This window comes from Diplotaxodon limnothrissa, linkage group LG13 (assembly GCF_057381915.1).
Source record: "Diplotaxodon limnothrissa isolate DT_005_m linkage group LG13, D_limnothrissa_male_GT1.1, whole genome shotgun sequence".
Lineage (NCBI taxonomy): Eukaryota > Metazoa > Chordata > Actinopteri > Cichliformes > Cichlidae > Diplotaxodon > Diplotaxodon limnothrissa.
The window spans coordinates 10,256,152-10,328,240 of record NC_140608.1 but is presented as its reverse complement, the minus strand read 5'-3'; the positions used below and the strand labels follow the sequence as shown (position 1 = coordinate 10,328,240).

At 39.5% G+C, this 72,089-nt stretch overlaps 3 protein-coding genes across 4 annotated transcripts; 2 read left to right on the top strand and 1 right to left on the bottom strand.

Moving 5' to 3' along the window:
- Positions 1-15,901: 15,901 nt before the first annotated feature.
- On the top strand, positions 15,902-39,966 carry LOC146619859 (gamma-adducin-like). 2 transcript variants are annotated; one of them, XM_085369772.1, is made up of 15 exons: positions 15,902-16,092; positions 23,778-24,008; positions 25,141-25,285; positions 25,945-26,096; positions 27,341-27,421; positions 29,141-29,290; positions 29,622-29,765; positions 30,952-31,050; positions 31,674-31,847; positions 33,483-33,743; positions 33,954-34,070; positions 34,243-34,332; positions 36,009-36,132; positions 38,269-38,364; positions 38,486-39,966. In XM_085369772.1, exons 2-15 carry the CDS (start codon positions 23,808-23,810, stop codon positions 38,734-38,736), a joined length of 2,085 nt encoding a protein of 694 aa, XP_085225898.1. In that variant the 5' UTR covers positions 15,902-16,092; positions 23,778-23,807; the 3' UTR covers positions 38,737-39,966. The 2 variants fall into 2 exon arrangements, with proteins under 2 accessions (XP_085225898.1, XP_085225897.1); XM_085369771.1 differs by lacking the exon at positions 15,902-16,092 and adding an exon at positions 20,876-21,059.
- A 5,131-nt stretch (positions 39,967-45,097) lies between these two features.
- On the top strand, positions 45,098-50,936 carry LOC146619858 (max-interacting protein 1-like). The gene is made up of 6 exons (XM_085369169.1): positions 45,098-45,326; positions 46,341-46,443; positions 46,547-46,576; positions 47,815-47,929; positions 50,506-50,677; positions 50,773-50,936. Exons 1-6 carry the CDS (start codon positions 45,098-45,100, stop codon positions 50,934-50,936), a joined length of 813 nt encoding a protein of 270 aa, XP_085225295.1.
- Positions 50,937-53,013: 2,077 nt separating this feature from the next.
- On the bottom strand, positions 53,014-58,902 carry smndc1 (survival motor neuron domain containing 1). The gene is made up of 6 exons (XM_085369168.1): positions 58,789-58,902; positions 58,316-58,435; positions 57,182-57,324; positions 56,558-56,719; positions 53,770-53,923; positions 53,014-53,594 (listed from the first exon to the last, which is right to left on the bottom strand). The coding sequence occupies exons 2-6, from the start codon at positions 58,433-58,435 to the stop codon at positions 53,457-53,459; spliced, it is 717 nt and encodes a 238-aa protein (XP_085225294.1). The 5' UTR covers positions 58,789-58,902; the 3' UTR covers positions 53,014-53,456.
- Between the last annotated feature and the right edge of the window lie 13,187 nt (positions 58,903-72,089).

Below are 72,089 nucleotides of genomic sequence, written 5' to 3'. Positions count from 1 at the left end.
AACATATCTGGGCGTAATTGTCATAAATGATCTGTATTTGTGTATAATATTAGGATTTTAGCTGTTTATATTGCTGACCTCTCGGCTACCCGTAGGCTCTTAGGTATCCTGAGACTCCACTTCAAGAATCCTTTTTTAGATGCATTGTTTGGTGCAGAGAGACACATAGCTGTTTAGTGCTGCTTCCAGTCTGTATGCTAAATTAAACTAACAGACTGCTGGCTGTTTCTCTTCAGTGGGGATTACACCACGTTTGGTAGCAGCTTAGCTTTGGAAGCAACATGCTGTTCTCATGTTTCACCTTGCAGAGCAGGTGTCTTCTGGTACCACCTTCTCCTGACATTAATTAACCATGGTGAGACACATAAGAGAAAATGAGAAGGTCATTTTTGATGTTTAGCATACAGATATAAACTTCAGGGCACACATTACTAGCTCCAGGTGCTAGCCAGTAACCACTAATGAGGTCATCTCAACCTTTTCTTACTAGTCTAAAGGCCATGGCAAACTTAAAAACACTGAACTTTGCACAATAATAAGGTAGCAAGGAGAGCGTAGGAACTCCCACACAGTGCATCAGTGATTCATAAAGTGAACATTTTCATCCTGCAAAAGACCCCTTCTTATTTTCAGGAACGTCATTTTTGAGTCATACGAAGTAGCTGGAGAGAGACATTCTTCCAGACATCAATTATTAACCAAAGCTTATATCACAACCTCATAGATCAAAACGGAAAGCTTGTACAATACTAGAGGGCATCTCATATATTTAGTGCTGCCACAGAAACACAAACCTAAAACAAAAAGGTTAGGCGTTTGAAAATTTGACATGAGCTCACGAGTCTTTGTAATTTCCCTGACAGGTACATGATATGGCAGAGGAAGACTGTAGGGTATGTGAGTCTATCTTTGTACTTCTCTCTCAGAAGCTGAGGATTTTGCACCACCATAGAATAGGATTCCTGTAAAAAAAAAAAATGAATATTTTATGACATTGCTACCAGGCTATGATTTCTAGCATAAGAGAAGATTTGCATTCTAAACTGCCTGTTGTGCAAAAAAAAAAATCCTACCTTGGATATGTCTTAATGTACCTGGAAGTCCAAAAAACATGTGATGTGGTGTTTTCTGCTGTTTCCCCTGAGGTTAAAAACTACAAGGCAGGTAAAAACATTTACTCAAGGTTAAAAGCCCACAATTCCCGGTCTCATTAGAGTCATGCTTATTACTGGGAAGGCTAGATTTCAGCTCATGTCCTGTTTTATTATGCTGCTAGTAGTGATGATAAAGCTTTTTCCCTGCTTGCTTCTAATCATGACAAGACACCGTTAGCACAGCACTTTTTATTGCATATTTCCAGCAAACAAAAAAATCCTTTTCTAGCTGTTTTTTTTTTTTTTTTCAAAGCACCAAGTGAGCTTATCAGATATTTCTAGAAGCTTCCCATTGGAAGTCTCAGAGTCAAGGTAGTGGTACTGCTCTGCTTCAGGCACTGTTGCGAAACAAAGACATTAGAGGTGAAATGAATAATGTAGAGTCATTTCTCCGTAAGAAGTCTGGACACTTGCCCCAAGGGGCGCTGCGTCATTCTCTGCCCCTGTAACCTATATTAGTTGGAGTCGGTTTTAAAAGCCCATCGGGGAGCAGAACTTTCCTATACAACAGGCTTGCAATGTTGAAACATATTATTCGTTTTTGTCCTTGCGCTCTGATTTATAAATGTGACACAGTGTTGTTTCAATGAATCATTTAAACTTTATTGTTAGAAATTTGTTATTTGAATTTTTTTAATAGATTTTGGTTGCTGTCCCAGTTATACAAAGTGCTCTGCAACAAAATCTGGGGAAGCAAGGCTCTGTGTATTCCTATGTGTTAGAAAGTCTAGACAAAAATAGCCTAGCTGTTTCTGCATTCCTTAGCCTACTCCATCCTGATCCAAAGAACCTGTCACTCTCCACCTTGTGACACAAACTAAATGGAACCACCTCAGGTACTGGATGCTGATTTGCATTTTGTATCAGGTTCCTTGGTCCAGTGCCAGCACAAGCAGAAAAAGCTCAGCTCGCCAGATATGGAGGCCCTGATTGAAACTGTAGGCAGAGTTGAGCCTCTCTCTGTATGCTCTCTATATAGAGAGCTCATTAGTTGGAGAGACCTGTGTGCATTGTTCCAAGTCTGCAGAGTCAGCTAGAGAGCCACTCATCACTCCACACAGTCCAGACTCCTGCACATCTGGTCTGGCAGCTTCAGGGTGACCTGCACGCACTCACGAAAATACACACATGCACACGTAAATGTTGGCATAAAAATAAGCACAAACATACAGCAGCGCACAAAGTACCCTGATACCCGAAAGCACATAATCTCCTGGCTGATCATGCATTCATTGTGGAGATGGGACTCTCAGGATGAAGCGCATTGAAATGCGAAAGATTACACACATTCTCCGCTCAGACACACACACACACACACACACACACACAGGACTCACACAAAAGCACTGTCCTGTTTTGCCTGTGATTTACTGGCCATTTTACACCTAGTTGAGGTGGCCACCTCCAGCGCTGACCCTGCACTGCAGCTCAGGGACACAGGTATAGCATTTTGCAGCACTTCCTCAAGAATTCCCCAAGCACAGAAGGCAGCTGAGCTGTCAATCTCCACTTATGAAGGTTTAATTTATCAGCTTGAAGGTCTAAAATGCACAGCTCCTTTCATATAACTCAGTCCCTTTACTCCAATTCCCAGTTCTCCAAGGTATAATGGAGTGGTCTGCACTGCAGCATAGTTTACCACGCTCCAACTGCATCGCTGTGTACTTACATCTAAAATCTTTTGGCATCAAAAATCTGTAGGAGGATGACAGTATGATAAAGGTGATGCTCATAAATGGCATCAGAAGAAAGAGTAAGTGAAATAAATTGATTCTATTGTGAACATGCCAGTGTGCATTCTGTTGACAGACTTTTTTTTATCTGACTACATCATTTCCAAGACTCAATGAAATCTGAGTGGAGGAAGAAGTTGACTGAAGGAAAAAAAACCAGTACAATATTACAAAGGGCCATATATCGATTCTCTGTATCAGCACAAAAGAAGTATACTTACTGGACTCAAGACCACTATTTCAAAAGACAAAATTAATCAATGGAGTTCATTGTAGCTTCTTTGAGATAATGGCACTCACAGAGACCTGTCATTTAAGATTAAAGGCACCAATAGAAATCGATACTTTTGAGTCTTTTTGTTTCCGATGCCACTGGTAAGATGCGATAGCGGATAGTGGCGCGCAGAGTAGCCAAGAGAGAACAATGAGTTCAGTTTCATGAGTCAGCCTCTGTAGGATACTGTCACGTTTCCCTCTATTTTCTTGGAAATTTGGGAAACATAAATGATGGGATACAGCAAAACGACAGGATATTGTGATCACAGCTTCATCTGCACAATGTGAGAACAACAAGTGTCTTTAGATAGCCAACAATATGTTAGCGTACGTATAGCCATCTCCACTTTACAACAATAAACAATAAAAAGTCATAAAATCTGCAAAGCTTATAAGTAATGCATTATAGAACAAACTAATGACAACTTATTAAAGGAGTTACAGTAGAATCTTGTCTCTTTCTCAATGCAGACATGGAGCCAAATCTTAATATCCCTCACTGCTACTTTACACAGGGAGGCCTAAGCCTTCTGTCTTAATGCTATCTGAGGTCACATATTTAAAGTTTTAAGTTTAATGCCAGTGATATAAAATGTTTGACATTTAAAAATAAGCCTCTTTGCTGAGAATCAGACGAGACTATTTCCATCTTTATATCTCTGTGTTAGCTAAAATTGAACTTCCAGCAATGATGTACCCATCTGCACCTCTAATGTTATAGCTTGAGTTTTAAATCCATGAAAAACCATCTTGTTTTTCAAGATTTTGCTTGTCTGCGTTTTCTGATAGGATTAGCCAAACCGTTGGCTTTACTGTACAGACAGATTCACACACTCTGAGACCAGCTAGTAACCCTGTTGTCAACTACAGATGTTTAGTGCAACGCGAGATTTTCTGAACAGTTGGCGAGTAGTTACCAGAGGTGAAATGGGTCACAAAGTTGGTACTGCACTGAAAACCTCCTGACTGCTTTGGTCACAAGCAGGTTGCAGGAGTCATCCGTTGTTTGCATGTAAGATGTCAACTTGCCTGCAAACACCCACTGAAACGTAAAAAGTGGAACTCAAACAAGAAACTGATACCATTGGCCTTCAAAATAAAAGTTGCACATTTGCATTTGCCTGCTTTTTTTGACCACATACACTTATTCACAGAGACAATGTACATTACAATGTACCACATGTGAATGCGCCCCTGACTTCAAGCAGACTTCAAATAAGTGTAATAGGATGACTGCTCGGCCATGCGTCTCCAGCTGTCCGTGTCCATAATGGAGAAATATCTCTGTTTCTGGTTTGTCAGGTTTCCAGTCAATACTTGCTCAGCCAGTGATTGCAGCTTGCGAGTGATTGCAGATAACTTGGCATCTACCACGTAAACTACAGGCAAATGCAGCAATCTGCTAGAGAGCAGAGCAGTCTAAAAGAGGTTTTTTTGTGCAGCACCCTCTTCGTAGCAGCCATCAATCACTCATGAAGTGATGGGGGAATACACATATTTACCTACAACCACATGTTGCCAGTGGTTTGCAAACTGATTTATATTTACTTGCCTTTTAAGGTGTTCCAGTCATAGAAGGTATGTAAACAAAGGACATTGCCTCTGAGTCTGAAAGAGTGAAGTTTCTCAATAATTCTGCTAATAGCCAGCAGGGGGCAGCTGCTCTGGTTGCTTAAAAACTGACTGAACTGACACCTATGCCCAAACAAGCTTGCTGCTCACTTAGTCTAACCTTAGTAAACACTTTCCTGTTGGTTTTATATTTGAAATTGAAGGTTTCGGGATTGTTTAATAAAGCAAACTGTTCTTTTTATTAGGGTATAGTTTCATGTAGTGTGACTGTGATTCACAACTTGCTCTTTTGTGTTTTTAGGGCAGAACAAGAAAAATCTGTAAAAGAAGAAACAAAAACAGGGTGGTAATAGCTAAAGGCTTCAGAAAGGCATATATAAGCCAATGCATAACATCACAATGGCTACATCCATCTTTCCTATATAGTCTACAGCAGTAGCATCATTTATTTCCCAAGAATCTCGATGGAAATGAAGACATACAGCTACTTTTCACAGACGCTCTCTCAGTGTGAAAAAAATTAGTTATGAGGTGAGGAAAAATGAGGTGGCTAGAGCTTCTGTTTTGCTTGAGAGATAACTATGAGGAGCATAGTGAAGAGACTCCATAATGCAAGTTTGCAAGCTTTGTAAAAACAAATTTATTCCATTTTTCACCCACACGTTGCTCATTGTATCCTGCCAGATAAAAAATAGAGCCTTCCAGGAAACATCAGCGCATATCTCACATTTCTTTTCTGAGTTTTCACATTGCAAACTTCCTTCCTGCTTTTCGCTAAGCTGTTCAGGTCTCCCACAAGCTTACAATAGGCAGGTGTGACTCGCGACTGGTCTACATTATCTGGCAGCAGACAGCAATTTCAGGAGGGATGCTTAAGCAGCTTGGACAGATGTGCTGTATGGATTAGACCACCTTTGATCTGAGCGTGTCCAATCAATTATCATGATACTTTGCTTTATATAGTCTTCTGAATTATTATCAAGCTTAATATTATCTTTGTTAGACACTCACAGTGACTTCAGTTAAGCTGTAACAACTGTAAATTGTATTCCCTGGCTGTCACAACACCTCTTCAGAAACGTGCTAATTGGGAAGACTCAGCTTATTCTCAGTACTCAAAGAAAAAGAAAAGAGAAAGATAAAGAAACGGAAAGTGTGAGACTCTTGACGTCCCATGCTCGGCTGTCATAGCGCAGCGTACCGCTGCTCCTCTGAGATTTGCTTCTGTGAAAAGCACACACAAAGGCTTGCAAACTCCTCAGTCGAGTTTTATCGTAGGTGTGAGGGAAGAGACAGTAATCAGGGCCATCAGAAGTGCATTCGCGAACCTCGTGTAGGTTCACATTAATTTGTTTGAGCAGTTTTAGGGTGACGTCAATGGAGTATTTTTGGAAGTCTCAGTTTTGGCTGTTAGGGTGATAACACCGATGCTTTATTTAACTCCATGACTTCATCATTATTTGTTGTGAAAAGACTGAAATAAGAAACATGTCACAAATGAGGTACAAGCGTCTCACATGGGAGACTATCAGAGTTCAGTGGCTGCTCAGAACATTTTTGATGTGACAGCATTGGAAATATTGCTGGCATCAAAGCTCCAAATTTTGGGGCAAACTCTTCCTAACGATGAATTCCAGCATTAAGTTTTCATAATTCTCTTCAGCTTCATACAGCATTTGCGGACAGTGGGGGGACAAAAAGCACATGTGATTTTAAAAAAAAGTGCATCTTCTCATAACAAATTCATAAGCATGCATCTGTTTCAATTTACTCCCTAATTCCAGGAGCTCTAATCTGATCTTTAATCCAGTTGCATGTCCTCAGAGATCTGTTAGCAGCGGGTTTTTATAAAAGAAAGTACTGCAGAGTGTGACTTTGAAGAAGCCATTTGCCCCTGCAGTGAAAACACTACTATTTTTTTCCCCTTTTGCAGGAAATGTACTTTGTTGGAGGGGAGGAAAAGTTAGCATTTCATAACTTAGCTTGTATCTAATAAAGCAAGAATGAAAACCAAAAGAAAAGCCAGACTGATATAGTTGCTGGAGAACTGCCAGTCTTTCTCATATGTTTTATGAATGGGGTTAGAAGGTCTGGAAGGGGACATACCCTCAGAATGCACCAAGAAATATCCCCATTTTTGGACACGGAGCGAATGTTTTAAAACTTTTAATGTGAAATGAAATAATTGAAGACAACATGTCTGAACTCTCCACGCTGAAAGGAGCTGAAACTTTTATGAGCGCCATCCAGTTTTTTTGAAGCCTGACGTAGCAAGCTGAGCCTTCTCTGTGGCACACTTTTCAGACTTTATGAATAAAATATGACATTCACATGGGTGTGTTTAAGCAACAAAAAGAAATACTCTCTGGGTTGTTCTACAGTGATTTCAAGAAGATCTTTTGTGAGGGGGGTGGGGGGCGGTGAGAGGCACAAACAAACCCACTGTCACTTTCAAAGTATGTAGCCTTTTGATGATCAAAGCATCTGCAGGCATATTACCCTCATGTAAAGAAATGAATAAAAAGTGAAGATTTATATGGTTCTTGTGCTTTTGCATATTAGAGCCAGAGCAGTGGTTTAGGAAGACTTGATTCACTTGTTAGATTCGAGGCATGTGGTGATTTATAGGACATGAATTATGCTCATAGATATTTCGGTCATAGCGGCCTTCAGACATTATAATAATTGCATGACTAGCATGAGGCTAACTGAGTGCTGCTTAAGGACCAGTTTTTGTTAACTATGATTAAGATTAAATCCTGCTATCACAATCAAAGCTGACATGGTAAAACACTAAATGATAAACATCAGCACTACTGTGCCTAACAACAGCCTCACAGATCCATTAGCTCTAACGCATTATTCAAATGAAGGGACAATAGGTACACCCTGCTGAAACTGCTTGTCAGATAGTACCTCCCCTTTCCCTCCCTCTCTTTTTGAGACTTGTGGCGACCCAACATTCAGACCCGCTTCACGCAGTGCTTAGTCAGCTGTGCAGAGGTGGAAAAAGTGCCAGGTTTTGATCGCTATTCTCATCCGGAGACACAATTACTTCTGTCACTTTTTATGTGAACAACGGAGTCTGATGCGATCAATCGGACCAGGAGAGAGTGTGTATGAGAGGATCTATTTAACCAATATCACATCTGCACTGCATCAGCTGGGTTTTTTTCACTCCTTCTTTTAAACAGGCACCAGTTAAACATCATCTCACAGAAGCTACTACTGCACCAGGCCTTAGTCTTGTTAAGGACACATGACTGTTAAACACGATTGATTGAAAACCATCATTTTCGCTAACCTCAACTGAAGTACTTTTGTTGCGTAAACCCACATGCAAGCCATGTGCTGTGTTTGTGCCGCACAGCCACCACCCTGAGAGGAATCTTTAACTGTGTTGGAAAATCTGTTGTGTGTAAACATGACTCAAATGCAGCGTGAACCGTTCTTAAAAACATGTTTAACCAAACAAAGTGGCTATAGGTATAAATTTAATTCTAGGAACCCTGCTTTTACAGACTTTTAGACTATGCTGAGTCCATGTAACATACGATTTACTCCACATAAGTTCATTGTTGAGGGCATTATCGTACATACCTCCACTGACCTTTTCCCCCCCACCTTTTCACCCAGTAGAGCTGTGTGGTGTTTGAGTACCACTGGGGATCCTGCAGAATATCTGTCAAGTTTTGATTGCCTCTGAGGAGCAGGGAGGAGACGTGCCTCGTTAAAAATGAATGTATCAGAGGAGAAAAATCGATGGTTACAACAACGGAATATATTTAGTGGAGACCCCACCATGACATCAGGGACATCTCAGTCTGCAATGATATGATGAACTCATTAAAATGATTGAAGCTGGTCTTCAAAGAGCCACCTTTCAAATCCCTGATCAGCAGGCTAACATGAATCAGAGCCAAGATACTGAAATCATGACCTTAATTCTTTCATTTAACAGTGTTCTTCTTTGATAACGGCAATGCTGAGCAGCAGCACCTGATATGGCTCCCAACCCTTGGTTATATTTCATGAACCTAAAGGACTTTAATTTAACCTGTTACATTAATTATGGTGAATTATAGGTTAACAAATATATCGTCTGGTTCTTGTAGGGTCTTTTTTCTTTTTCACTTTTCCTTTTTCTGGAGAGCTCCAAGCACAGAATGGCAAGGTGGAAGGCAAGCAGAGAGGCGAGGTAAATATAAAGTTTAATTCATTTCTGCAGCACCTTTCTAAGGATAGTCAATAAAAAAACAAGAGACACACTGCACACAGTGATGCAGACAATGTCAATGAAAGTCCAGCTGGTACAAGCAGGGTTTCAAATGTCGATTAAAAAGTATTTACCCCGTTGACCAGCCCAATATCAATCGGAAAACTTGCTCAAGGTCTGAAACTTTCCCTTCTTTAAACCTGAACTTTAACCGCCTGTAGTATTTCTCATATCACAAATGAGGAAAAGAATCCAAGCAAGTGTTAAGTGGTTTGAAGGTATGGAAATTAGCAAATGTAAGAAAAGTTCATTTGTGTGGCACCTTTTGCTACAACCCAAGTGACATTTTGTTTTTAAAAAGAGGAAAACAGGGCTGAAAGCAGCGGCAAAAGAAAAGTAATTTAAAAATGGAGAGTTGGAGTGAGGCTCAGGCTTTCTGGAAGTTTATCCCAGTCTGTGATTCACAGAAACTAAACTCAGCTTCATGTTTTCTTTTCACTTTGGGAACTGTCAGCAGGCCTGGATGGTGCATAAAATATCAGCAGACCCGAAACTTATTTTGGCCCTAAACCATTTAGTGCTTTACAAAACCAGTAGCACTGTTTGAAAAATCAATTCACAGGAAGTCAGTACAAAGGAGCGAGAAGTGGAGTTAGAGTAAGTATTGCACTTGTCTTTTAAGACTCCAGCAGCAGCGTTTTGAACAAGCTGCAGCTGTGTGATCGACTTGTTTTTGAAAGACCTGTGGCAAAGCTATCCGACTTACAGCTTGTAGTTTTTGTTGAATGCGCTTGTACACCGAGCATCCCTAATTTAATAGTAGAATAAGCAGCAGATTTGTAGACATTCTCCTAAGTATAACAGTATAGCTGACAAATATTCACGACACACAGCAGTGCATACAGCCGGGACAGAATTTCATTACAAGTTGAAATGATGGAAAACAATTTTAAAAGTGTATTTTCTTCAAATACAATATCTGAAACACCGACATGCACAAAAAGACTGGTAATGTGCCGCAAGGCAGATAGGTGTTGTTAAAAGATGATTGAGCTTTGTGTGATAATGCACCTCAAACATCTATTCACAGTTGATTTAAATAGATTCTCTGTGTTTGGGGGGAAAAAAGTACCTCACGATATATTTTGCCACAGTAAAAATAACCTCATGTCCACTTCTTTATATTGTTTGAAAAGGCAGTTCTTTCACCTCAGCAGCTGCTTTGTGAATAATGAAAATCTCCCGAATATTGATATTGAATGGTTTCGCACTAGGTTTAACAAACCTTTCAAAAGTTGGGGGGAAAAAAAATCAAATTAAGCATGTTCTATATTTTCCACTCGAGTGTGAATACTGCGCAGCCAGAGATGAATTGTATCTGCAAATCTGAACTGTCAGTTAAGCCCGAGACTCTGGCTTTTGCTGCATTCTGCAATGATGGGCCTATTCTCTGCTCGAAAAAGTATACGACTCTCTCTTCCTCCTTTCATCATTAAAGTTTCATAAGCAATAACAGCACACTAGACAGTCAGTCAGCGGATCAAAAATTTCACTTTCCTACTGAAATATCTTTATTCAGTGAACATGATGGATTGGCACGCACTATTTTCTTAATTTAATTTAGTCTGGTAACTTTTCCTCTAAAGGCAGAATTTGATTCACGTTTTAGTTTTTAATTAAATGTCAAATGTTGAATGGATCGGCCCTGAAATTTGGCAGATATTCATGCATCCTGCTGAGTAAATTCTAACTGTTAGTGCTAATTAAATGTTTGCACAAGCGCACGTGAAATTCAAATGAGAAACTTGGTGTAACTGCGTTGTGACCTAACGTGTTGGTTGCATTTACCTCAAAGAACCTCATAGAAAACTCTCACTAAATGCCAGAACAAGGGGTGGCGAAGCTAAAATTTAGATAAGCTTTATGTGCCTATGCTCCCTCACGAAATCCAAACCAGATGCTCTTCCAGTAATATTATTTCCTCTAGCACTGTTAAAAGCTTGAAGTATTCAATAACAATTAGATCGAGGGCCACGCTGGGATCAAGTTTAGGCGCAAATCACACGCACTGTGATTAGCTGGATGGTCTGAACTCCATCTTCAAGGACTTTGGAGAGAAAATAAGCAATTGCAGAGAGAAATGCGCTCGTGTCATTGCTTCTGCAAGAACTTTAATCTAATCTAAGAAGAACGGATGTGTTTATTTGAATCTTAGGAGAACTTTGTGCTCCAAAGAAGTCTAAAATATTCTTTTTTTTTCTCCCTGTCAGTCGAAACTCATCAAAAAGGATTTTTTTGATCTCTTAGATCTAAATCCAGATGACCGGGTTTGTTATATGAATAACACAGCATGGAATTTAAGATCACAAATACTTTTGTTCCTTTGAAAAAGCCCATGAAGATCAAACAAATAATCGAGCTCTCTGGGGATAGCGAAAAGGTAACAAATGATGCTGTCTGTGAGGGGGAAACCGGCTTTTCGCGTCCTAACATTAAATTTCTTTTTGACATTGTTTTACATTAGAAAGTTCTTGTACCACTCTTACGGCAAACTTATATAACATATCCGAGCATTACAGCTCTCAGTGGACTCATCATCCACATCATCATCGCAGTCATTAAAAGTCAGTGAAAGTAACTTTTAATGACATGTTCCCTTGTTATTCTACAAGAAATAACCAGAAATAATTATGTTTTAAAAGCAAATGGTAGAAACTGACCTAGAAAATTGGCAAAGTTTTTCAGCAAGTGCTCTCAAATCAACTCTCCCATCACCTGCGCTAACAAGGTTATGTCTTTGCCTCTTCTTATTACCATTATCATGTTCTGTCTGATATCTTAAAAGATATGAATGGATATATGTGATATTAGTTGGGGAGGTGAGCACTGAGCCAAAGAACAATTGATTACATCTTGGGAGTGCTCCAGGTCTGGGATTTCCATCATTAGACAGTTATTATTTTTAATCCATAACTATGCGTTTAAGGTAGATAGAGGATTGATTCCAAATTCAGAGGGTGTCAGGGTCAAAGAACCAATTTATAAACAATGTGATAGTACCGATGTCTTTAGCAGGCAGGTTTTGGCTTAGCTTCAGTCTTAAGTTTTATTGTGCTAAATCTGATGTTTCTGCAAACCTGGGCTTCAGCCAGGTTTAGAGAACCGCAGGACAAGAAAATGATGATCACAGGAGGGGATATGCCTTTAATGCTTTTCATTTTAATGAAGTTTGCTTTCCTTTCTTTACTTCTGTCTCCTTATTCTTTGCAGAAGTAGTAATTGCCTTACAGGGATTCTGAGGCAGCGCGGTACTCAGTAAGACGTTGTCTTAGATATCCATCTATGCCTCTGTTCCTGGGGTAATTAAGGTTTGGAGTCACCTAAGGAGATATTGTAGCTCCTCAAACTAGCTAGCACGGGCAATCTGTGTCACAGCGTGGAGAGTAATATATGCATGAGAATATGTGTGTGTGTGTGTGTGTGTGTGTGTGTGTGTGTGTGTGTGTGTGTGTGTGTGTGTGTGTGTGTGTGTGTGTGTGTGTGTGTTGTGAAGGTAAGGCCTTCTATTAAATGAGGGGAGTTTGAGGGCAGCTCCTGATGTGAAGTGGGTGATAAAATGAAGAGCCATTTTTACAAAGTTCAACGACAGGCTAAACCTGGAAGGCTAGACTGAGGTAAAGCGCCTCATTTCCCTTTGAGTGAGTCTGTTTGTGTCCTTTGCTATTGTTTGGCATGACTGAGACATAATTGTTTAACGAATGGAAACAGCACTGTCTTTATTATGGTGCTGTGGAAGGAAACAACTCTATATACTGAACAGCTTATAGCCTACTTTGGGTCACTTTAGTGGATCCCCCACTATTATATACATATTGATGTAATAAGCCTACCCATTGTCAAGCAAATTACCTGAATACAAACGTAATGAATCCCATTACACAAGTGACTGAAAGAGATTTTTGTTTTCCCAAATATTTCAGGATAATCATGAAAGAAGCAGCAAAAAAGAAAAAGAGGCTGAGCATTGTGCCACCAGTTATGATTATATCAATAAAGAATAAAATCCATCTATAATTAAGGAAGCAGCGCATCCCCAGTTGGCTCCATCACAACCACAGCAACAGTTAATTGCTTTGTGCCTGAGACAGCTTCTTCAAGTACTTGGGAATCTGGTCTGACAACACCCTGTCCTTCTTCCAACATAAAGTGAAGCCCCAGCTGGGACTTTGCCTTTAAGATCAGAGCTATTCTTCTTTGCCTCCGCGGTGAGCCAGGCAGGCACTGAGCTCTGGTTAGGAGGTGCAGAGAGCCAAGATCGGTCCACCCAATCGATACGGGGGAGTGTGCTTAACATTTTTATCCCGTCTGCATTTCCTTCGAAGGAGCTGTTGATGTAAATTACCAAAGCAAACTTTGTGGCGAGCGCTCAACTCGACTAGAGCGTAGAATGGCACGCTGCAAAGATTCTTGAATACAAAGACCCACAACTCCGTAGCCCCAAGAGAGAAGCTTTGATTTATTTCCAAACTGTTGGGCTCTGTGATAAGTAACAGCAGCTGAGTCAAAAACTGGTGGTGCACGCTCATGTTGGTGCCAAACTGAAAGCTCAGGAAACAACCAGAACTCTCATCTTTGATGTTTTATTTTTCTCTTGACACCAAACAGCTCATTTGTCCCAGACTTTTCCTGCCACTGCCATCAGATGATCATCCACTCACTGCTAGATCAAGGCTTTTCAAAGTGTGTGTATGATTGGGTACATATTTTGAGGTGATGCCAAGGTTTCTGATGCCAGTGTTTCTGAAAAGTCAGAGTTACAAGTACAAATGTTTTCCTCTGTAAAGAATTTCCTAAAAAATACTGTCTTGCACTCGTCTGTTAACTCCTCCTTCCTTTCTTTTGTTTTAGTAATGCAGCACTGTGCATTTTGCCAGTAATAATACCTCAGTGCAGCATTATTCAGAAAAATCTCCTTTCCATTTAAAGCTTTGGGATTCAGCTTTATAACAGTCTGTTAACTAGAAACTGATTAAAACTTAAGCCACTTTTAACATTTCTTTCAGGCACGTCAGTGTCTGTGGGAGATGAAAACTATCTGGTTTTGTTTTTGCCATTCAGTCAGCGTACCTGACATGTGCAAGTATATCTCCATAATTTTCTGTTCTAGTTCATTTTTGTGATCATGTCACCACTTTTTTCTATGACCTGAAGACGATCCTTCAAATACTGAAGTCATGTTTACGCTGAAATACTCATGAATGTGATATTGAGTGAAAGGTTGCTGCAGAAAAAGCTTCCAGCTTCCTTTTTTATCAGCTAAATCAACCACCGTAATCACCTTTTTTTATATACACACACACACATACAAATATATATACATATATATCCTTTTTAAATTGGTCGCAATTTCTCGAGCAACCTCACAACACAAACACTGTTCTACAAACATCAAGGTGTTTCACCCAAATCTGAAGCACAAATCTCAGAGCCCAGAGCTACCAGCTACAGAGTGATGTTTTATTTTCTTCCACCGCTTTCTTGTTTTCTTGATTTTCCAGATAGCTGGTTTAACATGCACCAAAAAAAGAGCACGAGAGAGAGAGAGAAATACACCGTGTGTCACTAGAAAACAGGGGAGGAGAGGAGATGTATATTACTGTCATTATGTTTGCCAAGTCTTCACTAGATGGCAGTGTAGTGTAGCGATATTGCTTGACAAGTTTTATCACACATGGAATCATTTTAGAAACTTTCTAGGGCCTCCTTTCTCCCTTTTCCTTAGTCTCTCTGTTTCAGTGTCTCCATGAGTGTGTCTGTGCAGGTAGGATAGAAAATCAATGACTCCTCTGAAGGAACTTTCTAAGCCGCACAATATAGATGTTTATTTTAATAACTTGCTTACTTCATCCGACTGCGACCTTTGACTGGGGCCGTCCTGTGGGTGTGGCTCTGCGATTGCAGAAAGCTCAGGAAATTAATGTTTTATCAGCCTGCGCAAAGACAACAACAGCAGCGTAGTGGGTGGGAAAGAGAAATGTCTAAATTTAACTCATCAGCTGATGCCAAGCCAAATAAAATAAAAAGCGGACAGTTTCCTCTTGGTTTCTCTTCCAAAACATCTGGAATTTCATTGGGGCAGATCATATCAATGTTTGGTGGGAGTGTAAAAGTTATAAATGCCATGTTATTGCTATCACAGCAGAGGCTTGTTGACATTCTAGAAAATGGATTTTTGCACATGAAGTTAACATATTTCACGCTCCTTGTGTTTCGTGATGTGTTCCTAGTGTTCTTATCATTTTGATAAGATAAACTGTACCCAGACCCACAGATCACAGGCATGCATGGTTCGCTGTCTACCACATACGCTGTTTGATCGTCTGCCATCACGGTGCATTTGTTGCTCAGTCAAAACGGTTATTCGCAGTCTAAAGCTTGTAATTACCTTGCATTTCTACCTTCTTCACAGCGATAGAATGCACTCTTCAAATGCCTGATGTATTCAGGTGGTGGTGCAGTACAGAGGGAGAGCAACACATCCTACTCACTCACTGTGAGAGAGTATGTGGGAGGAGGTGAAAGCATGCAGGCAAGAATTCACTGTGTGCAATGCCCTCCTCGAAAGCAAAATTTAGAACATGAGGCACACTCAATATGCAGAGGAAAAATATGCCTGGCAGGAGATTGCTGCAGTTTTTCTCCATTTATGGTTAGATACAAATGCAACATGTAATTCCTGCATGATAAAAAAGCCTTTAAAAATAATGAAGAAAATCATACATACTTTAGAGAAACTAGTTGGTGTAATATACAGATATAGATATATATATATATCTATATATGTATGCCGGGGTGGAAGCTTGTCCCTCCCATTTTTTTTTCAGTGCAGTCCAGTCCATTCAAAATGCTTGGTCAAGTTTTCTTCCATTCCTTTTGAGAATAGACAGCCGCTGTGACAAGAGGAGCCGAGGGAGTTCAGGAGATCAGAGGCAAAGCAGCAGTTTCCTCTCTTCTGGGAAACCAGATGACCTTCTTCAAAGTGATAATGTAAACAGCTATCCAACAACGGCTGGAATCGTGGGAGTTTGAAATAAAACGTGAAGAATTCTGCTGCAGGATAAGTGTAGAGACAGCAATCAATGTAAGTTGTGTTCATTTACTTTTTCCTTTTTTTTTTTTTTTTTTACCTTTTTATCCATGAGAGCAGGCATTTACTAGAGCTAAGATCAAAGCAAATAAGTTACATGGCAGGGTGATTTTTTTTAATGATTTTTTTTCTATGCAAGCTTTGAAGCTTTTGGAAAGGAAAGTGTATGTTTTTAGTACACTAATAACAGATAAAGGACACCTTATGGCCCAGGAGAATGGGATTTCTTACAGCAACAGATTGTGATACATCCTTTGTGGAGTGATTTTTTTGTAAACACCATATGAAATTTCAGTTACAGCAAACCTGTAAATAGTTTCTGAGTTGCTGCTTTTTACAGAGAGACTGTGTTGCATCTCTATTTACTGCTTTTTCTAGATTTAACATGGTAGTCGTCTGTCACTGCCTAACTGGCCTGTTTGCTGCGGCAGGGTTACCTCCAGCTGCAGAGGCTTCAAACAGATGTTTTCAATTAGCATCACTCTCCAGAAACATTACTCCGAACAAGCATTTGTTGACTTTAGATGTGGAGCTAGGGCAGCACGGGATTTCATAATGTGTGTGCCTGGTGATACGAGTTATAGACGGCCATAAAACCCAAAAGCAGGTCATGACCCAAACCCTATCAACCATGCAATCAATTGTTCCTGTTGCCGTTTACACTTAGACACAGTTTTCATTTTATGACGTTTTCACGTTAGATTAAGTTTTACGCTGTCATCATCTCCTTGCTAAATTAATTTGATAATAAATGGCTTTTACTGCACTGCATGTAGGTACTTTGTCAGTTTATAGTAAATGTCAGGTTTTTGCACAAATGTGAGAGGTTTATGGAAAATTTACCACATTACCACCTCATTTTTTCGTAGTTGTGATTTGAATGTGACAACATGCAAGGATCTGTTAGCCAGGCCACCACCTCAGCCTCAATTAAAGTGAACCACACAAAACCGCTAGATCTCCAACATGGAGGCCATCCAAAGACAACCGCAGTAGGGACTACAGCCAGCTCTTCCCCTTAGGTAAACAAAGTCTGTCTCTTTCCATAGTGCTGCGACGTGTGTGTGTTTGAATATGTCTCCGGCAGTGTGTGATCATGCGTGTGCCGACGCAGTTCTACACGTAAATGCAGCGAAGGCACCGATCCAACTATAACAATGTAAATTGTTTCAGGTTCAAAGTGCGCTCTGTTGTTGCCACCCACCCTGCTGAGTGGGAGTAGCACGACCATTTTTAGCAAGACGTGGAGTGATATATATTTATGTGAAGTTACCAAAACAATGGCATTGTTTTGTAGTAGAAATTTTAAAGAAAATTTAAAAGGTTTCCTCTCCAAAACGTCTGTGTCTGAGTTTTTCTACAAACTAAGGTGTATTTTATTTATCAGAAAGATGTCAGTAGGAATGTTCTTGTTTCTATTTGGGACCTTTCATTTGATCAAAGTTTAAAGGACCTTGTTTAAAGGAATATGTTTTAGAAACTGACCATTTAAAGAAGTCACTGACATAAAGAAGGCTCTGATGAGTCTCTCAGCTTAAAAAATGTGAATTAAATAGAGTGCAGGACACTGGCTATGTTTCTGGCAACCAGTGCAGGTAGTACTCAACCTTTTGCCCTATGACAGCTGGGATAGGCTCCAGCATCCTTGCAACATTGAATTAGATAAGTGAAAGAAAATGAATGAAAGGATGGAGAGAGGGATGGATGGAGTTAATTCAGACAGGCCGTGAAGTCAAGTAGTAGCAGAACTCATTAATCCCTATTTACTGATCTCAGTGACAGCCCATATCAATGCATCTAGTTGGCAAATCTCAAAGAGCACCTGCTTTACTTTGCCTGTAGATGTTTCCCATCTGTAAGCCACTTTGCAACCCACTTTCATCCCATCTCCTCCTCTTCATGTTGTATCTGATTTAATGCCATGTGCAGTGGTCATAAAACAGAGCCATACCATGCAAATAGACAAAACTGAAAGAAATTAGACACAAATAAATTCAAAAAAAAATTCTTATTCATAATGTCTGCAAAACAGAATCACAAAATAGAAAGGGGGAAATAAGCAAAACTCTCTATAGTGTGTGCCTCTGTGTTCAGAGGCTAAATGTCTGGCTGAGTGAGTGCAACGTAATGGTTACGACTAATATTTCAAACATGTCTGAAAGTCAGAGCTATGATTTAAGTCTTCAAGGTAATCAGCACAGAATGCTTTTGGTTAAAAGAGAAATACAACAGGTCTTTACCCTGTGGCTTAATTATAAAGAAGATCCATCAGTCATGCAGACGGGGTAATCAGGGTTATATTTATGAGATGATTAGTTCGACTCTGTGTATTTCTGTGAAACGGTACAGTTTGTGTCGATTTCTAATCTTTCTTCTTGATGCCATGTTATCTGGCACCCATTCTCTCTTTCCCTTACTAATTTTGCCTCACACAGCATAAGCATTGGTTACCAAGGCAACCATGCTTGCAAGGACCTGAAATAAAGTTGACATCTCTCTCTCTCTCGATCGAAATTAGTCATCATGATAATGTTCAGTGCTAAATACTAGCAGTTTCTGACTGCTAAGGAAAAAGAAAACACTGATGATGACTTGAAAAAATAAGGAAGGAATGCTCTAAAAAAATAGCACAGCAGTTGCATTATGGGAAATGTATTATCTCATATTTTTGGCATTTGATATACAGAAACTCGAGATATTTTTACCTCATGTTGATCTAACTGTTTGGAAGAATTTTACAGGCATTAATTATTAAATTTTTAATCAACATATTAGTCATTTATTAATCATAAATCAGACTTCATTGATGAATTTGGTTTGAATAATTGCTTGCACACTTAAACACTCAGCATTCAAACTATATATATATATATATATATATATATATATATATATATAATTTCACAATAGCAGAAATTGTTCTTTGTTGTGTAATAAGTAGTTTCTTACCTTTTCTGTCATCTATAGGAAACTATTTAAACTACAACTCTACGTGATGCCTATACTGAACAATCTCCATGCTGTGTTACGTACCTGTTAAAGAACAGAGATCCCTCTGTCAGCTTTTCCCTACAGAGAAAAGAGATAAAGCACTAGCACTGGTGTGATCATAACCCCCCAAGAAACCCATCAAGGGCAGAGATAAAAGATAAATCCACAGGTCAAAAGGTGGCTACACACATCCCAACACGCTGTGCCTTCCACAGGGCCAGATATCTTTCTTAAGTTCAACCATGACATGACACTGATCACCATTCCCTGTGCCTATGTCTCCCGGGTTTTACTTTGGGTTTACTCCAGTTCACACGCTGGTCCCTCATCTAGCATGACACCCTGAAAGCTTTCGCCTACTCTTCTCTAAGCCTTTAGAAAAGAAAGTCAGCTGTGACTTTTTGGTGTCATGCTTTGCAGTTTTTCTTGAGTTTATTGTTCACTCTGAAATGGAGTTTGCTGTGTTTGCTTTACTTTCTGAGTTTTATTTTATTTTTCACTTTTCACCACACAGTTAGTGGTTATAACTTAACTCTAACTATACCAAATCTCACCAATATGTTCTGCAGGAATGGTTTTACTTAGAGCAACAATTCTGCATCGGTATTTATATTGCATCTCTTTGATTAATCTTATAAGGAATTATACGATTATTTCCCAGAGTTTTACTCTACTGTAGGCTACATGCTTTCATTTGATCTATCCAGGCAGTATTTGTGTGTCTGATTTCAATGTCACATCCAGCAGAGCAGTAGTAGGTTTTTGACAAGAAAAAGGTGGGATTCCAGTAGCGGACATCAGTATCCTCAACAGTAATCTGTATGAATGAGTCGTCAAGTAATAACACCTGACATTTGGTGAGTTGCTTTCAGGATAGGCTGGCCTCACTGAAAAGTTTAAATAGCCAGCAAGAATGTGGTGCTTGGAAGGTGGGAGGATGTTGTGCGCAGACATTTAAGCTTGCTTGTGGTTTCTGGTGGGAACCCTGCCAGTAACAGGGAGGCAGGGTTCCGAGCGGAGGGGGGAGTTTAGGGGGTCACGCTGCTCCAGAGTGAGAAAGTTCTGCTTTTCATTACATCAACCCATATGTCCACATATCTGCCCCGCCTCCAAGACTCCACTGTGTTTCCTGCAATTGTTGTGTCAGTCAGTGATCTAATCCTTCTCTCTCTTACATCTCAAAATCAATGTGAATAAAATAATGAGAATTGTTATAGTTTCTCGTCTTTGAGACACTTTATGAATTGCTTTCTGTAAGCAAATATGCTATATTGTGGAAAACTTTTTTTTTGGGGGGGGGGGGGGGGGGCTTTGAAATATTATTCTGGCTTTGAAATATTCTGTTTTTGTATGATTGAGGCATACAGCTTTGATGTAAACCTCCTCGGAGCTGCAGTTGGATCACAGGCGTCTCAGTTATTTATGATATGAAGTGGCAGGAGTTAATGAATCACATACTGAGAGGCAGAGAGCAGGAGAGAAGAGTAATTTAAAAAACACACACAGACACACAAACTTTACTTCAAATCCTCACCAAAAATTATTGCAAGCCTGTAAGATATTCCCTGGGGGGGATTTTAAGAATAAGGTTTATTAAGTAATATTACAGGAAAGCTACAGTGTGGTTGTGAAAAACTAAGCTCTGAGTGGCCATGCTTTTGTCCCGCTCAATACAAACGCTCTAGTGGGTGGATAAGTGAAGTCACATGGTCACTTTTCCTCTTTCCCACACCAACACACCCACACCCTCCTCCATGCAGCCAATCTTCACTCTTCAACTCACTACTTACCCGCAGCGGGCAGCCTGCTGCTTCGTCTGGATACTGTAGCAGCACAAGTTGCAAGCCTGTTTTCCCCCAAAACCATGCATCCGAACTGGGAATAATATCCGCGTGGCTCACCTTTATCCACGTTTCAGGAGATATTCGACGTCACGTCGCCCGGAGGTAGTTAGGAGAACTTTGCTTCAGGTAATTTTCAACTTGCAGTAACAGTTTTACTTTTGGGTTCATGTGCTCGCTTTGATTTTTTTTCTTCTTCAGCTCGTACCTCTAGCTTTGGCTAATACATCCCCCTCTGCGTTACTTTTCGTTGCAGTAACGGTTAAAAGTTGTAATTTGATGCCACGCATCGAGTGGTTGATTACAGGCTGCCATGAAAACAGCTGTGAGAGTGTTATTTCTGCTTTAGTGGAGTGAAATTGTTGCGTTTCCCGGCCTAATGTGAAGTAGACCTAGCTGTATCTCTCTCCACCCCCACATCAGGTAACACTGCAGCATCAAAGGCGCACGCTGCTTTTCAAAATATCTCATTTGCATGAGGCGACCAGGGCCGGCTGTAGCCTTTGGATTCGGTGCCCCTCGCCCCCCCCCCCCCCCTTTTTTTTTTTTAACAAAAAAAATGTTTTGGTTGAACGGCCTGCTCTTTTCTCCCAAAACAGCTAAGATTATTATAATTAATTATAAACTCAAATCTACTGCCTGTCTTTACAAAAATGTTTAATTAGTAGATTCATTATTTTAGACTTAACTACGTCTGTGTGCATTTCCAATGCTTCTGGGCTATTTGCTGTCATATTTCAAGTTAGTTACTTTATCAATAGTAAAGTTGCATCCTATGTAGTTATTGGAACTGTCAATAATGATGACTTAAATGTAGGCGGGTACATGACAAGAATGTTTAAATAAAGCTGTTTGACTGTTTTTGATTTGAATAAACCAGTCACATTTGTATTAACAGTAAAATAAAAATGTCTGGAAGGCAGATGTCAACAGTTGATTGAACAGTAAAGCCGGGGCTCTCTGTGTGACACCTCATTTGTTTGAGGTTAGGAAAAACAGATTTATTTAGTTATTTACGTGTCTTTTAAACAAACAAAGATACCACTGTGGTGTAAATGCCTGCAACTTTCTGCCTGTGGGGACACAAGTAGATGCTGTAGGTAACCCTGTGAAAGTTAATAAACTCAGAGGAAAGACAAACACAACTTTAGCTCCTGTTTGTTTTGTTAAATCGAGATTATTGGCAAACCTCTGTAACATCTTACGAACAAGTGCGTGTGCATAACTTTGGAAATTGTAAGTATGTAGATTGGTTCTGTTGCTGAAATCGTATCATTTTATCATAAAGTCTTATTATTTAGATTTCGTCCTGTGGACGAAAAAGGCTGTTCACCGATATCATTCTTTTCATAAACAAGGAGCTTTGAGGCTTCCTCTAATTTGGCTTGAGATTAGTTTGGGCAGTTTGGATTGTAGGCATGCTATCATGCACTGGTTACATGGATGGTTACCTCATGATGGCAGCCGCTGTTTATTCCATCATCTTGTCAACAGTTCAGGGGATGGAGTTTGTGTTATTGTAGTTAAAAGACTGTTTTTGTTAATAAACTTGTTGCTGTAAGCATGATTTAACCAAAAAAGAAAAGAAAGCCTGGCGTGCCAGTTCCCCCTGATATTATGCACCCTAGGCAACCACCTAAGCCCTTCATGCCTGGCTCTGCTGCTGGCCATGCTTTATAGCTTCTTGATGAACAGAAGAGTTGAAGCTGTTGCTACTTTCCTCTCACAGTGTATAAATTGGCCTCAGTCTGTGTGGAGAGGAAGGAGATGTTGAAGTTTGGTGCTGAAACCCACTAAGTAACAGAAAACTGGAAATACTGCCTTTCAGTTGTATTTGTCTGCCAACCCGTAAGGCTGCAGTTTATATCCATGTCTGTCCGGACTTATACAACATTCGTTGTGAAGAATCTGAAAGAATCCACAATGGTGTCACCAATTTAATATCAACCAAATGTGAAATAGTCACAATGTTGTCTGTTCTTTAGACATGGTGTTGAATAATTGTCTCTGTTAAAAATGCTTCACAGTGAAGATGACCTAACTTAACCAAAAACTCCTTTTATCCCTGCACCGCAGCATTTCGCGCCTTTCAGGCTGTTGCGTGCTGTGTCAACCTGACGTGTAGTTACATTTCTCGGGCTGTGCACGTCAGGTTACGTAGAAGGTTACGGCGTACAGTTAAAAGGAGATCCCGGTAACAACACAAGTTACCGAGTGATTTCCTGCTGAAATGAAATTCATGCCTAAGGCTTAGAATAACTTGATGGTTAGATAAACTGTCGTTTCTGTTAGCAAACAATAAAACAGTGTTTACCTAAGTGTGAATCAATGGATTGTAAACAATCTGTAAGTATTATTTAGCTGTTTAACAGTAAAGTTGCAACAAATATTTCTAAAACTTTGGTAAGTACTGTTTTGTTATGCAAACTAATGACCAGTTGACATAAACACTATTAATCATTTACTGTTGGCAGTGATTATTACAAAGTGTTGCCAGTGTTCTCTGATAAAACATAATATACCGCTGAGGAATGATAGAGACAGAAATGTGTTGGTTCTGTGCGTGTTTGTGGGGAAAAGTAAGTAAAATGTACTGATCGCAATAAAACAAAAATGCTATTATATTCACAGTAGCTGTGACTAACTTGTCATTTTTGCAAAGCACCAGCTTTTGTCCTTTCCAAGCAGCACCAGTCACATAACAATAATCGCCTCTCTTTTATCTCCTTCTCTGTAATTACATTAGTCACTATTGCACCCATCCAGCATCTTTTCTGTTAAAACAACATCAGTTGCCTTGACAGCCTGAATGCGAAATGAGCTGTGATGTTTTCTCCTTTCTTCCAGAGGAAGAGTGGGAGGCCTTGCGGTGAGGATATGAGTTTGGTGGATGTGAGGCAGACGGTGGGGTCTCTGACCCTGGCCTTGTCCAGCAACGACTCCAAGGAGCGCTACTTTGACCGCGTGGATGAGAGCGACCCTGAGTATCTCCGGAGCAAGAATATGTCACCGGACCTGAGGCAGGACTTTAACATGATGGAGCAGAAGAAGAGGGTCACCCAGATCCTGCAGAGTCCAGTATGTAGCAAGAGGCTTCATACAAATAGCCTCCTACACACAAGCTTTCACTGTGTATGAGTAATAAACAGAGCTTTAAACCCCAGAGAGATACACTCTACCCTTTACTCAATGCTGATTGTAGTGCATGTATTTTTTACTTGTTTATGTGCACATCATTTAATATACTGCATTCTATTTTAATATGGGTTAGCTTTAGCTTACAGAATTAAGTGTTACTGTGTTACTGTCCAGATTATTAATATTATTATTATCATCATTACTTTACAAAGGGGGTTAGTGTTAGTCTGCTTCTTTTTCTGTGTATCAGTGACTCATTTTTAAAGTTAAACTACACTTGGAGGCATTTTTCACTATTTTCCTTAAAATCCTAATTGTAGCACTTCTTGTTGTCCTTAAGCCTGTGTCAGTTTATTAGGTACATTTCAGTTAAGTTAATAATAAGACAGCACAGCAAAAACTCAGCCTAAATAATGTAGAGATTCACCCTAGGATATAATTTGCATCATTTAGAGATCTGTTCTATTATGTGATCTGCTCTCGTTGACAAAAGACAGAATAATATAAACACCAGTGCATATAATACACAGTATTGCTTCAGTAAAAAATTGATAAAATGGAGAGCAAATGGAGGAGACAGCACACAGTCAGTGTAAGTACAGGGATGTGAAATAAGTACACACCAATGAAGTGCATGGAAATAAGACGAGCCCACACTCATCTGTGATTGCATAACCCACCAAACAAGTGGAGCTCATCACATCACCATGGGAACCGTGGTCGGATGAAGCAGAATGCCTGAGCTTAGTTGCAGCTCAGGAGAAAATGATGTCGTTTCAAGATTCACAGGCTACACTTGACGCAGAAATTGATGGTCAAGTTTAATGCCAGCTCCTTCTTCTAGTGAGCCCCCTTTTCACAGATGTACACAAAGAGCTTTTTTTTAGTGGTCTGGTGATTTGTGTATAGTTGTTATAAGGAGCATCTGAAAGCTCGCTGTGCTTCCCCACACATCCTGTGAAGGTGTTGGAAGTAGGACAAAGATAGGCTGCGTGTACATGAGTTGCTAGGTTTTAGCTTCTTTGTACCACATCTCCTACTATAAAAAAGTTTTATTTGGTTTTGTTTGCAGGTGTTTAAAGATGAATTAGAAGGTCTGATTCAGGACCAGCTGACTAAGGGCAACAACCCTACAGGTCTCATGGCACTGAGACAGATTGCTGACCTGGTCATGGCCAGCACCACGGGAGGGGCAGGCCCCTTGACTGCTCCCATCAGTGAGTGGCCTCGTGTGCTCGTGTGTGCGTCTGAATGTATCCATTTATGTCCCTTTCGGCCTGTTTGTCATTCAACGTGTATCCTGCGTCAGTGTGCATCAGCCAGACTGAATATCTTCATTGTTGGAGGCTGAATTCCCCAACTCCTGTGACACTCAACAACCCTGAAACAGCATAAAATGCTCAATAGTGCTTTTATTAAGTAACTCTCATGACCAGTCTGAGTAATCAAGTATAGCAGTTTGCAGTGTTCATTATACTGGCCTGACCTTTTACCCCTGTGTTTCAGTGGGAGGTCACAGAGCTGACACTGGGAAGTTATAGTTTTAGACAGTTTAATGATCAAAACTGTAAATGTTTGGAAAATGTAAGAACATGCTTTGAAGAGTTGAGGCAGACCTGCGCCTTTAAAAAGCCAAAGTGGCTATAAAAGTTAATGCCCTGTATCATTAATGGCCTTATATGGTATTACATCCCCAAAATACCCTCAGATACACTTTGGGAATTCTGAGTAGGGCCCTTTTTTCAATCTTCAGCTGAGGAGACTCATGTTCCCCGGGATGTTTGACTTTACATCCTGTGGAAACAAATCATGTAAACATGCTTGTACATTTTTCGGATGCACTGCAATGTACAGATGATGTTATGTGCTGTGGCAGGCATCGGGATGGTGACCCCAGTCAATGACTTGTATGGCGTAGAGTCTCCCTCCTTTGCCAAAGGGGAGAAACAGAGTCGCTGCAAGCTGGCCAGCCTCTACAGGCTCGTTGACCTCTTCAGCTGGGCTCGCTTTACAAGCTCCTACATTACTGTGAGTACAACTTCACAATCATGCTCCAGTGCACACCTGCTTATGTATGCAGCACGAGGTTTGTGTTTCTTTATGTGTGCTCCTTGTTCTCTGGCACCTGGAAGGCTTAAAGGGGAATACCACTTTATTTTCAGAAACTATATATTATTTATGGCATAGAAAAGTAAGGTTTGTGAATATGAAGCAAGAATTCACAACCATACATCTGATGTACACCTTGGAGAACATCAGAATGTTAGGTTCTGATATTCCCCAAAGACAAAGCAAAGACAGACACATTTTTGAGTTTTTCTAAGTTAAAAAAAAGCTTTTGTCTGTGGTTCAGAGTTTCTTTACCCTTGACTTGGGAAAATGTGTCTTCCTTCTCTTAGACAGTGTTAACCCCTCTTGAAAAGAAAAAAAAAACATTGTAAATGTAGAGATTTCATTCCTCATGGCAGCAGCAGTGGTGGTGGTTTTTTTTTTACTTAGACAAATGTTTAAAAATGCTGCCTCAAAGCTTTTACATCAGTTAATTTATATTAAAGGATAGTCACAGGATATGCAGTGTATAAAGCCTCCGTCACATGGGCCTGGTCACCAGTGGACAATGCTTTTCCAACCATCAGTTGCTAGGAAAAAATGTGTATTCCCCAACGGTTTGGAAAAGGCTGCTGAGGTTTGCTGGCAGTAGGTAGGTGAGACTGGTTGCAAAGAGTCGTATGGTGCTACATAAAAAAACCATTGTCACCTATAGTTTGTATGGAAGATGATGATTTGACTGCCCCGCCACTCAGTGAGCAGTGGCGAAACCGAAAAGTGTGATAAATACAAAGGTGAAGCACCCTCTGTGTGACTGATTTCACCCAGTAACAGCCAGCAAGCACTTACCAACCAGCTGGGGAATACACATTCTTACCTGGCAACTTGAGGTTGCCAAGCGGTCAATGATTTGTATCACCTGGGTCTGTGTGAGTGAGGCTTTATCTCTCACTGCTAACATTTATCTGCAAAACAAAACCAAAGCAATTTTTAAGCATTTTCTGCCAGTGAGTTTGAAATATTCCAAAGAGTAATGAAACCAGAAAGGGCAGCCACATTGATGCTACATGAAGATACATGTAGACTATATAAAAACAGACATAGCTCTTTTTGGGACTCTTGTTCTGAAGCCCCTGTTTTGCATTTAAGCCACTGTCCTCTTGATTTTTGTACATCAAACTTGAGCTTTTCGCCACTTTACTCATGTGTTCATTTTGTCATAGGTACGTGTCAGTAAAGAGCAGGACCACATTCTCATCAGTCCACGAGGTCTTTCTTTTGCTGAAGTGACGGCAGCAAATTTGGTAAGGAAAGTAGTTGAGTGTGTTATTTTTAGTTGGGAATATAGTTTTAGTACTACAGATGGCAGTTTATTTGGCCAATTCTGATTCCCATTTATTTGTAATACCAGTTTCTGTTGATTTCGATTTTCTTTCTGAGACTAACTAAAAGCATATACAGACAAAAAAGTAACTTTTCATTAACGCCAAATATTATTTTCATGATTAAAAGAAATGATTAAACTTTACAATTTGCCTCAAACTATAAGTTTCAGGATCTTATTTAGAACAAGTGAAAATAAAGTGCTTTGCTACTGGAAAGCGGGACAAATAGTTAACTGAAAATTAGTTGCTGCTCACTCACCTTTACCATATACATATTTTGCCTTCCAAACAAAAGCAGTTGCATCAGCTTCATATAACAAAACAAACATCCGGTACTTAAATCGTTTCTAGTATTCCAGTATTTTATTGTAGGATCTCTACCTTAAAATATAAAACGTCTTGAGGCAACTGCAGTAAAACTGTACTGAATTAGCAGGATATTGACTATTTTCTTTTGTTCACTTATCTCCATTTTCCTCACGAATGCTTTGATCTGTTGCTCACGCCAGGCTGAGATCTGATTAGCTTTAGCTTTAGCCACTTGGCCTTTGTTAGCTTCTTTAAAATGTCCATGTTCAGCTGGGTGAAAATGATTTAAGTGCCTCATTAAGACCAACCGTGGTTTATTTTGGTGAACCTTGTGTCTTCACTCACAGTGATGTGTTTCCACACTAACATCATTTTAGTGTGTGGCTGTGAGTGTGCTGCATGTTGTATATGCATGAAACGGACCAGTTTGTAATTGAACATATGGTAGGCTGACCGGCTTTTCACTGGTCAATACGTACATCTCTATTTACGACATGTACCTGGCAACAGATGTGAATTAATAATGATTGGACTGAATGTAAAGTACACAAAATCATTCTGCAGTCACAAGAAAGGGCATTCACACACTCCTCCTGCAGCTGACAGGTGAACAGGTACCACCCCAATAATGTGACCAGCCGTAAAGTTTTACAAAATGATTTTAAGCAGATACACAGACGCTTTAAACATCAGAAATCACACAGTTAACAACAGCATAAAATCTGTGTTTGTGTTCTGTTATGACCGGAAGGGTCAGTCAGCTGTAAATTTACATTATTGCCAGTTGGCTCGTTCTCTTTCATGCAGTGGTCTTACACTTCCTGACAGCTGACGCACTCTAAAAGCATACGTTTTTCCTTAATGTTAGCTTTTGGTTTTTGCAGTTGTCATTCTAAAAATGAAAAATCGTCAAGAGCTCAGATCCTAATAGGATTTTTATTTGATTTACTTAAAGTAAACCAGTGTTAAATGAAGTCAAGTTCATTAAAAATGAATCCGAAACCAGTCGTAGTCTTGGGGAAATTTGTTAATTTAATTAACTGTTTGATTTTGAGACAATGGCATATCAAAGAAAGGATATGAAAAGTATCCGACACACAAGTGTGGTTCTGTGCTGTTTGCTGTCATCCACCTCACACTGTTTCACTGCTCGACAGGTTACAGAAGTAGTCATATTGCCCCCGCAAAAATAAAGGAAAGAAAAACAACACTGCATATTCTAAACTATTAAAAGAAATGCACTTCTACTACTGCTGACAATACTAAACAGCCAGCTCCCATTTCTCACAAATCTCTGCTTGTTGTTTGTTTGTTTTCTCCAATATTTAGGTGAAGGTCAACATAATTGGTGAGGTTGTAGACCAGGGTTCTACTGATCTGGGCATCGACCAGTTTGGATTTGCTCCCCATTCTGCCATTTATTCAATGCGCCCTGATGTGAGATGCATCATCCATGCACACACCGCAGTTACAGCCGCTGTAAGTACGCTCGGGGCAAATATTAAATGAGCTTCATTTTAATCAAAGCTGCTGCTAAATACTACTTTGGTATCACACGAAGAAGGCTGAGTTAAAGGCAGCCCCCTGCATGTCTAGTTATTTTAGATGCTGGCAGTCTGTAATGCAGTTTCTGTTCTCTCTCTCTCTCTTTTTTTCTTTTTTTTTTTTTTAACCATTTTCTTTGAAGCTTTGCTATAAAATGCACAGCACATGATGTGTGCACCATTTTATTTGTGCCCGACAGCGAAAAAGGCGCCTCTGTTTATGCTGGTGTGTCACACGCTTAGTTGTTTTTATCCCATGCTAACAGGTGTCCTCGATGAAATGTGGAATCTTGCCCATTTCCCAAGAGGCTTTGCTTCTGGGAGACGTGAGGTGCTTTGGTTACCATGGCAGCCTGGATGATAAAGAGACAAAGGTGGAGTTTCAGAAAGCTTTGGGCCCGACTGCCAAGGTACTGTCAAAGCAAGGCACTCCATTAGTGGCAAGCTCACGTTCACGTGGGACAGAGTGGGCTTATTATGTTGTACTGTATGCACATGTGCTGGGGGTATTTGTACCACTGGTTGGTAACTGTAAATAGCTGAGTACACTAGAATATTTAGTTTGTTTAGATATGGAGTGTAGGTACAACAAATAGTCTTAAGCAGTTTGTTTAGCGTGTTTACCCATTTTAATAATAAATAAATAAAATAATAAAAATTAATAAATATTAGAACCACCTATTTAGGGACTACTCTGACATTTAAAGTAAAGTTAGATGAGACGATACCGCTCTCATGTCTGCCACGCAATCATTGCAAGCAGATGAGCAAATTTAAAGAGGTAGAGGCTGCTTAAACCAGCCGATCTAAGATTGTTCTAGGGCTCCCAGCCCAGAAATAGTCTGGTCTACCAAAGTGTTTTTCCTTGAAGCCTGCTTATTTATTCTTTTTTTCACCCCCAGTGGTAGTCCCATATATTTAGACTATGCTGAAAACTACAGCTCTGTGACTCATTTTTATTTATTTATTTATTTTGGATCTCTGATAGCTGAAGAATGCTGCATATCACTGCCATTTTTTTCACCCACCATCTAGAGTTAGGCAGTTTTATAAATATATCACCAAATGTTAAATCATTACTCAAAAACAACACAAACTGAATCGTCACCACCAGCTTCTTAATGTGCTGAACAATGACTACAAAGAGAGAAAGTTAGAAATGCTTTAATATCCTTGTCTGTACCAGATGGCATCCCTGGATTGCCACAATATTAGTGTGAAATGTAATGCTGAGAGCAATATTTGACTTGGGTCGACCAGCTAAGCAGCAGTCACAACATATTAATACTGCAGATATCTCATATATTAGTAACAAAAGATCCATAATGTGCATGAACGTAAACTCTAAAAGTGCAAAAAGAAGCTTTAATAGGCAGATTTGTTACTGTTGGACAGAACGAGGCTACTGTACTGCAGTCGTTATTTTATTTTAGCTGTAGCCTTGTATGGAACAGACAAATGTGAGAATGTCATTGAGCTTCTGGTCTAATAAATGCGTTCTTAAAAGAAATGTCTAATTAAACTTTTAATCATAGCCATATATTTTTCATTAATGCACATTCAGGATGTACTAATGTGGCAGTTTGTGTTTTTCAGCTGATGATCCTGAGGAATCACGGGCTTCTGGCTTTGGGAGAAACAGTAGAAGAAGCTTTCCACTATATGTACCACTCACAGCTCGCCTGTGAGATCCAGGTATAAAAATCGTTATTCTTGATCCTACCTGCCCTTGGTAATGGAGTGTAATTGCGCCATTCCGGTCAAAGCAATTGGTTAACTTCGATGTGGCCTTTCTTCACACTTCATAAGTCAGTTTTATGCGTGTGAGTCACTGATATTATTTTCCAGCTTTTATTTGTTGAAATGTTTTTCCCCTCTGTCTACAAATGAGTCAGACACATAAAACAGAGCAGTGCCTGAAATGGAGGCAAAGCTAATATCAAGCGTGCTGCTTGCTTGAGTAAAGCTGATTCAAATATGTGTCAGTGATCTCTGTTTACAGACAGGTGGAACCCTGCAGTGTTCCTGAAACACTCCTGTTGCTTTGTGCAAGAGATCCTTTTGCAGCGATTTTTTTGTTTTCTCGACTGTGTTGGTTTTTCCGTCGTTTTTGACGTGTTCAGAGTTCACCTCACTTGCAATTGTTTAATTATATAATTCTATGATGGATTGTTTTGAAATTAAAATGATGTGTCTCAGAAAAGAAAGTTTTAGAATTAATCTCCAATTTTTATGAGTGAAATCCTCAGTAACTGCACCAAATGCCAAGTGAAAATTGTATTAACACAATCTTCGATGGTACAAATGGCTTTGTTTAGGTGAACGCTATGAGATGTTCAGGCGGCGCGGACAACCTCGTTCTCCTGGACAGGGATAAGTTTAAGCCCCTGACCCAGGGAGTGGCCGCTGCCGGTGTCGTCATAGACAACGAGGTCAAGTGGAAAATAGGCGAGGCAGAGTTCGAGTCTCTTATGAGGATGCTAGACAACCTGGTGAGTGAACCCTGACCTGTGCCTTTTACCCACAATGCTTTGAGTTTCCTGTCTCACATGCTTCCTCGGGAAGTTGCTGACTAGAGGACACAATGAAACTTCATGTGTTTTTTTGTTTATCTAATCTTAAATTGATTTTTTTGTAATTGGCTCATATTGTTTTATGATATTTGCAGATTTCATTTCCTAATATTCAGGATACTGTTGTTCTAGCTGTGAGAACAGAACTCCTTCTGCTGGGCTTTGTAAAAGCATACACCCTGATTTTTATTTTTATTTTTTTAAGCCTCGCTGATAATGCCCAGGCCCTGACATGTTTTGTGGACACAGAAGATGTCAGACTGTCTGCTCGAGTCGCCTTCCTGCTAACAGCTCCGGCTGGAACAGACTGCAGCTGTGTTAGCTCTGTGTTATCAGAGATCGCCCACCCTCTCAAACATAGCTTCCAGATGGTGAGCCGTGCTGCGGGCAGTTACAGCCACACGGACCACACAGCCACTTAGTGCAATAACTCCCGTGTACTCAATTTGGAAATAGGATTTGGCATTTTCTTCCAGACTGTTGAGTATACCACAGGGCGAAAATGCCAGCGCAGTCGTTGCAACTGGACGCCTGACCTTCCCTGACAGAGGGTGGAGTTTGATTGTTGCCGTGTCAGAGATGATTCCCAAACAAAGACAACAAAAAAGCTGAGCTGCGCTAAAGGTCACAGCTAATGATGAAGGAATGGTATCTGACAGAAGGTGATTTAGAAATTGCATTGCATGGTTTTAAAAACGATTTAAAAAGAAAAATGCTCAAAGGAAAGACTTCTCTAAACCAAGCAATGAGATGGAAAGGTGAAACAGATTAGGGGTGTGGATGAGGAGTTGGCCTTTTAAAGTACCTGCTTAATTAAAAATATCCTCCTATCTGTCCGTTCACCTTTTCATTATATTAGATTCTGTCACACATGTTGGCAATAGTTACTGTAGCTCTTGCACTCCTTTGTACAGTTTGTGCAGAAATTTATGATGATGAATGCTACGACTGATACGCCCTGAATTGTATTTGTTTACTGTGTTTCAGTCACACTTAAAGCATTTTGAAACTGAGCTTTAGTTTCCACTGAACGGCTCTGTGAAAAATGGCTTGCTGGCACTGCGACGATCAAAGCTCAATGCAGAGGGGATTTTTATTTTTTTTGTGGCAAACTTGTCAAATTGCCTGTGCAGAAATGCCAGTTTTGATTGTTTTTAATGTAGCGTTACACTGCTTTTCTTCAGACCACACTTTTCTACATACTGCAAGGACCCATCACTAGTTTTCTAGTTGTCTCTCTCCGTCTTTGATGTATTGTTAACAACACACTCCTTCAAACCAAAGTTGTGTCTTCTCCCTTTCAAACTGGAGGCGTCTGCAAAAATGCTGTTTGTATATATTGCGTTTAAATATTTAAAAGTATTGTGTAAGTGGATTCTGGGTGGCCTGTGAATCATTTGAATTGTGGGGGGGTTGGAGTTTTGGGTTAATATTTCTTATTTATCCCATGAGCAGAGAAGAATAGTGCAAAATATTTCAAAGACTAACTTCTGGCAAAGGGAAACTCTCGGTGCGTGTGCCGCAATAATATTTTCTCCTTGTGTAACGTGCTAGGGATACAGAACGGGCCATTCTTACCGGAACCCCATTGTCCGTGAAAAACCCCGGTCTAAGAACGACGTCGAAATCCCCGCCACAGTGTCGGCTATGCCGCCAGAAGACTGTGAGCTTGGCCTGCGGAGCCCCTTCAAGTTTATGGCGCAGAAACAACAGAGAGAAAGGACCCGGTGGCTTAATTCACCCAACAGCTACTTGAAGGTCAATGTTCCTGAACAGTCACCCAGCGGGGACGTGAGCCCGAGGACAAAAACCATGGTGTGTTGATTTTATTGTCAAAGTGTAAGAGGAAATGAAACGATTTGATCCTATCGGCTTTGGTGTCCTGAGCAAGCTCGTCTTTTGAGGTGCCCATTTTTATCTGTGTTAGCCTGCCCTCTTGTGGCAAGTTTTTTAAATGCACTTTTTTATATTCTGAATTCTTGCTATTAATCTATGTGTGTGTTTGCTTCATTTAAATTCTCTCAGTGGATGAAGTCCTCGCAGCCAGGCTACAGCGTTGGCACACCAATAAAGATTGAAGACCCTAACCAGTTTGTCCCACTCAACACTGACCCCACTGAGGTTTTGGATAAGAGGAACCGGGTCAGTTGAAAAATGATCACATTTTCCACAAGATTGGTCCCAGATGTTACAAACCTGGGCGGTAGAAATGCACAAAGATTGGAACAGCTACACTGTCATTTGAATGTCAGTCATAGCATCTAATAACCAAAATCCTAAAGCTGAGATTCCTTTGTTGAATATGTTTGTTCAGATAAAAGAGCAACACAGAGGTGACCAGATGACCCCGGGACCTAAATCTCAGTTACTGGCAGGCATTGTTGTGGACACCATACCAGGACCAGTAAGTTTATGTATCATTTGTAAAAAAAAAACAATTGCAACATTAGCAGCCGGATTTCATGATGCAGTGTGTGTTATGGTATTTTAGTGTGTTTTGCATTTGCCTAAGCACGTCTGAAAATAACGCACAACTCAACCCACATACTAAATTGCTGCTCAACTCATGAAGACATTTTTCTTACAAATGTGTCTTTCCAACGGACGGGATTTATTGCTAACAATCATTGTTAAAACAAAGATAATTAACTAAACACAAATTTGTGGCCTTGGAGTGAAGTCCATATACAAGGTCTAACATTAGATTATAGCTTGTTGTTTACACACCTATGTTTCTTAAACCGTTCAGTTACGAGTTGGTGATCCAGGAATTTTGAATCAGTCATCTCTCCACAAATTAGTATCAGGTGTAGTTCCCCTGGTCTTACTTAGTTTAAACAGTGTTTCAGACTGCAACACACACAGCAGCATTGTTCATCAGGATCATGTGACACGACTAAAACAAGAGTTGTTCAGGAATGGTTTGAGGAATTTGAGTCCATTGATCTACAGATCTTTCAGCTTTGGAGGCTGATAAATGTCAAGATTACAAAAAAAATATGTAGCCAAAAAGCCCGAACACACAGAAGTAAAAGCATAGCACACTAAAATATTCTGTCTGTCGTGTTTATTGAAATTTGAAAAAGGTCACACATTCTTGTAGATTTTGATTGCGGAGGTTAACGCAGTGTTTACATTTATTTCCTTATGAAAGCAACCAAAAATGCAAATATAAAGAGGAACTAGATTTTTAATTATGTAGATTGTGCCAATTAAACACATGTAGCAACAGTCATGATCCTTCCATAAATCCTAATTGGAACACCTTCACAAAAAGACTGTGATTATTTGTTATTTTATTTTGTAAGTAAATAAAATATAATGCAAAGAAAGTTTCTAGCTATAAACATGCAAAGAATTTGAAGATTTTACCATCTATGGTACGCGATAGGATTAAAAGATTCAGGAAATCCACAGAAATCTCTGCATGCTAGCAGCAGTGCTGAAAGCCAGTAATAAATCATCTTGATCTTTACATCCTCAGGCAGTAGTTGTGTAGTGGAAACGAGTGCACGGGCTTAGGAGCACATCAGAAAACCACTCCGTTGCATTCAGAAATGGAAGCTGAATGGAGTTGGTGCAACTTGCTCATGTGAAGGCACCATTAATAATGAATGATATTTGGGTTTTAGAGCAACATGTACTGCTATCCAGATGCTGCATTTGTTTTTTTTGTTTCATAAGGGACGCCTTTCCTTATTTAAGCAAGAGATTTCTGTGCGTGTGATATCAGCGTGGCTCCATCATGAAAGGGTCTGGGTGCTAAACAGCCATGTCTGCAGTTCAGTCGGTTACCAGTTGAACATTTGTCACTTAACGAAAAAACAAAGTAGAAAAAAGAAGTCCTTCTATATTGGAGCAGCTGAAATCCTTCACCATGTAAGAAGGGGGGTGGGGGGAGGTGTTGTGCTTTGATAACTGTACAACAATTTATGTCAGAGCTCAAATGTTTACAGACTGTTTTAAAAGAAGAGGTGATGCAACACTGTGGTAAACATTCCCCTGACCCATTTTCCTTTTGGAAATAATATTGTGCATCAGCTGACTGCAACGGCATCTTATGTTTTCCCGTGTCTTTAGGCTTTCATCATTGAGGATGAAGAACAGACCCGCTCTCTTCCTCCCAATCCTTTCAATGATCTCACAGAGAAGGCGCTGGAAGAATACAAGAGCATGGTAGAAAGAAAGCAGCAAGGCCAAGAAGGTACTGTTCCCTATCCTTTATACATTAGTCAGACGCTTTACTGAGTTTGCTGTGGTTATTGTTGCCACACAAGAATTGTGCCATTAGGTTACGCTCAAGGCAGTTAATTAGCGCCAGCTTGTCCTGGGTGGAGGAAAGTTTGTACAGGAGGAAAGTTTCCTACTACTTCCTACTGGTGAGAGATGAGCTGTAGAGACACTCGCCGTGTCAAACTCCTTTTGTCTCATTGTGACTGTAAACAAAGGGAAATCTGTGTATAGGAAGGAAACATCTGTGCATCAAAGTAACTCCTTTGTTATTCTCCATCACAGAAATGCTTTACTATTGGAACATGTGAGCTAAGAAACCTATGGAATAAAGTTGTTAAAATGTGCTTGTGTTCAATACTTTTAGTTTGCATTTTGCATGCTGGCAGCATGAGTGTAGTGAGGTTTTTGGTAGAGTTGGGGATGTAAGTATTTGGTATACATGGTTAAGCAATGCTATGGCATAAACATGTATGGTTGCCAGTGGAACTGGGCCACTAGTGTTTAATGATGATGTAACTGCTGATAGAAGCGGTAGGATGACTTCTGAAGTGTACAGGGCTGAACTCTCTGCTTAGATTCAGCCAAATGCTGTAAAACTAATCGAAGCGTGCTTCACAGTGCAAATGGATAACGACCCATAGCATACTGCAAAAGCAACCCGAGCGTTTATAAAGGTAAAGAAATGAGATGTTCTTCAATGGCCGAGTCAGCCAGCTGATATAAACTAAATAGGGCGTGCTTTTCAGTTACTGAAGACCAAGCTGAATGCAGAAAGACCCACAAACAAGGAGCAACTGAACGTGGTTGCAGTGAGGCCCTGGCAGAGCATCTCAAGGGAGAAAACACAGGATTTAGTGATGTCCACGAGATCTAGACTTCGGGCAGTCATTGACTGCACACGAGTTTCATCATTGGTTTGTCCAATTATGTTTGACCCGTATTGTGTATAAAAATGATGGCAATTTTCAAACAGTTAATGCAATACTTTAGTTAAACCCCTTGCCTTAAAGATCAAAGTCTGCAATTAAATCACATACTGAATGTTTGAGTTAAAATCCACTCGGGTAGTATACGGAAACAAAATTACAAAGGTTTTGTCAGTGCCTAAATAATTATGGGAATGCTGGGATGCTATCTGGTCAATCTTAACATTGACCAGACAGAAAAAGGACATCTTCTAACCTTTAAGCTTGTGCTACCATAAGATTTTACAAACACTTTTCATGGTAGATATTAGTGGCGTCCCTGCTAATTCCTAACACAGTTGAAAATGATGACCAATCAGGTGCACTGTTCATACCTTTGTATGTGGAAAGAGGGGTAGAGCTAGTTGCTTTTAAAAATACTACAGAGGAAGGATACAAATATTATCTGGGCTAGTAATGTGGCGTAATTGTCGTTGAAGGTAAAACCAGTATAACCAGTCATGGTGGTAGAAAACAAAACAAATATTGCAAGATATTTGAGCGGTCCCCAGGGCGTTATCCATCACTAGAAACAGCTGTGGTGATGAGGAAGGAGAGCCCAAACAGAAAAGATAAAGTCATAACAGGTATAATAGCTTACTTTTATAACTGATACGGTCTGATCAAGAAGTCAGTGTGGTTTTCTGCCTCATTGATTCCACAGCCTCAACATCCACACAGTACAATAAAGCCTGGTATTAGATATTTCAAGTTTTCAAACTAAAACTGGGTCGGCAGCATTTCCAAAAGTCTCTCTTTTTGGTTTCCTAAAACGTGGGAATGTTGTGGACATCGAGATGTTGCTAAAGTAAAAGATATTAGTGTAGATGTGCTTTTGATCTTGGCTCTGGATGCATAAAGGGAAGTCTGAAGAGTGCAGTGCTGTTGTCAGTTATACATCCATACCTTCTTTGCTGTAAGATTGCAAAATGTGTGCTGCCGGGGAAAATTTCTACTGATTGATTCCTGGGACATTTGTTCCAACATTCCCGTTCTCCCTCTGAATGAATTGTGTAACCCTGTTAGCTGTTTGTAGAGTGCCGACATCAGCTTGGGATTTTATTTGTTCATATAATAGCCTAAGCTGACTCATACCTGCTTTGTTAGATGACTGACCCCTATGAGCTTCAATCCTTTTACAGAAGATGATGATGCCACTGATGCAGATGAGATGACCACATTTGATGGCTCGACTATCTCCCTCTCCCTCTCTCCCATAATGACGCCAGCTAAACAAGGTAATTAGCAAGTGAATGGGTGTTTCAGTTAGTGAAAAAGGACAAGAAATGCCTCAAATGAAATGGATAATTTAACGTGTTTTTATTCGCATCCCTCTCCGTTGGCTTCATCTCATGACAGACACAATACCCAATGGGAAAGACCACTTGGCAGAGATGGAGGAGGATCTGAGCATCGAGGTATCCAAGCTGAGCGTGAGCACTTCAGAAACGGTGGAAATCTCCATAACAACGAAGGAAAAGACGGGGGAGCCTCAGACCCCGGAGAGCCAAACCAAGTCTCCCAAGAAAAAGAAAAAGAAGTTCCGCACACCTTCATTCTTGAAGAAGAGCAAGAAAAAGAAGGAGGAGAAAGAGAAACTAGAAGCATGAGCGAATGAACCCGAAAAGCAATGAAAACGTCTGAATTGCCTTCCTAATTTTCAGTTTGTTGAAGGGAAGTGAAATAAGCCCCCCAGGACATTGTTGTATTTGAACACCCAGTTCCCCACATTCACAGCTATTATTCAATGTGAAAGTTTTTCAGAGATGTGCCAGTAGATGGTAATGTGGAAGGTTTAATTTCCTGTGAGATTTCATTTGACCACTGAGGGCTCAGCGGAGTTTCATCAAATCAAAATGCAATGCAGGACTGTTTTTGTTTTGGTTCTTTGTTCTCACCCATATTTTTTAACGGGTTTTAGAAATGGGTATCAAAGGAGACGGGGGTGACTCAGAGCCCTGGAGAGCCAAACGCAGGCCAAAGCTTTGAAGTTAATGCATCCGATCGGACGTGTTACATATTTGTGAATTTTTTTTTTCCCCCCTTTTTGCACAAGTTCATTGTTGAATGTATACTGACAGCTAAGAAAATTGTTTAGCAATTTAAAAAAAAAAGTAACTTCCATACCAGTAGTGTAACAGCGGCTGAAGATATTCAAATTATATGACGGTTAGACTTATAAGAAGTACGAGTTGTAACTGAACATAGTCATAGTTCTACTACCTTGTAATAATATATGTCGGTTTATATTATAGGTATTAACATTATAGTGTTTGAGAGATGATTTCTTTGTCTATTTACATACTAACTCTTATACTTAACACACAGTGATTGATAATTCAGTAATAATTCATGTAGTTTTTAACACGTGATATTGTTCCCATGGTTGCTGCTTTATTGTAATTGTGACAAGGAATTGACTGTGACTATCAGAAAGAGCTCAGCAAAGCGAGGATTGCCGCACGTTGTTTAGGAGTGACAAAGAGTGACTTTTTACAGAACTGACGGGGAAATCGCTTCATTGGATGAAAGTGGCACGTCTGCGCTGCAGAAAGTGAAATGAATGTGACGGATGCTGATGGCAGATTTTGGCTAAGTAGTTGGCTGATGGAAAGCTTTTCTTTGTAGCCACTGTTAGTTTGATATAAAGTATATTAGAGGGCCATATATTTACATCCCAGTCAATAATGTGAATGATTTGTTTAAACCCAAAGGGAGTGAATTCTTTGCCTTTGTAAATAGTTTTCTTTTTTCTTTTTTTTGTGAAGCTCTTTTGTTACGCTAAACCAAATGTTAAACAATGAAATATAGAGATGTGACAGTACAATCAAATAACAATATTTTAACACTTCCTCTGTTGTTTTTGGGGGTTTTTACCCACCTTAATTAAGCTCCTTATTTACTGAACATGCAGAGCGCTTTGTGTTTACAAACTGTATTACTTGTGTAATTAGTGTGCTTAATGCTGTTCTTCCTCTGTTGTTTACATTGCTGTTTGTATCACCTTTTTTTTTTTTTCTTCAGTCGCCTTGCTTCAAAGTCAGCCTTTTAACAATGCCTTGATTTAATGACCTGATTTAATAAAAGCTGGGATATGTTTCCATAACTGTTCTGTTTCTGTCTCGGTTATTAGCTGAAGGATGCTCGATCATTTAAAGCAGTGGTTCCCGATCTTTTTGCACGCAGAATTGTTATACAGTCAAAATTTTACATGAACTGTTTTCGTCATTAAATCGCTTTATTTGAACTCATCTTAAACTAGATCTGTTTGATGTTTAAACTGAGATATCTACAACTTTAAACTATTCACCAACTGCATTTAGCTATGACTCTGTTTAACAGTCATTTATTTCATGACTTGGTGACAAATTTAAACGGTTAATCCGCTTTGTAACATTTTACACACACTTGTGGTAAAAGGTGCACCATTTGCCACTTCTAAAGTATTACATATCAGGACATTATCTAGTCCTTATTAGACCTTAAAATTAAGTAAATGCAACTTCAAATGAGCAACAACATGAGATTTATTATACTGCATCACTATTTTTTTTTTTTAACTGAGCAAAATGCAGAAGCAGTGTGTGCAAAAGTAAGTACTTCCTATGATTCAACGCCTTCAGCAGCAAAACTTGTAATTGTTTCCTGCATGACTTTAGTCTCTGAAATTGCTGAGGAATTTAAGCGTACTCTTCTTTGGGTCTGCAGCCATTCTGTTGTAGATTTGCTGCAGTGGGATCATTGTCCTGTTGTACGACTCTGAGTTTTAGCAGTTGAACAGATGGCCTCACATTTGACTCTAGAATATTTTGGTATACAAAGGAGTCCATGGCTGACACAATGACTGTAAGGTGCCCAGATCATCTGACTTCAAAACAAGCCCCGATCATCACCCCTCCACCACCTTGCTGTTTTGGTTCTCTCCAAGTGTCGAGCTGCGCAATAACCACATAACTCCACCTTGTTGTTGTGTATCCAAAAGCCATTGTTCCAGACATCTTATGAGTTGCTGACATGCAACTTTTTTAAAGGGTAGAGGCGTTCTCCTGGGAACTCCATAGCTTTTCATACAAACCACACTTTCATTTGTTTTCTTTTTGTACTTTCATGATCTTTAACATTTAACATGCTAACTGAAGCCTGCAGTGTAACTGAGTCCGAAATACACCTCTTGGGTTTTTGTTAGTTGTCTTGAAATTGTCTTATAACCCATCGGAGATTGTTCAGCGGCAACAATTGCTTCTCTAAGATCGTTAGCAACACAACCGACTGCTCCAGACCGTCAAACTGCCAAAAACGACTGTTTTTAGTGGAGGTGTTCATACTTACTAATTAGCAGCAGATAGCTCCTACTTTTAATTCCTATGGAAGAAGTAGGGGTGTGTTTAGTTTTTCATCAGTGCTAAATTTCAGCTCAGTTTTTGATAAATAAATAATTACAAGCCATAATATGTAATGTGTTGTTGTTCATGTGAGACTACATTGATCACATTATAAGATCTGTTAAAAGCCAAGATATTTTCATGTCTCATTTAAAAGAGGTTGTACTTTCTTAATATGATTACTGCAGTTTATACTGTTAGCCAATTCTTCAAAAGTTAATCCATGTCTTTATACATCTGTTATCCATACTGTTGGCTAACAATTTTAACTGTTTATCAATACTCTTATTCAAACTGTGACTCTATAGCATTTAGCTAGCACTATAGAGTTTTGTTTTTATTATTTTATTTAGCCACATATGATTTTTATGTATTTATATTTTTGTTTATTAATTGCTCTAATAAAAGTATTTTCTAAATTTTGGATAAAGCATTTCTTTCTTTTAACTTTACTTTCACAGTTTCAACAGTTTATCCATGCTAATATTTTGCTATTTTAACTGGTTAGCCAAGATTTTTAGCAAACCATTTTAAATGCCTGGTTTACTTTTGGGAAACAATGTCAGGAACTTATTTATACTAGTGAACAATCTTAGCTAGTTATCCATAGTTTTAGCTTGCCATTTCATTTTTAAAAAATGTATTACTTATTTGTTTTTATGATTTCAGTCTTACTTTTAGCTGTTTCCTGGTTGCTTTTGTTAATTATGACCTTGATGCACAAACTTGTCTAGATCTACTTAATTCTATGATTAAATTGTAATTTTATGTTGTCTTTTAGTTAGCTGATCGCCTCTTCACAAACCTACTGGCTACTGCAGAAGTATGCACAAATACCCTGTGGAGTACTTACATGGGAATCAGTTAAACATGAGGAGATTTTTGATGTTGTTGGACAGTGATGCATCACAAAACTTGAACCATTTTCACCAGATGGAGTAACACCTCTTATATTAAATACATCTTGGGAACTGTTTACACAGCCTCTGCATCTAATTTCAAAAAACAAAAAGCGAGCTCCCCTAAAACAATATATTCTATTCAGAGATAATTGTGTGAAGCTGTATAATCAGCATTCAGCCATGATATGAATGGGCGTTGTCATAGTAATCCACTGAGAGGGGGGAGATGCAGAGACAAAGAGAGGATTTGGTGTCTCCAACAGGTGTTCATGTTGGGGGGGAGTGACAGGATCTGAACCTCCACCAAACCCCAAACCACACACACACACATCTCACCTTCTATGAGATGTAATAGGGAGAAAAGTTTTAAGGCAGTGCATTTAACTGTGTAAAACCACCAACAACAACAATAAAATTAGATAATTAAGAAAACATAAACATGATTTTAAGTTTAATGTAAAAACAAAGACTGATGGTTATTAAGAATAAATAAGGGGGGGGGAAAGCTTGCCGCTGACCTCATCCACATCCTGACAGTGCTAAGGAGAGGACGGAGCAGGTGACACACGTCTGGTCTGCTTTATTGTCCTACTGTGACCTCGGGGCAAAGTGCAGCTATTGTTTTGAAACAACGGGAGACTGCTGTGGTACAATGGATAGTCTGAAAACATCATCTTAGCAGGGTAACATCAAATAGAGTCCCCTGCATTTAAAAAAATAAATAAATATATTTGCCTTTTTGACAACACCCAGAATGGATTATTCTCCCTTATGTGGGATTTTTGTCATGTTCTTTTTCATAAAAGCAAGCCTATACACACTCCAGCACTGTGTGACTTTGCCTCCTCTGTGACAACTGAGCCACTGGTGTAATCCTCAGGCTTTTCAGATTACTCCAGTTGGGGTCACATTCTACACCAACCTACAGCGGGTCAGCTTTCCACAGTCGCTATCAGTGTGCAGCACGCAGAATCAGTCTGCACACAAGCTTCACAGCACAGATGAGTCTTTTCCTGGTAAAATGCTGTCAGTTTCCATCCCCCACTGAACTCTCTGTCCATGTCTCACTCTATTTGTGTGTCCTTTTGAGCATGTGCGTAGCAGTAGATGATGTCTGAGTGCACACTGGCGTTGTTGTTTTATATGCTAAACATGCTCCAGTAACAAAAGCCTTATTGCATATTAGGAGAGAAATATGCAGTGCCTATGAGTCAAAACAGACCTGTATTTGCAAGAATATGTGTCCCTGAAGTGTGCGTCACTGTTTCAGTGTCTATGTGAGAGGCCTCGCCAGGCTTATTAAAGCCTCTATGGGATGGTGTACTCTCTCACAGGCGTCCGTTACAGGCCAGACCACATCTGCAGCGGGCCAGCCATCTGCACCCATTGTCTCAGAGGCACAACACAGCCCTGCACGCATGGCTGGCCTTGTAAAGGCAGTCCCTTTCCCCCCTCTGTTCTCTTCCATTCCTCCCAGTGTGGGGCAAAATGACTTCTTAATCTCTCAAAAGGGACAACAGAAGTGGAGCATCAAGCTCGAAAAAGGTTCAATTTCAAGGTTAATTTTTGAAAATGGCAGATAACTTTAAAGTTTAGTAAAGTAAAGACATTTCTACACAAGGATTGGCTGTGCCTGTTCCTAAAAATCCTTTCACTTGTTTGCAACTTTCCTTTTAATCTCGATGTGAGTTTAGACTGCTTTGGAACCAGGAAAAGACACACAGAGGGGCTGAGGGGGGCAAACAATGAGATTATTAAATGCAAATAATGGCAAACAAACTGCACCTGAACTAATATGAGTTCATTTGATTTACGCCAAGAATCCCCCTCCCCACCTGCACTCCCCTGACAAAACTCAATTTTCCAATCCAGCAGGAAGTAAACGAATCACCTAAAATTATCACATCAAACACCTGAGTTGTACTGCATTCAATCGGCTTTCAAATGTCGCACAGGTATCTGTTTTTTGTGAGGATGGGATGACAACGCGGTGCAACATGAAAGCGACACAAGTAGCTCTCTAAACTGCTATCCCAGTGTACAAATGTGTAAAGATGTTAATTACAGAGCACATTTAAAAGCATGTGGGAATAGAGTGCGGTTCCAGCATTGAAGCAGGACCATGTGGGGCCCTTTAACAACACAAAAGCCCCAAGTGATTACATATTTATAACCAAGACCAACCCTGGCAGTTGTCCCCGGTATCCAGGTTGAACTATTGATTAGATCTGCCGTTTGATCTTAATGCTTTTTCACTTTTAAACTCTGTTCACATACATATTTAGAGATAACTGAATGCACATGGGAAAAGGAGCATTCGTCATAATTATCCAGTTTATGGCAGCTAAAATAATGCAGCTTTATTACAAATGAAAGCAGTCATTATTGCAGAATGTCACTGGACACAAGTGTGCTATTTGTTACTCTCTTGCAGTATTGATAATGAGGATTTATTATGGCACGGTTGACAATGAATGCAATGTGCATGCGTTAGTGGGAGGGATTATCCACCAAGTAGGGCAAGTGGCTGAGGCTAAGGACTGCAATTCCATCCAGCCTAGTTCATTTCAGTCATCCGCTCAGCGCACAGACGGAACAAGGAGAGCAATTTCAGCGCTGCGTATTTGTCAAAGCCCCCCCAAAAGCCTAAAGTTAAAAAAAAAAGAAACAAAGAAAGAACAGAAAAAATGGTAAAGTACATGAGACATCACAGCGAGCTGAAACCCGAAGAGGTCATGTCGGAGTCTGATGCGTCCATGGACCAGCAGGATTTCGGAGAGATGTCCGACTATTCTTTCAGCGACGTTATATACTCCAAATGTTCCGCAATGGACCAAATCGGCACTTTTATGAAGAACGTGCAAGTGCTGCTCGATGCAGCCAATTACATTGAAAACATTGAGAAGAACAACGGAAGTAAGTAAACACGGGCTGCAGGGGATATTAACACGTAATGCGCCGAGCAGACAACAATAGAGGCGAAGGCGACAAAAGACGCGCAGCCCGACAGCAGCCCGTCATGTTTTACCTGCTACTGGGAAACCGTGCCGTCTCAATCGGCCTCACTCTTATCCTGCGTAATATGACCACTCGAAGAACTCCAGAAATCACCGAAATTTGGAAGTCGGGAAACAATCGCATAGCGGAGACAGCCTCGCAACAATAGCCTTGCAGCGATCCGCTCCCATTAAAACCGGTGTTTTTGCAGACCGTGGGAGACGCAGCCCGGCTCATAACGCACGGTTCAGTGTATTCATTATATGAACTAGCACAGCCATGCATGTGTGCGCATTTACGTTCATACATGTAGACGTTTATGACACGAGACATCCAGTTTATACTTCTTTTTTTCTATCATTCCCTCACAGCTAATTTTAAGATTGCGCTCCTAAAATATCATATCCACTCGGAAATCTCGCATTTACGCCCTCTCTGATCTAGACTGCAATGTGGGTTTTTTAATTTCCAATGAAAATTCCTAATTCGAAATCCAACTGCGGGTTTGCTCGGCCAGCATCTGCTTCCTTGTATGTGTTGTTCACATGGTTTCCACATGGAACAAATTGCAAAGTTCTCATTGGTCAGGATCCATGTTTCCAACGCGAGTGTCACTGCAGTTGACCAATCGCGTGCAGGATTTTGTCTGGCGAGGTTTCTGGGAACAGTAGTTCTTGTGTGATTTGTTAAATTCTTCTCGCTTGAGAGCTGTTTCCAAGCGTTTGCTCTTCAGTCTGGACTGTTCTTGATAAGTTTAAATTGACTTGCTCTAAATGAAACTATATGTATATATGCATGGACATTTTTTAAGGTGTGCTTGTGCATTGCACCGAATTTTAGTCATTCCAAGGATGTGTTGCCATTGCTCAAATCCAACCATCTTCTTCCTTGTAGCATATTTAATCCTCTTTATCTTTTTTCTTCTATCACCAGAATGTGAGCACGGGTATGCTTCAACATACCCCGCAACCCAGATTTCACTTCAACAGAAACAACGCAAATTAAAGAACAGGAAACTGGACAATATTCACAATAGGTAGGTTAAAGTCTGGAAATATATTTATATGCATATGCTGTATTTTGCATATTTAAGCCATGTGACCGTTCTGGTTATATATTTATATACCTATTTTCAACAGGTCGGCACACAATGAACTGGAAAAGAACAGGTGAGTGAAAAATCACAGAGGAGGTCACTTATATGCATGTTTAGGTTATAAACACATAATGCAGACAGGTGAAGACTGCACTAAAGAGGGTAAAATAAAGACAATGAAATATTGCGAGTCATACTTCCTTCGTTGCTACCTATGCATAACAAGTTGACTGTGAGGATGAAGGATGGAAAAAAACCCAACAACACGCCCATAGTTGTTAATCGTCTGTGGCAGTTTATCTCAACAGTCGGTTGTTTCGAAATGGAGCTTCAAACTGTTTGCATATCTAAGTCATATGCTAAATATGTTGGCCATGCATTTTCAACATGACTCGCACCAGAGTTCTATAAGTCAGCATGGTATCATCATGGGATTATAAAAAAAGACCTTTTTATCAACAACTCTGATATTTCATGAGTTGTGTGTGATAGGAGAGTGCGTTTTGCGAGGCAAATATAAGGGAGATGTAAGCAGCACTGTTCCTAGAGGACGTGCAGACATTTCCCCAGTCAGCAAATGGGAACCGTCTGTTTCCAGACAACAGGGCTCCTTCGTGAGAGATTCTCAGCTGCAGGTCTAACTGCAGCTTGCGTCTGTAGCTCCAGGATGAGGCAGCCTCTGCTCTGAAACAAATGTCAGGACACATTTATCCTAAAATTAAATGCCCAGCCATGTGTGACATATTCTCACTTTAAATGATAAATGAAAAGAGGAAGAGAGCATCTTCAAGAAGGCTCATAAAGGACTGTTTTCTATTACAAAATGTTGGCCAATGCAGAAGAAAAGAGATGACATCATGACTTGACCTACATTTTACACCATTTTTTTGAAAGGATAGTGAGTGTCCTTTGCCAGTTTCTGCATTCATTCAGACCACAGGCTCAGAGGCTTTGGTGGATCAGAAATAGAATATCAGGCTGACCTCGGCAGTTTTTAAATCTGGGACCAGACAGATCCATATTTAATTGTAAGGGAGTCAGATGGCATAGCTTATGAGCAAAAGGGATAAACAGATAAAGTGCCAGGATCCATTAACACTTACATCACTCATCATCCTGAATAGAATTGATGAGGAACAATCAAGTAGTTTTTGCTTTTTCTAATAAGATACAAATCAAATTGGATGAGGAGGTAATAATCTGACCGGATGAGGATCAGTGCAAATGAATAGATTACTGTGCAAATTCATCAGTCAGTTTTCTGTTCATGTATTATGTTGAATAATGCAGATTGCTCTATGTCATTTACAGGCGAGCACATCTTCGTCTGTGCTTGGAGAGGTTGAAGTCCCTCATTCCTCTGGGACCAGACTGCAGTCGGCATACCACTCTGGGACTGCTCAACAAGGCCAAAGCACATATCAAGGTGTGGTAGTCTAAGGGAGGAGTGTGGCGCTGTAATGGGACTAAGAGCTGATTTCCTCTCAAAAGTAGTAATGCAACCATACTGACATCGAGCTTTTTCTGCCTGACTGCCGACGTGTTAATAGTTTGGTTAATATCGTTTTGGGAAAGCAGCAGCAACAAGATAACCGTTTAGTCAACATGCCGAAAAAGGCCTTATTCACAGCAGGGGCTTTGACTTGTCGTAGCACGAAAAACACAGGTGATACTAATAACATAATGTGTCCCAGCAAGCCATAGCGGTGTGACGGCGAGCCAGCATGAACTGGCCTGAAATCAAACAGAACTGTCTGCTGTGTTTCTGCAAAGTGGTGAGATTCAAAGGCCTGGATACAGGCAAAGTGTGACTAAGAGCAGGACCCTGAAACCAAAGCAACTAAATTCAGTCATGGGTAATTATCAGTAAAAAAAAAGAATAATAAAAGAAAAAGAAAAGGCCTGTTGCTGTCAACAGCAGTGCCGGCATTCTGTTTACAGCAAATTGCTTTGTATATTGGCTCAAACAGGGGGAGAGAGCTGTGTTATTTCCAGCAGCCGCTGCAGGATGAAAAGGTTTGATTTTAATTGTAACTGACTCAGTTCAAACACTAGGAAAGGAGAAGATACGACTAGATAAACACAACATTTATCATAAACTGGCAATAAAGCAACGCTAAATGCTTGCGCGCTTATGGTTTACATGTAAAGTAGGGATTTTTCAAGCAGAGTCACTTTTCCCAGAACCCCGAGATGATTGGACCTTAAGGCAGCTGCTGTGTGGTTGTTTGAGTTTTTCTTCCCCTTTGAAAAAAATCTCCCTGGGGATGTTTGCAGGGCTCACTTTTGCAAGGTTTTGAGCCTTGGTAAGTCTTTGATTAGAACTTGTGTCTTTAACACTGCAGGATAACATCAGAATGGGACACTTAACCTTGGACTTAGGAGCACTGCAGCTATCCTGCTATTAAAACTAGTTGACTGACTGAACTAAAAGAGACTTAAAGATTTCAAACATTCAATGCAATGGCTCCCCTGAGTACAGCAAGCAAACTCAGATCAAACTTTGGTGGAAAGATTGGTGCTGTTTTTTTGCCCCGTCTGTACAGTTTCCAGCTGTGAGCAACAGCTAAAGAATGACTAAAGGCTACAATATGAAAGCAATCCTGGCTTGGCAACAGACTCTGAGAGTTTATCACAGTCGGGGTTAGTGAGTAAAGTACCTAAGATGTCAGCTGTTGACTTTGGACTTGCCTGTTTCACATCCAGGAAATGAGGCTTTTGAATGCTGCTGCTTTGTATTTTTGGAACCAGGGGTTGTGCAGTACAATAAAAGGTGGAGCAGGTGCAGCCAATAATAAGCTCTGTTGAGCTGCAGAGAGAAAGGCTAGCACTACTGTCACTTATGTGGAGGCTCCATTATACCAAATTCAATTATACAAACACACAAGTCTATTTAAACGTTACTCAGAACTAGCAGGTCAAAAGTCTTACCCTTCATAATATAATACCACAAATACATTTTTGTCATATTTATGTAAAATGAAGCAGGTGTCACAGCCAAATAAATCTTTATTTATATTTCAAGCTAATATGTCCCAAATGCTTATTATCTTAACAATATAATAGGGGACATTACATGAAATGTAATACACAGCTTTTGCCAATAGGAAAAGCAGTCCTTTTTCAATGAATTACTTTCCCCCAAAATCACTGTTCATTTTACACATTCTGCCACTTGGAACTATAAATGTGCAGCTGTGGAGAAATTACATTAGTTTCAATGTACACATAAGCAGCAAATCTTGTTCAACTGCTGGTTTGTGTGCAAATTATCCAGACTGTGCTGCTATAGTTCCATACATGAGCTTTGATTCATGGGACAACTGGGCGTAATGACCGGGATTATGTGATCTTATATCCGTATAATTACAGAGGTTCATAATTGAATTTCAGGACTTTGGTTATTTCTTAGCTTAACAGCTACAATTGCAGTAAACAACTTAAAGTACACACATCCAACAAAAACTACTGGAAATCATAAGTGGACCTAAACTGGACTGGAGTCCAAGTTGGCGAAGGTTAAATGCATAAATTAAAACTAAGAGGGCCAAAAGCAAAACGCTCTTGTCCAAAGCAGGACGGGGTGACCTTTAGATTCATTTGTATAGCGAAGCTCATAAAATGAATTCTCTTCCTTCTCCATCCAGCCATATTTCACTTTTATCCACCACACACAGGCACCATCTATTCCCTTAGATCCCATCCAGCAACTTGCTGTCACTGTGTTAAATAATTTATTGGAAATATCGCATTTTACAGCAGCCATATATATGTACATATTACCACATTATCAACTCGCTGCATACATGAGAATTCTGCCATGCTTTCCATATTATGTTAAACATGAGGAACATTTACAGAGGTGTAGTGATAACGATATCTTTGAAAATGCTTTTTGAAAACACTGACTGGGATGGTTAAGAACCTCACAGATCGCCTGACATTGTTGTTAGGTTTCTGCATAATGCAGTGCTTTTAATTCTTACTTGTGCCACTTTTTAGAAACTTGAAGAGATAGACCGGAGGAGTCAGCACCAGCTGGAGACCTTAGAGAGGGAGCAAAGGCACCTGCAGAGGCAGCTAGCTCTGCTGCAGACCCACGGAGAGTGGGAGCGCGTTCGTACGGACAGCCTGGGTTCCCGCATGGACTCTGATCGCTCAGAGTCTGACAGAGGTTAGTACTTGCACTAAAGGCTTCATTTCATTTCAAATGCAGAGACTGATTTGTATTCATTGGCTTTTTTTATGTGTCTGTGTGTGTTTGAGCAGAGGAAATTGAAGTTGATGTGGAAAGCACTGAGTTCTCCCATGGAGAAATGGACAGTGTAAGCACCAGTGGTGCAAGCGACCTGGATGACCATAGCAGCCGGCAGAGCTCCGCCAGTGATGAGGGCTACTCCACTTGCAGCCTGAAACTGGCCTTTTCTGCTTAAAGCACCAGCCTATACTTTCATTAAGCTGCAGTCTTTTATGGCTTTTACCTGTCAAAGTACCAGCCTACAGCTCCAGTCTCCCTTACCGTTTAGCTAATCTGTCATCAGAAGAACCAGCCCCTATCCTATCTTTACCTGACAAATGAAACATCTCCACCCAAGAACCAGCCTTAAGTTCAGCTCAAGTCTGAAAGTCTAAAACAGTCTCCTTCCAAAAACCAAGCGGCTCCAATTTACACAACCACAAATCTCCAGCAATATACGGTTTCCTTACTTTAAAAGATGACTTAATCAATCACCCGAATGTCCCTTTACCCATTACCAGCTTGAAGCCGCCATACCTGCACTTGATAGTGATCCTTTAGAGGACCCATGAATGCACCTGTGTCAAACACTAAAGGCTAAACTGTACCTTTAGTGAAGTTGATCCTCAGAAACCAGCAAAACAGACAAAAAATCCCAAATGCCAGCTAGAAACTCACCATTGGGAACGTTCGCTCCATTGCCTTGTAAAAACAAAAAAAACATGGCCCTTTTTCTTTGGATAATGTATCCAGATAGCACTTCTTGTCAGTGTCCAAGTCAGAGGAAAGGGCTAAAATGTCTGCATTCCAAAATGTTTATCATACTTCTATAACCTCTGCTTTAGGACCCACCAACATCATCGATCCATGTGGCGTCCCTCTTCTTAAGTGACATACAGTCAGATACAGAGAGGTGGTGCAGTCCACCCTTGTTATTCTAATTTATTTTGCATATAATATTTATTTTTGGTATATTTAATTGTACTGTAGCTAGGTCTTGGTCATGCTTGAATGGGGAAAAAAAACCCTTGCTGTTAAATTCTTTTATTTTCTGTTTCTAAATGTTTACCAAACTTACATGATGTAAAATCCCCACTGAAGCAGTGCTAGTTTAATGCATTACTCGAAATGCTTTCACACTGTGCGTGAATTAAATTTTTTTTAGACAGTAATAAGCTATCCCGCACTTGTCCAAGCACAAAGCTCAAGCAATAATGCCTCTAGTTTTAATAGATCTTCAGTGTTGGCTGGGTTTAGCACATTATTCTGTCCGTCCAACTCCAAATTATAGTTTTCCACTTGCTCCAGCGGTAGTACCAGCTATTCATAATCAACAGTGAAATGATTGTAATGGACTCGAAACGCTATGGTGCATGTGTATTTGAATGTAGCCTTTCTAATCATGTTGTAATGTGCTTTGGATTGAGTCTTACAACCATGTGTGTAGCATGAACCACATAAACACCACAGATTTTGGTTTGTACTTCATTGTTTAACTTTTTTGTTTGTATCGTAGCAGAAAAAGCTAAAATCCTTGAAATCTGGAGACTTGATAATTTGATGTGTATTTGACGCAAAGAATTGCACTGCTGAGCTATTCAAATCCATGAAACCAAATGAGACCATTTATCTGCATTCTTCTGATCCAGTTTCTAAGTAGATCACCACCAAATTGTGTCTTAAAGTGGGTATATGACTCTTGCACCTGTAACCCCCAACATGTTTGGGAAACTATAAAATGCACTATGAAAATGACTTTTGTTAAGGAAGTACGTTGAAGCACACCCCCAGAATGTTTTTCTTGTGCTTAATCAGCCATCCAAGGTGACTTTTTTGCAAAACATGTGCTGCTGGTCCCCTGCTTTGTTACAGTTCCTGATAACTACCCTTGAAATCTTAATAAACCTCTACACAGAAAAACCCCAATCCTGTCTATTTTAATCCCTACTTTTAACGTTCAATAAAGTCATAAGAGTTGTATTAGAACAGAGCAAGTTTCACATGCAAGTCAGGTCTGTGGTGTAGCCAGTTTGCCAATGTTGAGCATCTAACATGAGAAAAGAGAAAAAAATTAAAAAAAATCATGTTACTCAAATGAGAAAATCGGTTGTATTCACAGCTGCAACCTGATGTTGACGACATCGCTTTGCCACCACCTACAGGACCTGACGGGGCCACGACTAAAATACACTGCTGAGATGGTGAAATGATGTAAAGGATCAAATCTTTAAAAACTGAAAACAATGTTTATTTCACTGTTATATGTACATGAGGGAAAACTTAAATTCAGCCAACTCAAAATCAACACCATTATTAATTCAGACTTTCCTAGAACACGTTAATGTTTAAAATCCAGCCTCAAATGCAAAAACCACATCTACAGGCGCATGTTTATAAATAAAACAGATGGTATTTGGCCTCAGTGGACAAACCGCAAACTCTATGGCTTTTCTAAAACACCATTTCCTTTTCTTACATAATAGATGACCTTGCTCCAATGGAGGGCAAGTCCCTCATATGGATTGTATTTGTTGTGCCTAACAATAATAATAATAATATATATATATGAAACTACAACAATATTTCAAAACATTGGTGTGCAAGCACTTACTTTCAAAGCTTACTTTACTCGAGAAACTTAAATCATGTATAAACACAATGGAAAGCACTGATACAGCTAGTATACAGTGGACTATTATGTACAGGTCATATCAGGTCATTGTGGCATTAGATGTCTGACATTGTATTTGGACGTGTCATGGTACTGGGTCATAGGCTTGTCTGCAATACCACACGTTCCCACTCCCACCTTGCCGTTGACGCTTTCTGGAGATGCAAATATGCTCCTCTTCACCTAGAATAAACAAAAGCACATGGAAATCAACATTAGTAGCTGTTGCAACAATGTAGTACTGGAAAATTTGTATTAATTATGCATTACAAAGAACTTAACAGTAACCTATGGACACATGTCACTAGTTTCAAGCCGATATCTTGGTTTTCTAACACTAGCCTTAAAAATAACTTACCTGGCCTTTCTTGTTCTTTGAGTAGGCTTTGTTGTTGAACTGCTGCCACTTTGACTTTTGCTCCTCTCGTTCTTGCTCCAGCTCCTTCATCCTCTGTACCTTCTTCTGAGCTTTCTTCTTTTTATACTCCCTCTGCTCTGCTATCTGCTCTTTCCTAGAGAGAGAGAGAGAGAGAGAGAGAGAGAGAGAGAGAGAGAGAGAGAGAGAGAGAGAGAGAGAGAGTGTCAATACGGATTCCCCCGATTCTAATTTTCTTTCTCAGAATTGTAACTGACAGCATTTACACAGAAAAAATAAAATTTTCTCCAACACAAAACATATTTCATAATAAAGAGCTTATTAGATGGGGAGAATTTTCCTTTAACTGCTGTAAATTAAGGGTTGTTTTCTCACTTTATTGAAAATAAAGTGCTCTGTTACTGGAAAGCGGTACAAAAAGAATTAACTGTGTGTTGCTGTACACCCAACTGAATCTGACAGATTTTACCTTACCAGCCAAAAGCAGGTGCAGCAGATCTATTCAGCAAAAGACTTTCAGATACTTGCATCATTTTACAATGTGCCTATAAATTTGCCTGGTAGCAGGACACTGTCCCTTTTCTTGTTTATATTCATCTCCACCATTTTCCTTTTAACAGCTTAAATCCCTTGCTCTTGCTGAGACTGCTGTCTTGTGGCTGGCTTTGAGTCCTTGATACTTTGAGCTACTTTCCCTCTGTTAATTTCTTTAGTGTCCACATTTAGCTGTCTGATTAGGTTTGTTGTTACAAAGGTTTTCACAGCGGTCTTTGGCAAACTTACTTCCAAGCTTTGTTAGCATATGGCTGTGACTGCAGAAGTGACTATTTGTCTGCGCTGCTGTGCGCAAGTTGTGTATGATTGAAGCAGACCAGTTCTTAATCAGCCATATGACCAATTAATGACGACTCCAGAACAAGAATACTGGAAATTTGCCAGTTCCGGTCCCTCGAATTTTAGCCCTCGTTTATAGAAACAATCTTATTTTTCTACTTTCTTCTTTATTAGTAGAGATTGATGTGTTTCTACTAATAAAGCTAATTGCTACAGATATATGCACTGTTTTAAACTGATGGTTAAATAAGAAACTTTTTTTCATGGATAATAGTAGAATTTCCTATTGTCTTCTTATAATAATAATAATAATAATAATAATAATAATAATAATAATAATAATGGTTTGCATTTATATAGCGCTTCTCTAGACACTCAAAGTGCTTTACAATTCCACTATTCATTCACTCTCACATTCACACACTGATGGAGGCAAACCACAGTTGTAGCCACAGCTGCCCTGGGGCAGACTGACAGAAGTGAGGCTGCTATATCGCGTCATCGGCCCCTCTGGCCAACACCAGTAGGCGGTAGGGTGAAGTGTCTTGCCCAAGGACACAACAACCAGCTACAGACAGAGTTGGGGATCGAACCGGCAACCTTCCGGTTACAAGATGAGCTTCCAGACCCAACCCCCTGAACCACGGTCATTATCAGGGAATGATAATTCCCTGAACCACGGTCACCCCCGTCATCATCATTATTATTATTATTATTATCATTATCATCATCATCATCATCAATAATTAATTTTATCTGAAAAGGTAACATGTACAATATTAACAAAATGTTGCCATTCCAGGCATTGTACCAGAGTTAGCTTAAGCTAATTTGCATATGTAGTCCCACTTTACCCATTTTATAGACTAATTAGTGTGCGCAGGCCTCTGCTACCGATTTGTACTTGCACTTGTTTCTCATCCTGCCTTCAAAAACAACTGACTGGACCGCTTCAGTCCCACGGTCCAGTCAAGCGTCAACACTAATTGCCGCAGCTGCTTTAGGGCTGCTAAGCTATCATTTTAGGTTCCTATAATTTACTGTTAGCAGTTTGCTGCCCTTTTTCATTGCTCTGTACGGTTGATGCAAAAGTTACCCATAGCTTGATAGTAAAATTCTATATTGTTTTTTCCTAACAAACTTTTTTTCTAATGGCGCTACATCCTTTTGTGTTAAGTAGCATGCAGTTAAGTTTAATTTTGTTATTTTCTTTTAATAAGATTAGCTAAACCAGACCTTCCCAAAGTGTGGGGCCCGGCGTGGTATGAAAAGGAAAAAAAACAAAACAACGCTTGGACACTGCTAGTACGGGGCGCCCACAGAAACGCAAAGCAGGAGATGAAGCATCGCTGAATATGTTTCCAAACCAACTTCATTCTTAGCCAAAGACTAGAAAATATGGTGAAGCATATCTACCCTTTCGTTTCACCTGCACAAGTGCTAAGGTAGGTCTCAACGGCAGAATTGGTTTCCCTTGCGTCGGGAGCACGCGCTGGGCTCTTCAAATCACAGACAAACAGTATCCCACATTCTTGATTTTTAGTTCACAAACACTTGTTGTAATGACTAACTACTCTGGACATTTTGGAGATGTTAGCTCTTTATACAGTAAAGTTACAGCGGGATACAAATAATATCAGGCTCATCCTGCCACGATTTGTTCCCCCTGTCTATTCTTGTAAAACAAAGGGGGGCCCAGCAAAAAAAAGTTTGGGAACCACTGAGCTAAGCTAAGTTCGGCTTCAATCACTTTGAGTTATGCAGCACCAATTCTTCAAAGTTCTTGTGTTGTTAGTTCTAAAGCTTTAAATCATTTAATTGTGTCTCAATTGTCCGTATGGTTGATTACAGTTGTTCCCATTCCTGTCCTTGATTTAAGTTCAGTTTTATATGCACAGAGTTTCATTGAGTGAGTTAGAGAAGAGTTTGTTCATACCTCGACTTTGGCTTCATACTCCCATCCTCCTCCAAAAGCTTTCCTTCCTCTACTGCCTTGAGGTTCTGTAGAGGAATCACTTCAGCATTCCCATATCCAGTGAAGGTAACGGCTGCAGTGCCGTTGTCTCGGTCTATCTCCTCAATCTCCGCTTCATAAATCCTGCAAAAAAATCCCGTCTGTAAGCAGGTGAGTATGAGCCAAATACGCCAGCTCTACTTTATAAGTAAAGCCTAAAACTAACATATAATCTGTCTGTTAAATACAACTACACATCTTACACCATTTTCCATTTTTACAATATATATTTATAAAAAAAAAACTGTACACTTGTTTCCTTGAACATGGCTAAATGTGTGGATTTAAATCTAAAATTGTTGCTTATAATATTGTTTTTACAATGCTGTCCCATATCAGTATAAATAATCTCATTTCCTTGACTCACTGAACAAGTACAGTTGGAAATGTAGGTATTTGACATGTGCGACTAACATGCATCTACAAAAATAATAAAGTAAATAATAAAACAGCTACTACAAATCAGATGAGGGTTTAAATTGCAGCGCTATAAAAAGTATGTGGACACACATAATGTTTTCATTTAAAGAGGCTGCTGACACTCACTGTCCGTCCTGACTCCACATAGCCAGACACTTGTCTCCCACTTTCCAGCCATGCTTCACAGGAACTGTGTCCGAGCCACTTGTTTTGGCAACAGTCTCTGCCGGCTGTGAGGTCAGGAGGTCTTTTGTCAAATCAATGACTTCCTGCAAAATACATAAAAGGAAATCAGATTTTCATTCTCCATCAGAAAATATAGTTAACAGTAACAAGTCGCTGCAGTTGTAACAATAAAAAGAGAGTGACAGAAAGTCCAAAAGTATCATAATATAAATCACTGTGGCACGCCCCACAATTAAGGTTTAAAACATTAATCAGTTAAGGAAATCAAGCTCAACTGTAAAGACAGTCAGACAGAACTTTAAAACATTAAAATAGGAATAACACAAAATATTGTCTTTTGAAACATTTCAGTTTCCTACAAGTTGGAATGCATGCTATTGGTGTAATTTGTTAAATGGGATATTCTCCACATAGGATAAAACCTTATCAGGAGATCATCGGTTCTTTTCCACAACACAACATCAGTCCACACACTAGGGAGCGTCAAATTATTTTTTTATATATATATATATATCCGATGTTATTCCCGGGATCTGCTGGAGCCACTCGCCTAGCTTGGGAGTATGAGTGTATATATATATATATATACTCCCAAGCTAGGCGAGTGGCTCCAGCAGATCCCGGGAATAACATCGGAGATCTCTGTCCAGAAGAGCGCAGTCCTGGGAACAGCTAAGATACTGCGCAGGACCCTCAAGCTCCCAGGCCTCTGGTAGAGGACCCGAGCTTGAAGGATAAACCGCCCGCAGGGGCGTGCTGGGTGTTTTTGTTTTTGTGTGTGTGTGTGTGTGTGTATATAGTAAGTATTATTGTAAGTATTTAAACTGTTGTAAATGACTTGTTGAACTATAATCTGTGAAACATCTCTCCTGAATGATAGCAAATAATTTTGAGTCAGAAACAACATTATATAAATTATTTTTTTTTACACAGTGTTTTTTTTTCCATTTATTCAAAACTTATAAATAATTCATTTATGTTTTCGTTGTGTTACTTTAAAAGTAACAGCAACACATCACTTGCTCACCTTGCTTTAAAAGAAGCAATTGTCTACTATGAGTAAATTAAACAAACCTGTAAGTCTTTTTGGAGTTTAAGAAGGTCTTCATTGTCTGGATCAGTAGATAGAGCGACTTCAACTTGCTGCAGCTGGGCTTTGTAGTTGCTCAACTGTTTAACCAAGTCCTCCGACATCTGTGTTGACAAAACAGGGAAAATGGCTACTTGCGTTAGCACAAATCCTATAATTCAGTGACAAACGGAATAAATACGCGTGCTAGCCTGGATTAGGCATATGCCGAATGTACAAACTTCTAACGTAGGCTGTGTAAAACCCGTAACGAGTGAAAGCTGTGTCACAAAAATACTAAAGACCATGATTTACGTTTTGTCTCATATAGCATCCGCGCTAACATGGCGCTAAACGATTAGCAAGCAGGGTTCCCTTGGCCCTAAAATTGCGTAAATTTAACGTACGTCGGCTAATGCTAACTATAAGCGGCACACTGGTTGAGAGACAAAAATAACAGATTACTGTGTAATCTTACCTCAATATCAATACTCTTTGCCGATAAATATAGTAAGCATTCAACTCTAAACCTGATATCTTTGTTCAAAATGCCTGCTTAAAAAGAAAGAACAGTCCACTCTCTGTACTTCCGTCGCGGACAACCAGCCGGAAACACATTGAACACGCTCTCGCGATAACAGATGGGCTCTGATGTCGCCAGCGCCCCTGACGGTGGTAATAATATTGTCTCTTTGCATATTACAAGTGAACCATACCCTTATCCTATAGGATGAAGATTATAAAATAAAAGCTTAAATATTTTGGAGACTCCAAGGGTAAAACGATAAATCAAAAGATTGTTTAATTCAAATACGAATCAGGTCCACAACAGAAAAACTGAACTTCCTACAACTCACATACTATGTATTATGTAGGAATGCATTTTTGTAAAAAGTTTATATATGCTCATAATGGGCATGAATGTCACGATAATTTGTGGCTTTAAATCTTTGATATCTTTGATCAGTCCTTTTTCCAGAGTGGAATGATTCTGTTGATCCTAAAGACTTTAAAAAACAAAAACAATAATTGGCTGCACAAGTTTGAATTTCTCACATTCTTACAGCATTTCTCTAAACCAAATGGGGTCAAGATTATACACCCAGATTCAAAAATACAAGCAAACTCATTTAAATCCTTTAATAAGTGGTGCTCTGTTCTACAATATATTTTAACTTGACAAGGCCAAGCCCTATTAACCTTTTATTAGTGATCATGATTGACTAAAACTTGGTAGTTTCTGTTTGCCAGCATAAAAAGGATTTGTTTGACAGCATTCATTGGACAGAGCAATACTCAGAACAATGGTAAAGTCCAAGAAACTCAGTAAAGATCTAAGAAGGAGAATTGTAGATTTTTGCAAGTTGGGAAAGTCTCTTGGAGCCATTTGTAAATAACTGCAGATTTCAAGATCATCAATTCAGACAATTTTACAATTTTAAGTACAAGTTATTCAGCTCATGACCACTTTGCCAAGGTGTGGAAAATGGTTCAAATTGTCACCTCAGATGAGAGGAAATTGGTTAGACTGTTCAGGAATGACCCAGGAATCACCAAAGTTCAAGCCATGAGGTCAAACCTAAGAAAACTGTACCAGCTGTCAAGCATGGTGGTGTTACCATCATGCTCTGGGATAGTTTTGCTGCCAGTGGTAATGGTATATTGTGACTGGAATAATAAAAATGGGGACTACTTCCAAATTCTACAACTTTACCTCAAACCAACAGCTAGAGCGTTGAAACTTGGGCACAATTTGAGGGTTCCAAAAGGACAATGATCCCAAATACACATCAAAACTGGTTTAGATTGAGAATAGAATAGAATAGAATAGAATAGAATAGAATAGAATAGTCATTGAAGATGTACAACAAAATTGTGGGTGCTTTACACCAACTCTGATGAAACAAAATAAAGCTGGCTTCATTATTCTGACCTTCCCAAAGCCTATGGCTTTGGCTACTAAAAGCATCTGGTCGAGGTGCAACATCCTAAGAGACATTTAACCAGATATTAGACCATCATAGACGTTATGATGATGCAGATGTTAAATATTAATATTAACAATAATTCAGTGTCCAACAACCCTGTTAACAACCCTCAGGTCAGTGGATCAGAGTTTAATGGCCCATGTACATATTTATTGGCTTTTGAAAAAAAAGCTTGTATTTCTATATTTTTAAATATGAATGCAGTTTAGTTAACACAATATTTGATACTATTTCACTTTCATTGTGAGAAATGTTATGAACGCCTTGAGATTAATATGGTCTAATACAGTGGTTCTCAAACTGGTGGTGCTTGGGCTCTCTCTAATGGTATGCGGAAAAATCTCCAAAAAGAATTTTAAGATTAATTAATATACCATTGTGGAGGCATTGCACAACACACAAGAGTTCCTGAGGCTCTTCTGGGAGTCGACCAGAAAAACGTCTCCCCTCCCGGAGCGTGAGTCCTCTGTGAAGAGCACCCTTTCCTTATTGCCAGTGATCGTCTCTGCTACAGAGCGCTGGCAGGCTCATTTCCCTGTTTTAACCATCATTTTTAAATGGACAAAACTTCAGTCAAGAGAACTACTGATATAATCCATCCACAACACGAGGTTAATCATTAATATACTGCTGCATGGGCTGTAGTTACATTACAGGTTTTAAAAACTGAGCTTTAAAATGAATAGTGGTAATAAAAACCGAGAGAGGCCGACAGTGATCACTGATTGTTCAGATTAAATAGAAAAAGATACAAAGCATTAAAACATGTTAAAAACACAACAGCCTTAATAAACACAGAGCAGCTCGGACCCGCAAGCAGGTTTCATCACGTCATTGCTTAAAGATTGGATATCCCACCTGCTGTGAATGTTTTAATATTGTTGTTATTATTATCACTTGTCACGTCCTGTTTATGAAGGTTAAAATAATAACATTCATATAAGAAATATAACTGTCTCGTGTAAACTGTATATGGTGATAAATAAATAGGTCTATACTACTATACTACATATATTTTATGAGGTGGTACTCATTGTGAAAAGTTTGAGAACCACTGGTCTAATACACCCCATGCCCCCCTTTAGACTTACCCCTGTTTGCTGCAGGTATTGCTTCCATGGAAAATAGGAAGGCTACTGTATCATTTAAGCACCAGCCTGTTATCAGACTAAGTTAACAGTTCATGTGCATATTTTAATAACTGGAGGCTGCAGATTTTTCTCAGTGTAAAACAAAAGGAGCAGCTTTAAGTTTGTTGCTTTAAGTTTGTGCTTTGATGAAAGACTCCCGCTAGCTTTTTCCCAGTAAACGTTTTTATTGGTGATTACAGGAACTGCGTCGCTGTTTTGCAACTTTACAAACACGTTTTCTTTCACTCGACCTGAGCTCACCGTCTTGGTACCGGCCCCGCCCCTTTGCTCTTCGCGGTGTGTAAACAGACGCCAGCTCCACGTTCAACACGTTAAACTGTGCCAACGTCATCGTCACTGCTGCCGTTGTGTTATGAGTGTTTCGGTTAAAAACTGGCGGTTGTGTGGGCTTAATGCAGTCAGACCTTTTATTCACACGCTGCTCTTAACTACGTTTCTATTACAGCTCTGTTTTTAGTTACAAATGTCCCTGAAACGTTCGCGGTCGAGTTCCCATGGTAACAGTGGCGCGCTACCGAGCCGTGCATTAAACGAAGCAAAGAATTTGTGTGGACATTTCTTTACAATCGAATTATTCGAATTACTCGATGAACCGTTGCAGCCATAGTTCTTTTGTTTGCCATTTAACCGTCATTGAGTGGATTTTGTTTTTGTTGCACAATTCAGATCAGCTATGGTTGCAGACCATCTCCCTACAGTTGTATTTTTCAAAATCAAATCAAAATCAAATCACTTTTATTGTCACAGCACATGTGGAGGTACACTGGTACAGTACATGTGAGTGAAATTCTTGTGTGCGAGCTTCACCAGCAACAGAGGTGTGCAAAAACACAATAACATAAGAACAATCGAAATATAAGAATGGCCAAATCTGAGAGTAATATGAATAAATATATGTAGCCCTGGCTATATAAGTAGCTCATTATTTAAATTTGTTCATTAATATTGATAGTTAATTGCAAATGTTTAATGTGTTCAAGAATGTATACAAATGCCTGCAAAGTATGTGATGTGTGTTAGTTAAATGCACAACCTTTTTATTTGTATTTTGAGGTTTATGTCATTATTTTTGATATGGTATTGATATGTACTACAGCTCCAGTGAACCCTGAAGTAGTCTCAGATAGAGGGGTGGAAGTAAGTGGGGAGCCTTGTGCACTCTGCAGGAAGCGAGAGAGACGAGAGCTGAACAGTGTCGAGTGAACGCGGAGTTTAACAAAACACCATATTTCTGTCATTATTTTAAGGATGTGGAAATGTACATACATTCAATATCAGACTCCACCAAAAAAAAAAAGGCTCTCAAAACAATTTATGTATGTGAATTTTTGCGTGTATTCTTATAATTGTTACCTTTTTCTTTTACCCCTGGTTTTGTGTGTTCATGTTCTGTTGTTTTGTATACTTCATCTGTTCGTATGTTGTATACTCATTGTTTGTTAAATAAAGTTTATAAAAAAAAAAAAAAAACTGAACGCAGAGTTCATAGAAGGGCGACCGACGTATTTTCGGGTTGACGGATAGTTAACCGGAGTCGAGAACTGTTGTACCCTACTGTGAGGTAAATGTGAATTTTGTCTGACACTTGAACCCAATGTTATTGTGTAAAACGGGCTAACTGCTAACCGCGACTAGCCGCTAACACAGCCACTAGCGTAGCCTAGCATATTCGCTAAGCTCTTGTTCTGCTCATCTAGGGTTTGAGAGTAACGAAATTTCTATTCTCTGTATGTCCTGTACATGTGGCAGAATTGACAAATAAAGTTGACTTGACTTGCTCTGTTTTTATTTATTAAGCTAATGCTAAGATTGAATGTTATCGCATGTGAACTGGCATTTAGCGGGGTTGTGTGATTCAGTAGGAGGAGACGGACGTCTTGCTGGCGTGTCAGAGAGGTCCCTTCTGCTGGTGTGCTGAAGTTATGTGTTCACGTGGGAGCACGTGGAAAGGACGACTGTGAGTGCTGCTGCCGCGGCCTGCTGGTAGCCGTGACCCAGTTTTCCCGCTATCCCCTTGAACTCCCTGGAGGTGTGAGTACTGTTGTTTGCACGTGCTTTTTATTTTTACTGCTTGGCAACAAGTGAAGCGACCGGGGAGAGAAAGATGGCGGAATAAGCGGTTGTACAATCTGCGGGTCTGATTAAGAAACGTGATTTTGATGTCCTGTAAAATACTTTACTGACAAACTGTTACTCCAAAGGAAGTAGAACGCAAGCGAAACCCCCTGGAAGTTACTTTGACAGACCTTCAGGCAGACACAAAGATAAACTTAGAGCGATAAAAATGGCTAACCCCAAGCTAACAGGTAGCCTCTCCGACCATGATTACAACCTTGCTGCTATGCGGGAAGCATGTGAGGATGAAGATATAGAAGAGATGGAACTTCAGAAAGAGATCGGAAGACCCATAGGTGACCACACTCCGTTACCAAGTCCCAATCCCAAAAAAATGAAAAGCAAAATAACTGAGAAGCAGGTGAGCATCGAGAATGTATATGAAGTTTTACTTGGCTTCACAAAGAGATGCGAGGAAAGGTTTGATTCGCTTGAAAAGAAGTTGGAAGCCTTCGAACAACGCATTGAAGTAAATACACAGGCGACCCACAAAAACAGAGAGGAAATTGACAAGCTGACGACGAAGGTGGAGTCGCTGATGAAGGAAAACAAAGAATTAAAGGAGAGCTGTCGGGAGAGTGCACGTTACCGCAGAAGATGGGACCTCAGAATTTTGGGTCTGACAGAGAAGGACAACGAGAATACACGTGAAACAGTGATCGGCATTCTAACAAGAGTGGTTCCTGTATCAGTGGAAAAACTACAGCTCATGGTTGATACAGTACACCGACTGGGGAAGAAAGACAATGCAGTGAGCAACAAGGTGCCAAGACCAATCACCATACAGTTCAGCATGAGGACGGCAAGGGATGAAGTATGGAGGAAATCCAAAGAGGCCAGGGTCTGCAAAGAACTGAACATAAAATTTAAAGAAGACTTCTCCAAAGAAGACCGTGAAGCTCGGATCAAGCTGTGGCCCAAGGTGCAGGAAGCTCGAAACAACGGCAAAAGAGCATTCCTAAAGGAGGGTTATGCAATAATAGACGGTAAAAGGATCGATCTGTGAGATGCACTTGAAGAAGTCACTACAAGTTAACCATAAAATGTGGGTATGTATGTGTGTATATATATATATATGTTTATATATACATATCTGTTAAAAATACACAAATAAAAAATAGGAGAGGGTCAAAAAGCAAAGTCGTAGTTAAATGTGAGCTATACAGAGCTAAATTGCCGCATATAGAAAGGGGTAGTACTGTGATAGGGTCGGAGTACTGTTATGATTACATAGGTAGGACACTAGGCTTATTCCCGCTTCAAGCACTTTTTTTTTCTTCTAGTAAGTGCCAAGGAAGCCGTTACTGTTCTTGTTTTGTATTTTGTTCTTGTGTTTTTTGTTTTTGTTTTTTGTTTATCTTATAGATGGCTGTTCTATTAAGTTCCTTAAATGTTCGAGGCTTAAAAAACAATGTCAAACGTAAGGCCATGTTTTTATTCTGCAAGGAAATTAAGGCAAACATTTTGTTTTTACAAGAAACACATTCTGGTAAGGAAGAGGAAACATTTTGGAAACATCAATGGGGAGATAGTATTCTTTATTCACATGGTACTACTCACTCAGCAGGAGTAATGATCTTATTCAACAAATTTGCAGGGAGAGTTATTGATCATAAAAGCGACGGAATGGGGCATTGGATCATGGTGTTGGTAGAAGTCTGTGAACAGAAAATTATTCTTATTAACGTGTATGGATACAATTACAGGTCGCTAAATAGAAATATGATGTCTAACTTAAGTAAATTAATTGCAAAGTGGAGTACTACATATGGTTCTACCCAGGTGATAATTGGAGGCGATTTTAACCTGGCTCCTAACTCATGGCTTGACAGACAACCACAAAGAGGAAATCAACCAGAACACGAAAGCATTATTTGTGACTTATGTACGACAACCAATATGATCGATTATTGGAGGATGACAAACCCAAATACGAAGAAATATACTTGGTTTAGTCCATCAAATAAAAACGTATGTTCAAGATTAGATTATTGGCTTGTCTCCCAAACAGTATCATCATATGTTACGAAATGTGAGACCCAGTCAACCCCACTTACTGATCATTGTCTGATAAGTCTCTTATTATCTCTACGTAAACAACAATGATCTGACAACATATGGAAATTTAACAATAGTTTATTACAAAACGAAGACTTCTGTAAACAAGTTAAAGAACTTAAATCAGAAATTAACAATATGAGCATGACTAATGTCAGTAAATGGGAATGGTTTAAATATAGTGTGAAACAATTAGCTATAGAAACGGGAAAGAAAGTGTCTGCCCTACGCGTATGTGAACAGAAAAATCTAATTGAACAAATTCATTTATTATGTGGTAAACCCTGTATGACTGCGGAAGAGTCAGAACGCTTACAATCTTTACAAAATAAGCTAGATGAGGTGTACTTGATTAAAGCTAAAGGAGCATATGTAAGTTCTAGAGCCAAGTGGATTGAGCATGGAGAAAAAAATTCATCTTATTTCTATAGTCTAGAGAAGCGTAGACAAACAAAGAAAAAAATAACTAAATTGAGTAAGGATGGTACTATAATTGAGGAACCAAACAAAATAAGTGAGGAAATTAACATGTTCTATAGTAATCTGTATAAATCAAGAACTGAAAAAGAAAATGCAGATATCTTTTTTGATATGATTAAAGATCAGGTTAAAAAATTGGAAGAGGATGATAAAACATGGTTAGAAGAAGATTTGAAAATATCCGAATTAGATACAGCTCTAAAACAAATGAAAAATGGAAAATCGCCTGGAATTGATGGTTTAACGATTGAATTTTATAAAACCTTTTGGCAAGACATTAAAGATTTGTTATTTAATGGCTTTTTGGATTGTTTAAAAAATGAAGAACTATCCCCAACAATGAAAACAGGATTAATAACCTTATTACCCAAACCAAACAAAGATTTACAAATGCTAGACAATTGGAGACCCATAACACTTTTATGTAACGACTACAAATTATTAGCCTTAGTATATGCAAATAGGCTTAAAAGCGTCTTAACCAAATTGATTGATGAGTGCCAATCAGCGTTTATCAAAGGAAGGCAGATTCATAATAACATAAGATTAATATTAGATATGATTGACTATCGATCCTTTATTAATTCAGAAAGTTTAATACTATTTATTGACTTTTTTAAAGCATTTGATTCAATAGACCATAATTTTTGATTTAGATCTTTAGAACTTTTTGGATTTGGAAACAAATTTTGCAAAGTGATCAAACTGTTCCACAAGCAAATTTATAGTTATGTTTCGCTCAATCCAGGCATAACATCTAGGATAGACATATTCTGTGGAATTCGACAGGGTTGCCCAATTTCTCCAAAATTATTTATTCTTTGCACTCAATTAATGGCTTACCTCATTGTGAACCATTCAGACATCGAAGGAATAAACATTTTTGATATTGAACTGAAAATAAGTCAGTTTGCAGACGACACAGTAATATTTTTAAAGGATAAATCAATACTCGAGAAAGCATTGAATGTCATTTCAATTTTTTCTAAAGCTTCAGGCTTGTGTCTGAACCTAAAGAAGTGTGAACTTTTGCCACTTTATGATTGTTTGGAAAATAGCATGAGGACGATTCCAGTGAAAAATGAAGTTAAGTATCTAGGCATCTATTTAGACAAAGACATCAACACTAGAGAATCAAAAAACCTGAAAGACAAAATTGATGGCATGTCCAAAACACTAAATCATTGGTTGACGAGAGATATTACAATTTTTGGACGCAATCTATTATCCAAATCAGAGGGCGTCTCAAAGATGGTTTATCCAGCATACTCACTATACATTACCCCGAAAAGTATTAAAAAGATTAACTCTATAATCTATCAATTCATTTGGCGCAATAAAACACATTACATTAAAAAAAATCACAACTTGTCAAAGATTACGCTAAAGGTGGTATAAAGTCAACTGATTTTCAATCAATGGTTGGAGTATTTAAAATAAACTGGATAAAAGCCTTCCTCTTGAAACCTGACTCCATATGGTTCCATATCCCAAAAAATATTTTCAAAAAGGTGGGAGGGTTGGATTTTCTCCTGAAATGTGATTTTGATATATTGAAGTTGCCTGTGAAACTGTCAGAATATCATAAGCAGGTGTAACGCGGTTAAAGGACCAGGGCGCCTGACTGCAGCCTCATAGACAATGAGCTATCAGAATAAGATTCGACTATGGAGCCTAAGGGTGTGAATAAAACACAGGAAACAAAAGTAGAGCTCAAATATATATATATTATGTTTGTTATGAGAAGTGTATAGACGGATGTACAAAAGAAATAAAAACATATGCATATATATCACAAACAAAAATAATGTTGACAATACAAAACAGCTTAGTAGGTTCCAAAAGGAGGTGGGATGAGGTGTAGTCCAGTATGTGATTTAGTTTAGTTCCATGGACCTGTGATAGGTCATGTGTCAACAATTTGTGATTCAGTCCATAGGTTCACAATTCCTACCGCAACGTAGCGGTGGTCGGGTGGCTCGCCATCTCGCGCTGATCAGGGCTGATCGCGGGAGAACAAAAAAAACCTGACCTAAATAAGGTCAAAAAACAGAAATTATCATTCACAGAAGAAAATGAAACAGCATTCTACTGCTGTGACAAAATAAATACATAAATCCATAAATAACAAAGTCAAGTAATCAATGCCACGTTTCATACAACAATCAATAAACCATCATCTCTTATAATGAATGTCATTCTAAATACTATTATAGAAAGACATTCTCATGGGTCCCATCAAAGTATATCAGCGTTAAAGCTAATAAATATTATCCAAAGTTAATCAAATATATTTACAAAACTCATTTAATCACAGGTGTTGCGCAACAGATTCAATAATGTAAATGGAATTTAACTCAATGCAAAATCTCATAGGCCGTTTCGGCATTTCATCAGAAAAGTAACAAAAAACATCCAAAACGGACAAAACTACAAAAATCAAATCACTCATTCAACTCTAGATACGTTAAATCAACATTCGGCCATAATGGAATAAACAAAAACAACAATATTCAATAGATGACACTAGTAATTGCACTTACTGTCGCTAGCCTAGCATTAGCTTACCGGCATTGTAGGATGTGCGATCGCGGCTCCGCATGTACATTAATTGTGACAAAACAAACAAATAACTCACCGTTGAGTCGAGTGTGAGGTAGTGTAAAGATGAATGAATCGGCCGGGTTATTGCACGCTGTCAACTGGCCTGTAGTGCAAAATTTGTCGTGATCTGACAAGTACGCCAACCACAGGGACAACAGCAGCCAGAGGAGCAGGGACATGCAGCTGATTGACCCGGAACTTATACAGGATTCATTCCCGCCACAATAAAGGGACTGGCGGAAGTGGGGTCAGAAGTTACCGTGGTTACACAGGTCTTGTCTTATTGGAAGATGGTGTTTGCCCATAACTTTTCACCACATTGCTCCACCTTGTGGAATAACAGAACAATTACAATTAATAAGAAGTCATTGTTTATTAAAGAGTGGTTTGAAAAAAACATAATCTTCATAACAGACTTACTTGATGAAAGGGGTCAGTTTCTCTTAGTGGGTGTTTTTAAGGCTAAGTTTAACATTCAGTGTTCCCTTAGAGAATATGACAAGGTTTGTAAGGCAATCCCCTTACCTCTGTTGAGTTTGATTCAAGGTTATTTGTATTACTCTAAGGCACAAATTAGTCTACCTTCTTTACATCTAAACCAGATTCTTTTGACGGATAAAAACTGTAATAATAAAACCATGAACAAGATATTTAAAAACAAATTATTTCACGACTTTAACAGTAACACAAAACTAAAAGGGAGTAATATTAAAATAACGAACAAATATACGCACTTTTTAAAATGGCCTATCCCCCCCAAAGTCAAAGAAATGCAATTTAAAATAATTAATGGATATTACCCAGCAGCTGAAATGCTTAAAAAAAGGTTTGGGTTTGAGGTAGAGCCATGTGGATTTTGTTCACAAAAGGTGGAAAGTATTGATCATTTGTTTTTTTCCTGCTCAGTAACAACTGACTTTTGGCAAGATCTAGTAGACTGGTCGAGTATAAGAATAGAGGGGATGACCCCACTGACTCTAACACAAGTTTTATATAATAATGGTGATCCATCTAAGGAACTGTCCATGCTACACAAGGTGGTGATAATTATGGGCAAATACCACATACACAAATGCAAATGGCAAAGTAAAAGACCTTCCCTAACTGTATTGAAAATTGAATTAAAATCTTTTTTGTCATCTTTAGAATTACTGAGGGATTCATGTAAAGAGGCTGCTTTGATATGCGACAATGGGACTCAATCTCTATCCTTTTAATGATTGTGTTTTTGGTGTACTAAGTAAGCCACATGTATGTTAAAGTGTTCGCAGAAAGGAAACTGTTATATGTCATAAAAATGGCCTTCATATATTTATGTATATGTATATATGTGTTTTTGGTTTTTTTTTGTTTGTTTTTTTTGTTTTTTTCCGTTTGGTTTCTTATTCAACCTTTTCAAGATGTTGTTGCACTAATGTTGTCTCCCAATGAGAGATTGTAATATGTGCATAAATTTAATTAAAGTATGAAAAAACAAAACAAACAAAAAAAAAAACAAAAAAAAAACAAGTGAAGCGACCATATTGTTTTAGGTCCAAACGCACCCTGTCACTACCCGATCCGTACCGGAAACCCGATCCGTACCTCGCATGCGCGAAAGGTCTCTACTTCCGGTCGTAGCGTTTTACGATAGTTATGGGTCAGAGTATCTGTTAAGATGTTAAGAATAACAAGTATATCTTAAAATGTTTGCAATAATGAAGCATTTCAGTACAATGTAGACAAAAACGAAAAATAAAAAGAAAGTTACGGATCAGGACTCTCTGATCCTTACTGCGCATGTGTAAAGTCTGACCGTACAAATCGGGTCTACCCGATCCGTACCGCGCATGTGCAGATGTTTTCTTCTTCTTCTGTATTTAGTATTTATTTATTTATTGTCATTGTCAAGAACAATGAAATTGCGTTTGGGGCTTCCATACAACCCAAAAAAAAGAAGAAAATAATAAATACCCCTTAAAACCCAAGTGTACATATTTAACCCAGTGTGACTCCAATGCAATAAGACAATCCTTAGCAATAATGTTCGTAGAAATTCAGACAAAGACCTGAGAAACATGACAAAATACAACAATGCAACCCATTCAATATTATTGTACTGTGAGATATGATATCAGATATGATAGTTATCTATTTAAGAAAGAGGGGGGGGGGGCAGGAGGGGGAAGAGAATAAAGATATGATGCACCAATGCAGACCAGTTCATTGCTATTAGGAAGTTGGCTATGGTTATTGTCCGTGAGAGGGGGGCAGAGAGTTCAGGAGCCTCACAGCCTGTGGATACAGGCTGTTGGCCAGTCTGGATGTTCTGGCCTGTATAGACCTGTACCTTCTCCCTGAGGGCAGCAGATGGAAAAGGTGGCGCGCAGGGTGATGTTGGTCCCGCAGGATACTGTGCACCCTCCTCAGACAGCGAGTGGGGAAGATATTACTGATTTCTGGCAGACTTGTTCCAATAATTCTGCCAGCTTCTTTCACCACCCGCTGGAGTGCTTGCTGATCGGCCTTGGTGCAGCTGGGGAACCACACTAGAAATCCATACGTCAGAACGCTGCTGATGGCACAGTTGTAGAAGTTCAACATCAGAGATCTGGGAATGTGTGCGCTCCGCAGTCTCCTCAGGTAGTAGAGGTGCTGTTGGGCCTTCCGTACAACTGAGGTGATATGGTTGCCCCAGGACAGGTCCTCGGTCACAATTACCCCCAAGAATTTAAAACTGCTCACCCTCTCCACCGCCTCACTGCCAATGAAGAGAGGCAGATGGTTGTTATGACCCCTCTTCCGGAAATCTACAATGATCTCCTTGGTCTTTTTGGTGTTTAAGACCAAGTTATTGTCATGGCACCATGACTCTAGTTGTTGCACCTCTGTCCTATAGTTTGTCTCATCATTGTTGGATATAAGTCCGAGCACTGTGGTGTCATCTGCAAACTTAACAATGAGATTGGACGCGCAGGAGGAAATACAGTCATGGGTGAAGAGAGTGTATAGCAGAGGGCTCAGAACACACCCCTGAGGGGCACCGGTGTTGACCACAAGGGTGGAAGAGGTGTTCTTACCCACTCTGACACTCTGTCTACGGTTAGTGAGGAAGTCCACAATCCAGTTGCACAGAGAGGAGTTAAGTCCCAGTTGGTGGAGTTTGGGACGGAGTTTGTATGGCCGGATGGTATTAAAAGCCGAGCTGTAGTCTACAAAGAGGAGCCGTGCATAGGTGTTCCTGTGTTCCAAGTGCTTCAGTAATGTGTGCAGCACTGTGGCGATCGCATCCTCGGTTGACCGGTTCTCCCTGTATGCAAACTGGTGCGAGTCCAGGGATGGTGGAAAAGCAGCTCTGATGTGTTTAATGACCAGTCTCTCCAGGCATTTGGCGGGAATGGGGG

Coding starts and splice junctions, on each gene's coding strand:
- LOC146619859 (XM_085369772.1), top strand. CDS start 23,808: ATGAGTTTGGTGGATGTGAGGCAGACGGTGGGGTCTCTGACCCTGGCC. Junction 29,766..30,951: donor CTTTGGGCCCGACTGCCAAG/GTACTGTCAAAG, acceptor TGTGTTTTTCAG/CTGATGATCCTGAGGAATCA. Junction 34,071..34,242: donor TTTTGGATAAGAGGAACCGG/GTCAGTTGAAAA, acceptor ATGTTTGTTCAG/ATAAAAGAGCAACACAGAGG.
- LOC146619858 (XM_085369169.1), top strand. CDS start 45,098: ATGGTAAAGTACATGAGACATCACAGCGAGCTGAAACCCGAAGAGGTC. Junction 47,930..50,505: donor AGGCCAAAGCACATATCAAG/GTGTGGTAGTCT, acceptor GCCACTTTTTAG/AAACTTGAAGAGATAGACCG. Junction 50,678..50,772: donor TCGCTCAGAGTCTGACAGAG/GTTAGTACTTGC, acceptor GTGTTTGAGCAG/AGGAAATTGAAGTTGATGTG.
- smndc1 (XM_085369168.1), bottom strand. CDS start 58,435: ATGTCGGAGGACTTGGTTAAACAGTTGAGCAACTACAAAGCCCAGCTG. Junction 56,720..57,181: donor ATGTGGAGTCAGGACGGACA/GTGAGTGTCAGC, acceptor ATTTTTTTGCAG/GATTTATGAAGCGGAGATTG. Junction 53,924..56,557: donor AGTATGAAGCCAAAGTCGAG/GTATGAACAAAC, acceptor CTCTCTCTCTAG/GAAAGAGCAGATAGCAGAGC.